We start from the raw sequence: 64105 nt of genomic DNA, 5'->3' as shown, positions 1-64105 counted from the left end.
CCCTCCTGCTACATTCCTCTTCTTTTTTTCTTTCTTAACATATATTGCATTATTTGTTTCAGAGGTACAGATCTGAGATTCAACAGTCTTGCACAATTCACAGCGCTTACCAGAACACATACCCTCCCCAGTGTCCATCACCCAGTCACCCCATCCCTCCCACCCCACCCAAGAAAAATTTTCTTAAATCTCAAATGTGTTTTATAAAAATTGGTATCTGAAAATTCCTCAGAGTATTCCTATATTAGTTTGCTAAGGCTGTCAAAACAAATTGCCACAAATTTGGTGGTGTTAAAACAACAGAAATCCATTCTTTTACATTTTGGGAGGCCAGAAGTCCAGAATCGAGGCATTAGCACGGCCATGCTCCTTCCCAAGTCTCTAGGGGAGAATCTCTTCCTTGCCTCTTCCAGCTTCTGGTGGCTGTTTTATTTATTGGGGCGCCTGGGTGGCTTAGCTGTTAAGCATCTGCCTTCGGCTCAGGTCATGATCCCAGGGTCCTGGGATCCAGCCCGGCATCGGGCTTCCTGCTCTGCGGGAAGCCTGTTTCTCCCTCTCCCACTCCCCCTGCTTGTTCCCTTTCTCGCTGTGTCTCTCTCTGTCAAATAAATAGAGAGCGAGCGTGTACGCCAGAGACACTCTCATGGCAGTTAGGGCCTACTCTAACCCAGTACGATTTCATCTTGAACCTTACCTTAGTTATATCTGCAAAGACCCTAATTCCAAATAAAGTCACGTTCTGAGGTTCCAGGTAGACTTGAATTTTGGGGAGACACTAGTTGACCCACAATTCTCAATGTTTTATTGGAAGCCATTAGAAAAATAAGACACATTACAAAATTTAACAAGCCCTGCTATAATATTTACCTACTTTGAGGACAAATTGCTTGAGGGGAGGGATTGCTTCCTATTCTTCTTAGACTTGCCTGCACTAGAATAGTTGTTGTGGATGTTAAGGACCCCGGAAATCATCTAATGTCTAGTCTGAACTCCTCTCCTCATTGTAGAAGATGAAAAAACAATCTAAAGAGAGGAAAAGACTTGTTCAGCCATGGCCACAAGCAGCTGCAGAACTAGAAAAGAACCCATACCCTCCCCTTTTGGTCCACACTTACCCTGAGTGATTGGTCAGCACTTGGGGGATGGCATGGATCCCCCTTGAGGGAATAGCAACAGTATCTCGAATTAGTGATAGACTACTCCTCTCCCCTAGCGGGGGGAAAAAGATCTAATGGGGGAGACTTAAACATGGTGGTTGGGGCAATAATTGTGTTTTTAGCAAAAGAGCCTAGAGGAGCAGAGAGTGGTGGTGGTGAAGATGAGGGATGTTTCTTACATAAGCAGTACATTACCACCACACCTCAGGCCATGGTACCCAGCACAGTGTTAATCTGCAATGGGCAAATGGCCTTGACCCTGGATCCTCATTATTATTTCCAGTCCTCTGTTTAGGCTGTCACCAGTTAAGGAAAAAAGTAGCTACAAGTGAGGGAAGTTTATTTTCTTTAAGACAGAAGTTGATCATTTGTTTTCTTCCTGTCCATAGCACTAGGGATGTTAATTACAGCTCTGAATGGTGCTTAACAAGAAATGCAGTAAACATGTGACTCTGAGCTCAGTTAATGAGTATTATTATCCTTTAAAAATTCTGACTTCAGCAATTACACACTAATCAAGAGGAGTGTTCAGATGTTAGGCTCAACCCAGCAGGAATTTGAGAGGACAGCTCACAGCCCAGTCTTGGAAAGCTGAATCATAAAAGGGCTCACAACCCCTCTGGAGTGGTTTGGTTCACACCTCTCTCTAGTGGTAGAATAGAAACAAATTTCTCACATTTCTCTGGATTATTCCTTGGAGGAGTTGAACTAAGGGCAGAAGAACCAAGCTAAGAAATCCAAACTTTCTTGTCTTCATTGGTGGTTCCAGACTTAGCCTATGTCTCTACCCTTCCAAAGCTTCAAGCCATCTCAGCACACTAGCATGAAATGAGATGTGGCTAATAGCAAGTAACACTGAGTGATTCCTCCCCAACCCCCATCCATTGTTGACTCCCAGACATCAGCCAATTGGGAAGGAATGAAAAAGCACTTGGGTCATAGGCTGACTCTTACAATTGACCCCAATGCTAAGCCAAGAGTCTTGACACCCTGACTTGTTATTTTCTATGTGGTAGCTGGATCAGAGAAACCTAGATTGGGAGTCTTTATTAGAAACACTGAAGGCCAGGGCGCCTGGGTGGCTCAGTTGGTTAAGCGACTGCCTTCGGCTCAGGTCATGATCCTGGAGTCCCGGGATCAAGTCCCACATCGGGCTCCCTGCTCAGCGGGGAGTCTACTTCTCCCTCTGACCCTCTTCCCTCTCGTGCTCTCTGTCTCTCATTCTCTCTCTCTCAAATAAATAAATAAAATCTTTAAAAAAAAACAACAACACTGAAGGCCAGATTAATATTAATCAACTCCTGGAGTGGCAAGGGTAGGGAACCCAGAGCACAAATTAGTTTCCAAAGCCTTCTGCAAAAGGATCCAAAAGAGGATGGGAGGAGCCAGTAGACCATTTGGAATGAGGTATGTGGCCTGAGGGAGAACAAGGAAGTTCTTTCATGGCCTGGGAATAGGGACTGAGGGCAGGAAAGGGAGGGACCTTATAAAGTTCACAAAGCTTTTCTGTGAGATACATACTTTGCTGGAAAACAGGAACAGGGCCAAGATTCCATGGAAAACAGCAGCCTAGGCCAGGGGCCCCCTCCCCCATATCCCGTCACCTTTCTCTGAGCATGTTCCATGAACATGAGTCCCCTAGTAACCAAAACCTGATTGTTGGGAAGTAAAGAAGCATGTCTTCGTTTAAATTTACATTTCCCAGAAATAATTTGACCATGGCACATTCTGCAAACACCCATCACTATTCCATGGATAGGGTATTCTAAAAACCTCATTTTGGGAAAGGCTCTTCTCCTCTAGGAAGCCCTCTTAATTGCTTCAACCAATTCACTTCCCCCTTCCTGTTTTACGGCTTTGATCATACAGGTAGATACCTATATGAGTCATTCTGAACTAGTCAGCCTCTAAGGCAGGTGCAAAGCGCAGCTACATCTAGCTTGCCTTGAAAGGAACAAGTACCATGTGAGAGAGAAATACAGCACCTTGCCTGGCTCTGTGGCCCAGCCCTGATGGGTCTTCCAGAATCAGCTGTGAGGAAGGTGGTATGATTCAGCAGTCTTTTTCTCAGCTACAGCCCCAAACAAGCTCTGGGAAGAGCATCACTCACTATGGTCACTGTTTCCTCCTCTTATAAAGGGCAGCTAGGAGCTATGGTGCCAACTTAAAAAAAGATATCCTATTCCCTGGGCACTGTGCAGCCACTTTCAGTCATTCTCAGGGAACCCTCCACTGAAGCAGACAGAGCCTATCACCGACCCTTTTGGGTGAGAGGAGCTGGTCACCTTGCTCAAATCCATAGTCATTCAGAGCAAGGACTAGCAGCCTTCCTGCTCATCTTCAGCTCGGGCATATTCATCCTCCACTGGACCCCAGAGCAACTGATCTTGGGCCAGGGCTGGGAACCAAGAACAAGTAGGTTTTAGTGTTTGTGTGTTTGCACTTGACCTGTCTTTAACTGTGAGGGAACTCCTGTGTTCCTCTTTTGCTCCAAGCAATCCGAGCCCCCCAAGGTAACCCTCCAACCAGTCATTTGGGGCTTTTTTTCCTGCTGTCTCTTGACTATACATACTCACTCAAACCGCTTTGCAACTGGAATAATATTTATTTTTTTTTTTACTTGGCAAAAAGTCAAGTGCTACATTTTTAAAAACAAAATCTCAAACAATCAAACATATTACCCATCACAGAAGAGGGTCTGGCAACAGTACAAAACATCCTACTTAAGATCTTTTTTTTTTTTTAATATACAAGTTGGTTTAAAATGATAGAAGTTCTGTGAGAACTAAGAAATCTACAGCTTGTAGTTTAATAATAGAAAAAAAATTAAGACAATTAAAAGATCTATAGTATCCAGCATTTTACTTAATTCCCTGTTTATAGCACCTATTTCTCTAGGTTAGAAGATGAGAATTCTAGAACCTGTGGTGTGCACCTGGTGTATCACCAAGATAGGGTGGGTTGCTGTCTCCCTTCCCCACCAGCCCCCATTATCAAGGAGAAGGCACTCTTTTTTTCAATCTCCCCACTTAGACCCAGAGCAGAGGGGGATAACTGGGAGAGCAATTTAGAAACTAGAGTGCAAGAATAAATATGACTTTTCCTTTCCCCGGGATGGGCTGTTGACAGAAGCAGAGTATGTGCTTAGAATGGAGGAGGAATCTGGGGGTGGGAACAGCTGCTATCTGCAACATGATGCGTAAAAAGCAAGGAATAACTGGACATCATGGTCAATCAGTTGCCTGCAAGTTTCAAAACCTCAGACTAAACACAGTTCAAGGGAGGAACAAATTACTAGTCACATCAATGCTTTTACATGCACAATGTTGCTGGCTATAGGCCACCCATCACCATCCCAGGGCTGAGCCAACAAAGTGGGAGAGGTGGCTTCAACTCCAGCCCCACTGTAGTAAGAAAATGAACATTCCACACATGAAGCACTCGCTACACACAGATAAACCCCCTGCTTACCCCCACCCTCCTGGACTGAACCCAGTTTAGAAAAGAAAAGCAAAACCCATTGGGGAGATTAGAAGAAAGGCAAAGGAGAAGTTTCTCCCCAAAGCCAAGGGGACTGAGTATGTGAATCTTAGCAGACTTAAGGCCCCCCTGCTCCAGGCCCCTGAGATACCAGATCAGGTCTTGTTTGAAGAAGGAAAAGGAAGGCTGGGATGGGGATTCTTGGTATACCAAGTTCTGCCAAGCCTTCTGCAGCCTCCAGAACTGCATCCGGATGGAGACCCTGATACTTTAAGGGAGTGGCCACTGGCTAAGCAGATGGGAAATTAAAGTGGAAATGACACACAGAAGTATTCTCACCTGGGGAACACAAAGTTGGGAAGTTGGGTAGGGGACGGATCATTCCGGAGTCCTGGGATGAGCGTCACTAGGAAGCCTGCAATCTAATTCAAAGGGTTTTCCTGGCGGTGATTGTTTTTCTTTCTGTTTTTACTTCCTATAATCAGTGCTGTTAGACTTTTAAAAAACAAGATAAAGACTAGTCCCAAAGCTGACTCTGTGAATAAAGTTGTTTTTTTTTATATAAATATTTTAATTACAAGTAATTCTTACTCCAGGTAATTTCAGTGACACACGGTGTTTGCAGGCACCCAAGTTCTCTCTCTCTCTCTCTCTCACACACACACACACACACACACAGCCCCCAAACTTTCACAGAAAGTCTGACAGCAACCACATAATTATAAAGGAGCCCTACCTCTCAAGAATGAAGTAAGGGTGAGAATGAGTATGCCAGCCTAAAGAAGCGAAAGGGGAGAGTGTGTGTCGCTTAAAGAAAAAATAAGAATTAACAATGTTTGGTTGAGAAGCCAGAAAGAAAAAAGACAGGAAAATTCGGATTACCAAAAGCAAAAGAAAAAAACCAACAACAAAAACACTTCAGATTTCTGCACAGGGCTTCCTGTCAAGTGCCTAAGCCATAGGCAAACTCTCGTGTTCCCACTAAAATGAGGGCCTCACACAGTTGGAAGAAAATCAAAAGAAACAAGAAAACTAAGGATGGAAGTTAGTGTAAATCTCTGCATTTTGGGAGAGAGTTAGTTGTCATTAACTCCAGAGCCCGGCATAGTTTCCATGGAGCCCTGAAGGGAGCGGTCCTCCTGCCACAAAGAGTTTCGTTCCGGACGAGTCATAGCAGTGGGTGTAAACAGCATTGGGGAAGAAATCAATGTCCGAAAAGTAATTCCTCCAGGTTTCATCATGATTCTATGGGAAGAAAACGAGACTCTGTTAGCACCTCTAGGCCATGGGGCAGAGAAAAGGATAGAAAGGGACAGGAATGCCTTCTGGTCTTAAGAGGAGAGGGTCCTGCATCTAATCTGATGTCAGGAGACTCTGACTGGTGCTCATGGGAATTGGAGCCTCATTTTTCCAAATGAACATTAGGGAGGAATTGAACAGGCTGAAGAACCGCTATATCAACCTAAGGTCTCAGGACAGCCAGAACCAAACTTTTTAGTAATTCAATGGCAGCCACAATGGGTGGATCCTTCACCTTCCTGCTCCATTATCACCTGGGGGGAATCCCAATTAGCGTATCTTACTGGGCTTCAAGTTTTCTCATGGACATGTAGACACAGAAGCAAAATCAAGGGAAAGTGCCTTTCTCTGCTCTAAGGAGTGCCTCTTACCATTGAAAAAGTATGTGGGTAGCTGATTTATCAGTGGGGGTGGGAGCAGGTGGGTAGACTGAGGAAAATTTTTCTGTCACTATTCAGTAACCATGTCAGGCAGGGGCTTACTCACCAGCCAGCCTCTGCCAGTAGTTAATTTAAGATTCTCCCCTGCTAGTCTGGGCTTGGACCCGTAACAAGCTGAGAGCCTCTCTTCCAGGAATCTCTGAGCTCGGATGTCATAGAACAGCAGGGAACCCTGCCCTGTGCCCACAGTGATGATGTGCTCATAAAAGCTCACCGACCGGATCCCTGAGAGAGAGAAAAGTAAAGGGCAATGAGTAGGGAGAGCACACACTGACAGTCTGCTAACCTGTATTTCTCTGGCACTGAGTTCACATGGCACCTCCAAATACCAGACAGCCTTTCCCAGGTCTACATGGCAAGTTAAGCTCATGTGAAAGCCTGAGAACCCTGGTGCCACAATGCCCATTCATACACTAACAGGAACCCTTCCATAAGCCCTAGAGAAGTACCAGAGGCCTGGTGATTCCTAAGATGTCTTTGGCCTAAGACCTTAAGTGTACCTGGAACCTCCCTCCCCTAGACTCACTATGGAGTCATCTTTCATAACTCTAAACTCTCCTTCAGTATGTTTCCAACCTATACTGAAACAGGGTAATCTGCATATTTACAAATCATTATATTAAAAAGGACTTCTTCCTATCTGACCTAAAACCACTACCATGGCACTGCAAGGTCTTTATCTGGTATTGCATCTGTGGATCAAATAAGTGCATGGGATTCAAAGATGTCTCTTGGCACATAAGAGGTGCTTGATAATATCTGTGGAATCAGTATTTCCTTATTAGGCTACTCCTGTAATAATAACCAAATCTCATAAAGCTTTTTTTTTTAAGATTTTATTTTAGGGGTGCCTGGGTGGCTCAGTTGGTTAAACATCAGACTCTTGATCTCAGCTCAGGTCCTGATCTCAGGGCTTTAAGTTCAGGCCCTGCGTTGGGCTCCATGTTGGGCATGGAGCCTACTTAAAAAAAAATCTTTTATTTAATTTTTAATTTTTTAAGATTTTTAAATTTTTTTTAAAGATTTTATTTATTTATTTGAAAAGAGAGAGAATGAGAGAGAGAGAGAGCGCGCGCGCGCGCGCGCGCGCGTGCACACAAGATGGGGGAGGGTCAGAGGGAGAAGCAGACTCCCTGCTGAGCAGGGAGCCTGATGCAAGACTAGATCCCGGGACTCCAGGATCATGACCTGAGCCGAAGGCAGTCGTTTAACCTACTGAGCCACGCAGGCACCCCAAGATTTTTTAATTTTTTAAAAAATCTCTCTACCCAACATGGGGCTCAAACTCACAATCCCAAAACAAGAATCGCATGCTACATCGACTGAGCCAGCCAGATACCCCTAAAGATTTTATTTTTAAGTAATCTCTATACCCAATATGGTACTTGAACCTAGAACTCGGAGGTCAAGAGTTGCATGCTCCACCAGCTGAGCCCGCCAGGCGCCCCTCTTTTTCATTGTAGACGTTATTCCAGCCAAGCCTATTTATTCTTCCCCTTACAACTCTCACTGCACACATTATTCTCTCTGTTCTGCACCATGAGTGTCTTAACTATAATTGAAAACAAACCCCAAACAAAAGCCACTTTTGCAGTATCTGCATGAAAATAAACACTACTTGGAAGAGAGAGGCTAAATTGTAAACCATATTGTGCCTTTTAGGACTTCCAGGATAATACAGCCACATTTTTGCCTGAGAAGGGGAACAGTGAGATGAAGAAAATATACTTTGTTGGGGTGCCTGGGTGGCTCAGTCATTAAGCGTCTGCCTTCGGCTCAGGTCATGATCCCAGGGTCCTGGGATCGAGCCCCGCATCGGGTTCTCTGCTCCACGGGAAGCCTGCTTCTCCCTCTCCCACTCCCCCTGCTTGTGTTCCCTCTCTCACTGTGTCTCTGTCAAATAAATAAATAAAATCTTAAAAAAAAAAAAGAAATATACGTTGTTAACCTGAATGATCTAGATTCTAGTCTATGGCTGTTATCCCACCAATCTGTATGATGTTGAGCACGTTATTTAACTGCTCTGGGTCTCAGTCTCCTCATCTATAAAACAGGGTTAACACTAACCTTACCTTTTCCTACCTGCTTCCCACAGGGTTCTGGGTAAGATGAAGTAAGTTGGCAGATAAAGATATTTTGAAATCTTAAAGTACAGTACAAACATAAGTCTTTTTATTCCTTGATAAAGAAAGAGTGTTCTCAGAGAAAATATGTTATAAAAGATGGGAGGCTGAAGCTAAATTCACCCAGTGGTCAGAACTAAACTAAGTATTTTCTTCAGCTTTACTGAGGTATAATTGACAAACAATACACTGCACATATTTAAAGTACACAATTTAGGGGCGCCTGGGTGGCTCAGTCGTTAAGCGTCTGCCTTCGGCTCAGGTCATGATCCCAGGGATCGAGCCCCGCATCGGGCTCCCTGCTCGGCGGGAAGCCTGCTTCTCCCTCTCCCTCTCCCACTCCCCCTGCTTGTGTTCCCTCTCTCGCTGTCTCTCTCTGTCAAATAAATAAAATCTTTAAAAAAAAAAAAAAAATAAAGTACACAATTTAAAGTTTTAACATATATATATATATCCACGACACTACCACCACAATCAAAATAACGAATATATCCACCATCCTCAAAAGTTTCCTCATGCCCTCAGTAAACTCCTCCTCACTGCACATCATCCCTTAGCATAAATGAATTTTACAGTTCAGGCAGGGCATGAGCAAAAAATTACCACAGGACAGAAAGTCAAGATCTGTGAAAGAATATGAAAACCACCAATATCCTGACTACTGGTTTCCACTAAAGGCTTCACGTGGCCACAAATTTGCCTGTGGTGGCTTAAGCTCTGCTGCCATTTGCAGGTTTTTAAGCTCCCTTTTGCGTTACCAAACACCTCCACCAGGTTTCATAACCATCACTATACTTGTTTGGAAACCAATGTAGAAACTGAAAGTCAAAACCTATTTGCGGGCGCCTGGGTGGCTCAGTCGTTAAGCGTCTGCCTTCGGCTCAGGTCATGATCCCAGGGTCCTGGGATCGAGTTCCGCATCGGGCTCCCTGTTCGGAGGGAAGCCTGCTTCTCCCTCTCCCACTCCCCCTGCTTGTGTTTCTGCTCTCGCTGTCTCTCTCTGTGTCAAATAAATAAATAAAATCTTTAAAAAAAAAAACACAACCTATTTGCAATGCAGCTATAAGCCTCAGGGGCATAGTGGGACTCCTTTTTTTTTTTGGTGCAAAATGGTGGTTTATTAAAGCACAGGGACAGGACCCATGGGCAGAAAGAGCTGCTGCCCCAGGGTCTTGAGGAGTGGCTGATTATAGACTCAGGAGTTGGGGGAAGGAAAAGGGAGGTTTCAAAAGAACTTTCATATGTTAAAGAGGACTGACCTACAAGATAGCAGAGGTCTTGCCATTGTCAAGTTAAGATTGTTTTCCCCTCTAGCAAGGTATTAATATTAAGATAGTTGGGAGATCCCTGGAAGAATGTCACTCATGTCCCACCTAGGAGTGGGGGGTTGGGGGAGGTTGCAGGGTGTCAGCTTATGCTTTGTCTTCAGCTAGCCTTCTGCTCCCTCATCATTTCCCCCCTGAACAATTTTCTTTTTTTTTTAAGATTTTATTTATTTGACAGAGAGAGAGACAGCAAGAGAGGGAACGCAAGCAGAGGGAGTGGGAGAGGGAGAAGCAGGCCTCCCGCCGAGCAGGGAGCCCGATGTGGGGCTCGATCCCAGGACCCCGGGATCATGACCTGAGCCGAAGGCAGACGCTTAACGACTGAGCCACCCAGGCGCACCCCCCTGAACAATTTTGACCCTTAAATCTTTAAGGTTGTTGAAGGTGGAAGGTCTCATCTTCTGTAACATCTTCCTGCTGAATAGGGGCCATACCAGGACTCTTACCACTGCCTCGCTCCCTGGAGCAAACAGACTTGACGTTGTATGATGGCTGCCGTGGATCCAAGAAGGAGACATGAGCTTGGGAGCCCACTGCATATACTGACCATTCACTACCATAGGCCAGGCACACATTCTCACGGCAATACGGTAGTTTGGTGGAGAGGAGCTGAAACAGAGAAAGGAGTGATGCACCCATGGTTCCTAGTTAGATGCCCAATTCTGTGGGCTTCCTTCATAGACAAGCCACACAAAGTCAGAGACAAAAAGACAAAAATAATGTCCTGTTCCATCACTAAGTAAGTAAGAGAAAGAGAGGGTGTTGTAATATGCAATTAAGATCTCAGTACTTGAAGAGGGCTGATTAGGGAAAAAGATTAAGCTGGAATTAAATAATCAGAAGCAGAAAGGCCTAGACCTACAGCTTATTTCCAGGAATAACCCCTGGGCACTAAAGCCAAGGTCACACTCTGTTCTCTGCCATGACCCTCTCTACCACCCTCCTCACTGCTCTTCAGATAAAGGGGCTGATTTCTGGCTACCCTCAGCCTAGCTTCCCAATTGTACGGGAGTTGTACACTACAAAAAGCCCACTCACGGGACTGGCTCAACCTCAGCTAACAACACTCAGCCTGAACCCTGGATCCTTCTCATTCAGCCAATCTTTAGTGGCTGCCTACTGCATGTAAGGTACCAAGCAAGGTCAGTGGAGCTCAAAGGCTGCTTGACATGAAAGAGTCAGTAATTCCTGGAGCTATGCTTCCTCTTGAGAAAGAGTCTATCACAGAAGCAATAAGCAACAAAGGCCTTTGGGACAAGAAGAGGGACTCACAGGTCTGACTTTATGCAGAGGTTGCTTGTAAAGATTATCAATATTCTCAATACCTATTATTTCAGAGATAGTTTATCTTAGTTTAATTGGTTTTCAGTTACCGGTGATTTCTAACTTCTAGGTTTTCCTGCCCTTTCAACATGCCAAATGGTCAATAATCCATAAGCAAATACTTAAATGCCTTGTGGACTGGAGGATGGCAAGCTAAAGGAGTCTCTCAGCAAGTCCTTGCAATGTGAAAGATTCTCCCCCTCCGATCTCTTTAAATGACTTTTAAGAGAGGCCTGTCAGACTCAGAATTCCATGCACTGTGCATTAACATGCCCAGACCTTTGGAAAACTGGTGCTTTAGGCAAGGATGCAAAGGCTCAGAGAGAATAAAAGGACTTTAACCAAAAGGTGAATTTTTAGGTAAAACCACTAAGTCATGTTCATCACACCTTAGACAGTGTATTTTCAGCCTTCCAGAGATGAAAATAACCATCCAGAGATACTGCTCCCAGTTCCTACAAGAGCAATGAAAAACAGGTTATATTTCAATCTGTAGCAACTAATAAACAGTAGTATGCAAGGGAAGATCTTGAAGGTTGGGGTCCTCCCATTCTTCATTCATTCTTATCCCCTGGGGGCCAGGGATTGTCAGCTCATCATCTCATTCTATGGAATGCAGCTGGACAGCATATTAAATCAAGGTTGCTTTTTGGGAGAACTCAAGAAGGAAGCCGGGTTCTAGCAGTAATGTAAACACCCATGATTCCAAAAGCTCTTACTATGCAATCATTCCCACGACATCCCATTGGATAGTTCCAGCAGAGCACACACATGAAGGACAGTTTCATAAATGGCAGTATGAGAGCTTCTATGAGTGGAGGATCTAAATCTATTTCAAGGCCATAATTATGGCCAGGAGATAGGAGATTAAGGGAACTACCCTTTAAAATGTGGCCTGATTCTGATTTGGGGAGCTTTTCTCCTCCTTTGGCTCTGAGTCCCCATCCCAACATTCTACTTAATATCCCCCGTTTCAGATCTGACTCAATGACTAGTTAAGACCTGCTGGCAGGTTGAGAAGAGGCAGTGAAGAATGAAAAGAAACTGAATACCAAAGAGAAAAAAGCGATCGTTTTTAGAGGCATGTATGAAAATCACACCCAAAATAGAGCACCTGCAAAGGCATGTGCAAATGAGAGACAGTCAAATCAGAGTGGCCCTAGGTGAACTCTGAGAAGCTGACCCACAAATATGGACCCTCCAGAAAAATACTGCAGAGCTCAATCCAAGGGATGGGTTCCATAATCTCAGTTGTAATTTTTTACCAGCAACCCTCAGCCTTCAATCTTCCATGGGCTCAGAACTAAGCTATGTTAGCAAGGACTGACTTGGAAGGAGAAGCCAAGTGCCAAGATGTAAGTCCAGAAGCTGAAGCAAGAGAAAGACACTTCCTCTTTGACGAGCTCATACCTTGTTCTTGTTGTTGAAGGCCAGAGCCCGGACCTTGCAGTTGTCAGGGTTTGTGTCCTCCTTGGGAATGTCCTTTAAGGCCTTGTGAGTAATGTGAGCATACACAGGGACCCGCGACACATTGTGCCTTGCATCACTTTTGGTCAACACATCGTCTGTCACCTCCCAGAGTCCCATAGAGCCATCACGTGAGCCTACAGGGCAAGGAGATCACAGATGTCAGACATACCCAACTCTCTATGGGACAGTCCTAAGGAAACCAAGATGTGCTTTCTTAGTCTAACTCTTTGTACATCATCCTCATGTGTGCTAAAGCTTGGTCAGGTGGCCCACTGCAAAACAGAGAACAGTATACATTAACAGCTACAAGAGGAATGATTCAACTAAGATGTAGGAGCTAAAATATAACCTTTAGCCTTTGGTGAGATTTTTTAAGAGAGAGTACTATATAGTTTGAGAAAGCTCAGTAATTTTCCAAGCCAAATGCTTAGGTCACTTGGGCATGCATGCACAGGTGATGTCTGTTGGGCAGTAGGGTTTGGGACCCTCCACCTTAAATCAGTGGTGCTTAATCTCTTCTGACTATATACCTCTGAGAGACCTAGGAATGTTAAAGACCCCTTTCTCTAGAGAAATACGCAAAACACCACATTGTACATTCAATTTCAGTGAGGTTCATGAACCTCTTGAAGGCTTTCCATGGATCCACAGGGAACATAATTCCCATGTTAGAAATGACTGTATGGGGCACCTGGGTCAGTTGGTACAGCATGCCACTCTTGATCTCGGGGTCCTGAGTTCACGCCCCATGTTGGGTGCAGAGATTACTTAAAAAAATAAATAAAGACTGTTCTACATAAAATGAATACTTAAATAGTAGTTTTCCTTAGCACACAATAATGAAGTACTTAATTCCTTTCCAGGGGCACCTGGGTGGCTCAGCTGGTTAACCATCCCACTCCTGATCTCAGCTCAGGTCTTGATCTCAGGGTCCTGAGTTCAAGCCCCGCACTGGGCTCCACGCTGGACGTGGAGCCTACTTAAAAATAACAAATAAATAAATAGATAGATAAAATAAGTAAAAATAAAATTCCTTTCCAGTAAAGTTATCTGCCAACTCTCCTTTAGACTAGAAGGTGCCCTTCCCAACACTGTAAATCTCCTGAATGCTTAGTAGTAAAATTTATCTAACGCGAGAGAAATATCATCCAATTTGTTTGCATCATAAGGCTTATGGGCAGGGATTCAAAGCAGAGGTTTTGTTACATGTGAAATCTAGAAAAGGGCCGAGAGAAGGACACATCTGGAGAACTATGCATGGTTTATTATGCAAATTAAAAAATAAAACTACACAAGTTTTATTATGAAAAATTCAAGCATATTGAAATCAACTGAAAGAATTTTACAATGAACTGTGCAATTACATCTATATTCTACAATCAACATTTTATTATACTTGGCACATTTTTATATCCAACCCTCTGTATGATCCCATTTTAACCAACTAAAAAAATATGTACTGAAAAATGACTGGCAAGATATATTTCAAAATATTAACAGTGGTTATCCCTGGGTAGAGATATTGAAGATAATTCTTATTGCCTTTTTTGTTTTTCTGTATTAAAAAAATTTCTTATGGGGGCGCTTGGGTGGCTCAGTTGGTTAAGCGTCTGCCTTCCACTCAGGTCATGATCTCAGGGTCTTGGGATCAAGTCCCGCATTGGGCTCCCTGCTCAGCAGAGAGCCTGCTTTTCCCTCTCCCTCTGCTACTCCCCCTGCTTGTGCTTTCTGTCAAATAAATAAATCTTAAAATATATGTATAAAAAATTTATGATAAACATATTACTTTTATAATAAGGAAAAAATTATTTTTAAAATATTTTTATTATTTTTCAAATATTTTATCCACCTATTTGCCAGAGAAAGAGAGAGAGGTGCGCATGCATGAGCGCACAAGCAGGGGGAGTGGAAGGCAGAATGAGAAGCAGGCTCCCTGCAGAGAGCCTGATGTGGGACTTGATCCCAGGACCCTGAGATCATGACCTGAGCCAAAGGCAGATGCCTAACCAACTGAGCCACCCAGGTGTCCCAGAAAAAATTATTTAAAGAACTAGTTTGGCAGCATCATGAAGACTGGATTGGAGAAGACAAGAATAGAAGCAGAGAAAAAATATGGAAGGTATTAGGGGTAATTCAAGATATAGATGATGAGCATGCTAACAGAGAAGACAGAGAAGAAACTGTATCTAAGAAGTTTTTTTTGTTATGTTTTTCCTACTTATTGAAGTATAAGTGACATACAATGTTTATAAGAGATATTTCAGAAAACAGTATCAATGTGGCTTGGTAATCAAAGGAGACAAGATCCTAAGAGGAGTCTTAGTTTTCTGGCCGTGTACCTGTGTGGAAGGTAGAAGCAGTCACAAATGTATGCCAATGGGGGAGAGGGGATATCGGAAGAAAGATGATGAGTATGAATATGCTGAGTCTGAGGTAGAATGTTCAGGGGTTAATACTCATCATCAAGTCTAAATATTAACATCGGTTAACAAGTATTGAGCATTTTCTTTTTTGTTGTTCTTTTTTTTTTTAGAGAGAGAGGGCAAGAGGGGCAGAGGGAGGGGGAGAGAGAAAATCTTAAGCACAAGCCACGCCCAGCACAGAGCCCTACGTGAGGCTCAATCTCACAACCCTGAGATCATGACCTGGGCTGAAATCAAGAGACGCTTAACTGACTGAGCCACCCAGGCGCCCCTGAGCATTTTCAAAACAGCAGCCACTATGCTATATTTCCTCTAATCTTCTCAATGACCCTCTGAAGTATCCATGTTACAGATGAGGAAAACCAAATCTCAAAAAGCTTAAGTAACTTGCCCAAGACCACAGTGCTACTAAGTGGTAGGACCAGGATTCAAATTAGACCTCTAATATCAGAGCCAATGTTCTTAAAACCTGCTACACTGTTGAGAAAATGTAGACTTGGGAGTTATCAGCCTGAAAACAGATGTTGGCAGGTTATCTGAAGGAGATGGGAGGCTCCCAAAGCAAACCAAGTCCTGCCTCCCAACAACCACATTTAATACAGGTTACTGTCATACTGAGCAAGGAGCCTGACGTGGGACTCGATCCCAGGACTCTGGGCACTAATCCCTATTATAAAGGTGACATGGGGGCACTTGGGTGGCTTAGTCAATTAAGCGTCTGCCTTCTACTTGGGTCATGATCCTGAAGTCCTGGGGTCGAGCCCCGCATCGGGCTCCCTGCTCAGCGAGGAGTCTGCTTCTCCCTCTGCCCTCACCCTGCTCTTGTGCTCTCTATCAAATAAATAAAATCTTTTTTATTTTTCTTTTTATTTTTTAAGATTTTATTTATTTGACAGAGAGGGAACATAAGCAGGGGGAAAGTTCTTGGAAAGAACTGAAAGAAGAAATATTTATGTTCTCTTAGCTTTGTTAGTAGCAGTTGTTTGTTTTTTTATTTAAAATGTTAGTTAACATACAGTGCAATATTGGCTTCTGGAGTAGATGTTTGTTTAAGTTTCATTTGTTTAAGTAATCTCTACACCCAGCGTGGGGCTTGAACTCATGGCCCCAAGTTCAAGAGTCACATGCTTTTCTGACAGAGCCAGCCAGGCGCCCCTGTTGGTAGCAGTTCTAAGTATGGGCTTTGAAATCAGATCTGGATTCAGATCCTGATTCCACCTGTCACTATTTGTGTGGCCTTTGGCAGGTTATTATAACCTCTCAGAATTTAAATTTTCTCATTTGTGAAATGAGGCTAATAATGCAAACCTTTTAGTACTGTTCTGAAGATTATATGAAATAACGTACGTGAGGCACTTAATTTAGCTACTATTATGATTATTTTTATTTGGGAATCCAGAACTGGGGGATAGTAATTTTACATATGGGTCCTGAGCAAAACTGGTTAGCACTCTGAGCCTACTTTCTAGGCTGCTGTGGGTATCCAGAAAGCATTTGTGTATCTCTAGATTACCTTCTCTACACTCATTTCCATGTATTTTTTTCTGATGTCTACCACTGGGAAAGAAATTCCCCCAATCCTGTACAGCTTTCATCAACAAGAAACACACTATATAGTTGTACAGAAAATAACTACTCCTAATACTTTATATCAACAATGTCAAAACACTTTCACAACCACTGTCACAATGAAGCCCCACAAAAATGTTGTGGCTAACATGCTGTCACACATCCTTTTGGGAACAAGGCAGAGTACGAATAATAAATGAAGAATGCTGGTAACTCCTCTTTCCAGATCAGGAATATACAAGGGAAATGACTTACCCAAGGACACACAGTAAGTAAGAGAAAGAGCCAATATTGGTAATAAGATCTCCTGGCCAATGGTCTGTTTACTGGGCTACTTCCAATCACACTACTATACCTTTCAACTTTTAGCCTCCCTCCCTCCCTGCCACATCAAAACTCCATACAAAAGGTCAATTTTACCAGACACTGCCATAGTATCACTGATCCATGCAATGGAAAAGATCCAGTCCTTGTGTCCATCCTTGGAGAGGAGTGAACGGTAGAGAGAGAGGGCGGAAAAAAAAAAGAAATTAGTAAAAAAGGATTACAACTCACACTCTTGAAAAGCATACAGTCTGACTGAAAATATCTTTGTAAAAATTATAATTCTGATCTCTGATGATCTTAACCCATAGGGCAGGATCCCACAATTTTTAACTTCTATCTTGAGGAGCTCAAAGCTGGAATGAAACTGGCATTCCTATGGGCAATGAACATGTCTGGTAGACACAGAGCTCTGGCCTTCTACATCTGGACGTCTTATTTTGGGCTCCTACGTACAATCACCCACCTCTATCCCTCTAACCTCATCCTACCACTCTCCTCCGTGCTTCCTGGTACAACAGCTATACCCTACCTCTTCACTGTTCCTCCTGTCTGGAACTCTTTTCCTCCAGACATCAACATGACTTGCACTCACTCTCACTTCTTCTGTCTCCCTACTCAAATGTCATTCTTACCAATGAGGACTTCCCTGACCATTTTCTGAAATAGCATTCTCCACCACTCTCTCTATCCCTTTAATCTGCCTTTACTCTTCTCCAGCACTTATCACACTCTGACATACTGCTGGTAAATATTTACTGATCTATGTACTGGTTTATATGTCTCCCTCCACTAGAATGCAGGCTTCAAGAGGTGGGGAGCTTTATCTGTTTTATTCACTGCATGCCCCAGTGTCTAAAACAATGCCTGGACATAAAAAGCTCAATAAATAGTTGAATGATTTAATAAACTTTGCTCTCTGACTATGGGCAGTGGGAGATGTATGGACACTGGATTAAAACACCAACCCACTGCTGCTGGCCCCCAAAGTATGCCGCTCACCGCTTTATCAAACACACGCGCTCTCTGTCAATATACCTCCCTATGGGGGGAGTTCAGTCTTCATTCTGGTATTTCTAACCTCACACCTCACCCCCATACCCTTGTAGTCAGCAGAAATCTAGAGGAAACTATTCCTTCCCAGGGGGCATGTGGGAGGAGGGTCCAAGTTACCTGCCATGCTCTGCTAAAAAACAAAGCTACCTCTAACTACAGTTACTGGGGAAACTTACATCACCCACACACACAGGATCTAGTGTAGGCAGCCGGTAGATGGCAAGACTGTTGGGGTTGTCTCCTCCAGTGGCTAACAGAGTTCTAGAGGGATTCAGCTCGATGGCATGGATGCCACAGCCCTGCTGGGTCACACCTCCAGGCTCCCGGTCCTTCAGAATGGGAATCTTGGTGATCTGGCTTGTCTGCACGTCCACCACAAAGAGCTACAAGAAAATGGACACAGAAGCTGACAGTTTCTCTTTCATGTGGCTAATGCTGGGTATAAACACCCATTCACTCAATTATCCATCAAACTTTAATTAATGTCTACTACATGTTAGACCCTGGGAAATATTAAAGGCATAGTCAGGGCTATTAGTCAAATGAAATGTGAAAATAAGAAAATACAACAGAGACAGGCATAATACGTTACATGAACACAGATTAGCAAGCAGTAAATTCTGCCTGGGATTTAAAGACAGCTTCAAAGAGGACGAGCATTAGACTATGGACCTAAAGAACCTGACTAAAGGTTTTCTGCCAGTTTGGACGTATTTTATGTATCTAATTCTCATCTACCCATGCACAGAAACTTATAAACAAAACAATTCCCGGGCGCCTGGGTGGCTCAGTTGGTTAAGCGACTGCCTTCGGCTCAGGTCACGGTCCCGGAGTCCTGGGATCGAGTCCCACATCGGGCTCCCGGCTCAGCGGGGAGCCTGCTTCTCCCTCTGACCCTCTCCCCTCTCATGCTGTTTCTCTCTCTCTCTCAAATAAATAAATAAATAAAATCTTAAAAAAAAAAAAAATTTCCCAGAACCCATCACAACTACTATTAAATGTTCTTTAATGTAGTAATAAACATTAGGTCTGCTGGAGTGACTGGAGACATGACAAGGTAAGAGTTATCTCTAGCACACACACCATTCTCTTCTATGCCTCCATGTCTTTGTCATGCTGCTGCTTCTGCCTGAAATGCTCTTCTCCACCTCTTTTCCAACCTAACCCCTTTCCACTCTGCAAGATTTAACTCAGAGAAACATTTTATTGAAAAGATCAGACTCAGAGAAAGAACATTTCTGAGTCTTTATTAAACTCTTTATGGGATTAAATGATTCACTCTCTCATTCATTCAGTACCAACTAAAATACCAAGTACTGTTCTGGGTGCTAACAATGTGACCATGAACAAGAGAGAAACAATCTGTATCCTCATATACCTTAGTCTAGGAAGTTAGCTTAAAATCCTCTCAGCAATTCTTGTGATGAAGCCAAATCATGTCAAATCTTTATATAAAGTAACCTACTGCTTGCACAGGAGAGATCTATGAAAGAAGAAACTATTCTTTCAGTTGGCTCCTTCCTCTCATCCTCTTTCTCATCACCTCTCTGGACAATTGCAACTGGTCTTTGCGCCTTCAGGCAAGGCTACCATCAAAACTATTCTCTATACTGTATTAGTCATCTTCATAAAAATGGCAATCCTCCCAATGTCAGTTAAAAATATCCATAGGTGGGACACCTGTGTGGCTGAGTCAGTAAAGCATCTGCCTTCGGTTCAGGTCATGATCCCAGGGTCCTGGGATGGAGTCCTGCATCGGGCTCCCTGCTCAGAGGGGAGCCTGCTTCTCTCTGCCCCTGCCCCTGGCTCTTGCGTGCACGCGCTCTCTCTCTCTCTCTCAAAAATAAATAAAAATACTTAAAATATATCCATAGGGGCGTATGGGTGGCTCAGTGGTTGAGCGGCTGGCTCTTATTTCTGCTCAGGTCATGGGCTCAGAGTCGTGGGGTTGGGCTCTGCATCAGGCTCTGGGCTCAGTGGGGAGTCGGCTTGGGGATTCTCTCTCCCCCACTCCCCCTGCCTTCATGCGCTCGCATGCACATGTTCTCTCTCTAAAATAAATCTTTAATTTGAGAAAGAGAGAGAGAGAATGAGCAGGGGTAAGGGCAAAGGGAGAGAATCTTTCAAGCAGACACCCCACTGAACAAGGAGACTGACAAGGGGCTCGATCCCACAACCCATAAGATCACCACTTGAGCTGAAACCAAGAGTCAGATGCCTAACTGAATGAGTCACCCAGGCGCCCCAATAAATAAATCAATCTTTAAAAAAGTCCACTGGTTCCTCTTTACCTAAATCTAAACTCCTTATCCTGGCATCAAGATTCCTCAATCTGGGGACACCTGGGTGGCTCAGTCGGTTAAATGTCTGCTTTCGGCTCAGGTCATGATTGCAGGGCCCTGGGATCAAGCCCCGCATCGGGCTCCCTGCTCCACGGGAAGCCTGCTTCTCCCTCTGCCTCTGTGCTCTGTCTCGCTCTCAAATAAATAAATAAAATCTTAAAAAAAAAAAAAAAAAGATTCCTCAATCTGGCCCCAATCTCTCTCTCTCTAGCTTTACATCCTGCCGTGGACCTATGCTATAGAAATAACAGCTTAACAACTATTATTCACACACAAATCTTCAATGAAATGTAATTATTTTGTTTCATGCTCATGCTATTCACAATGCCAGAAATGCTTTTCCCTTCTTTTCTACACCTGGCCAGCTTGTACTTATCGTTCATGATTCAGTTCTGACATGTCCTCTCTGAATATCTCCTAAATATCCAGGCTGGTTAAGTTTTTCTCTTATAGGTTTTCCAGATAGCTCTCTTCTACAACACTTAGACTATCACACTGCTTTAAAATCTTTGTCTCTCTCCCCCAGTAAGCTAACGCCCTCCCAATTCAAAGAGCAGGGGATTTATCTTATTTGCTTCTATAATCCTGCCTCAACAATGCAAAACTACGTACGTAATAAGTGCTTGTAGAAGACACCTTTCAAGGAGGCTGCCCAACAATGTTAGGGGGACACCACATCTAGGTGTCTGCTTGATGTAAGCCAGATCTCCAGATCAGAGATCCAGAGGTGGCCTCCTGGCTCAGGGAGGACCAGTCCAGAGGCTATACTGGGCTGATCAAATTCTCTCAGGAATGTGAAACTGGCTTGGTGGCACTAGACCAAACTGTCTGGGATGGCTAATTTCTACCAAAGCCAGTCCCCAGAGAGAAGGAAACAGAAGAGAGGTAACATGAACATCCTTAGCTTCTAATGGTTTTCCAAGTCCTAGTTCTGTTTCATTCTGAGATCCAGAGATACTTCCTGCTTTTGGGGTTTGCGAACTATCCCTTCCAATAAACATGAGTGGGTTTCTTACTCTTTTAGAGCAAATGATCTCTAGACAACACAGCCCCTCAAATGTTTAATGAGGGAAAATTAACTGCCCACTTATACCTTTGTCATTTTGTGGGACAATACATCCATAACATGTTACCTTCTAGACTGATGATTCCCAAACTGATTATCACAATAACTTGGGGGAATTTTCTTTCTCAGAAAAACTGTAAAACAAAAACAATTCCTAGGCCCTACCCTGAAACTCCTCCAATTAGAAATTTCTGACTTGGGGGCCTGTAAAACTGACTTTTCCTCCCAAGGATCTCCAGGTTAATCTGATGACTGCCTAGGTTTAACAATCACTGATCTAGACCCTTGCTATTCAAAGGAGCACTGGGGAACTTGTTAGAACCCAAGAATCTCAGGCCCCACCCTAGATCTATTAAATCAGAATCTGGAGTTTCCCAAGATCTCCAGGTACACTGAAGCTTGAGAAACACTGATGTAGAGACAATCTGCTCTGTATGCTAAGAGGAATGAATTTGGTAAGATACAAGAGTAACCTGAGCTGCAATGTGGAAAAATCCAAGTTTCTCCTATGAATTCTGAGGGCTGGCTAAAGCTTATTGTAGTCCACTGTGTTAGGCCATTCCTTTGTCTTTTTTTTTCTGTGTGTGTGTGTGTGTGTGTGTGTTTTTTTTTTTTTGGCCTGTCTTTTTTTTTTTTTTTTTAAAAGATTTTATTTATTTATTTGAGAGATAGAATGAAAGAGAGAGAGCACAAGGGGGGGAGGGTCAGAGGAAGAAGCAGACTCCCTGCTGAGCAGGGAGCCCGATGCAGGACTCGATCCTGGGACTCCAGGATCATGACCTGAGCCGAAGGCAGTCGCTTAACCAACTGAGCCACCCAGGCACCCTTTTTTTGGCCTGTCTTAAAACAGAGCTCCATTTCTGCCATCCAGAAAATGTGTGGAGATAAGGTTTCAACTATTCATGTCCAAGAAAGTGTTAAGTCCAACCTCTCCAGTTTTGGGATTGGGAGAAATCTAGATTTGAATTTCACATTTGTTATCTATTAGCTGTGCGATCTTAGGGAAGTCAGTTAAACTTTTCGAATCCTGTTTCTTATCTATAAAACTAGAATATTTGCCTCTAGGGTTGCTAAGAGATCTAATAAAACATAAAGTGCCTAGCACAGGGCTCAGCACAGATTTGGTGCTGAACAAGTAACAGTTAATAGTAATACACTATTCTGATGTTTGTTTAGTTTCATATGGTGTAGTTTCATCTATTCTTGATGAAAAAGGGAAATGAAAAAGTTGGTAACATTTGGGTCTCTAGAGGTAGAGAAAAACCAGGAGTTTACCCCCAACCTCACTCTTACAGAGGAATGACAAAGCACCACATGAAGAACAGAACCTTTTTGCTTTTTCCAAGGAAAGGAAAGGGATGGGAATGAGCAGCCACAGAGTATCTGCCCAAGCTCTCTGACAAGGGGCCAAAGCTTCATGCAGCTTCTGTAACAAATCCCAGAATGGGGCTGTTCTACATTAACCTACTGGGATTCCTGCCAGGAACTAGCAGCATGGCAAGGTAAGTTTTAGTCTCAATGGCTCCCTGCAGCCTACATTCCAGAGCAGAGGGGAAAAAAAGAAAGCAAAGTCCTTACAATCAGGAAGCTTATTAAGACTAGAAAGTACATCCCGGAATGCACATATAGTGTGCACAGATACATACAAAAGGAACATACATAGAAAGATCAAGGTAGCTTAATAAAATGGAGGAGCTCACAAAGTTTCTAAAACTCCAAAGTGTTTTAGCTGCAGCCTAATGAAGAAAGGAAAGCAAATCCACATAGATCACACAGACAACAAGATAAATTTTATGAAGTCAGACAGGAAAAGGCAACTAGACAGCCTAAGTCTGCTGAAAGTTGGATAAAGGGAAGACAACCGAAATTGAAGCAGAAGAATCCATTCCCTACCCCAAACCAAGAAGATGGGTAGGAGCAAAGAAGAGAGTCAGGATGAAGAAAAACAACAGAGAATGGTCAGACAATATGTATCAAAAATTAAACAGTGTAAACCCTACAACTTTCAATTTTAGGAACTTATGCTAAGGAAATAATGATGAGTAAACAGTTTTAACTAAAGTGCATTAATTTGGGGGCACCAGCCTGGCTCAGTCAGGTGGAGCATGTGACTCTTGATCTTGGGTTGAGAGTTTGAGACCCACAATGGGCACATTGGGTGTAGAGATTTAAAAATTTAAAAATATATAAAATGAAGGGGCGCCTGGGTGGCTCAGTCAGTTAAGCATCTGCCTTCGGCTCAGGTCATGATCCCAGGGTCCTGGGATCGAGCCCCACATCGGGCTCCCTGCTCAGTAGGGAGCCTGCTTCTCCCTCTCCCTCAGCCTGCCACTCCCCCTGCTTGTGCTCTCTTTCTCTATCTCACTCTGTCAAATAAATAAATAAAATATTAAAAAAACTAAATAAAATGAGTATTTATTTTTTATTTACTTAGAGAGAGAGGAGGAGGGGAAGGGGGAAAGGGAGAGAATCTTAAGCAGGGTCCTTGCCCAGCACAGAGCCTGACTTGGGGCTTGATCTCAGAACTCTGAGATATGACCTGAGCCAAAATCAAGAGTTGGACGCTTAACCAACCAAGCCAACTGGGTGCATCTAAAATATATTTTTATTTATTTATTTGTTTTAAAGATTTTATTTGACAGAGACACAGCAAGAGAGGGAACACAAGCGGGGGGGGCACCCAGGCACCCCCTAAAATAAATTTTTAAATAGTGAAACACCACAGGAGGCTGGGTATAGCCACATAACAGACTATTATAGAGCTTTTAAGAATGGGGTGCCCAGGGGTGCCTGGCTGCCTCAGTCGGAAGAACATGCCACTCTTGATCTCCAGGTGGTAAGTTCAAGCCCCACATTGGGTAAGATTACTTAATAAAAGCTTAAAAGAGGAACGCCTGGGTGACTCAGTCGGTTAAGCCTCTGCCTTCGGCTCAGGTCATGATCCCACGGTCCTGGGAATGAGTCCAGCATTGGACTCCTTGCTCAGCAGGGAGCCTGCTTTCCCCTCTCCCTCTGCTGCTCCCCCACTTGTGCTCTCTCTCTCTCTGATAAATAAAATCTTTAAAAATAAATAAATAAATAAAAGCTTAAAACAACAACAACAACAAAAGAATGGGCGCCTGGCTGGCTCAGTCGTTAAGCGTCTGTCTTTGGCTCAGGTCATGATCCCGGAGTCCTGGGATCGAGCCCCACGTCGGGCTCACTGCTTGGCAGGAAGCCTGCTTCTCTCCCTCTCCCACTCCCCCTGCTTGTGTTCCCTCGCTTGCTGTGTCTCTGTCAAATAAATAAAATCTTAAAAAAAAAAAAAAAAGAACACATGACTCTTGATCTTGGGGTCATGAATTCAAGCCCCTTGTTGGGGGTTGAGTTTACTTTAAAAAAAAAAAAAGAAGAAATGGAGTAGAGGATATTTATTAACAAGGAAAGATGTTTGGAGCGCCTAGGTGGCTCAGTTGTTAAGCACCTGCCTTCATCAGGGTCATGATCCCAGAGTCCTGGGATCGAGCCCCACATCAGGCTCTCTGCTCGGCGGGAAGCCTGCTTCTCCCTCTCCCACTCCCCCTGCTTGTGTTCCCTCTCTCGCTGTGTCTCTCTCTGCCAAATAAATAAATAAAATCTTAAAAACAACAACAACACATGGAAAGCTGTTCATGCTATGGTATTAAATGAATAAGCTTTTTAAAAAAGATTTTTTTTTTAAATCTTAAAAACAACAACAACACATGGAAAGCTGTTCATGCTATGGTATTAAATGAATAAGCTTTTTAAAAAAGTTTTTTTTTTTAAATCTTAAAAACAACAACAACACATGGAAAGCTGTTCATGCTATGGTATTAAATGAATAAGCTTTTTAAAAAAGTTTTTTTTTTTTAAATCTTAAAAACAACAACAAAACATGGAAAGCTGTTCATGCTATGGTATTAAATGAATAAGCTTTTTAAAAAAGATTTTTTTTTTTTTTTAAGATTTTATTTATTTATTTGACAGAGAGAGACACAGCAAGACGGAACACAAGCAGGGGGAGTGGGAGAGGGAGAAGCAGGCTTCCCGCCGAGCAGAGAGCCCGATGTGGGGCTCGATCCCAGGACCCTGGGATCATGACCGTGCCGAAGGCAGATGCTTAACGACTGAGCCACCCAGGCGCCCCAAAAATATTTTATTTTTAAGTAATCTCCACAACCAACATGGAGCTTGAACTCACAACCCTGAGATCAAGAAGTTGCATGCTCTACTGACTGAGCCAGCCAGGTGCCCCCAATAAACTGATTTCTAATCCCTGATTCTGGAGGGCTCTGTTAAAAATGAAGTAAGTCCTGAGGCACCTAGCTGCCTCAGTTGGTGGAGCATGCGACTATTGATCTATGAGTGTGAGTTCAAGCTCCATGTTGGGCATAGAGCCTACTAAAAAAATAATAAATTAAAAAAAAAAAAAACATAAAAATAAGTCCCAAAGTCACCTTTAGCAAGACACCTAAGATTCTGCCTAGTACCCACCCCAAAGTCAACAAGTCTCTGACAGCACACCACAGAGGTTTAGCTATCTGAAGCACCTTGACAAACATTTGGTTAAAAAAACTCTTAGGGCGCCTGGGTGGCTCAGTTGTTGGGCATCGGTCTTCAGCTCAGGTCGTGATCCCAGGGTCCTGGGATCAAGCCCCACACTGGGCTCCCTGCTCAGCAGGGAGCCTGCTTTTCCCTCTGCCTACCACTCCCCCTGCTTGTGCTCACTCCCCCCCGCCCCCCGATTTAAAAAAAAAAAAAAGAGAGAGAGAGAACCCAATTGAGTATTGCCTTTATATAATTACAAAATCTATGTCCTACTTCCAAGTGGTACCATCCAATCAGAAAAAAATAGAAGGGTACGGGCGCTTGGGTAGCTCAGTCAGTTGAGTGTCTGACTCTTGATCTCAGCTTAGGTCTTGATATCAGGGTTGTGAGTTCAAGCCCTGTGTTGGGCTCCATGCCCAGCTTAAAAAAGAAATAAATGAATAGAATTAAAAAAAGAAAAATAGAAGGGTAAATAAAAGAACTGGCCTACTGTCTGATTTTACACAAGTCCTCACTTCTTCCTATGGAAGACAGAAACTGATTTCTATAGCACTCAAAGATGCTAATATTTATGTACAGATTATTCAGAAGAAAACAATTTCTTTCTTTTTTTTTTTTTAAGATTTTATTTATTTATTTGACAGAGCGAGAGAGCACAAGCAGGGGGAACAGTAGAGGGAGAGGGAGAAGCAGGCTCCCCGCCGAGCAGGGAGCCCCATGCGGGGCTCGATCCCAGGACCCTGGGATCATGAAGGCAGATGCTCAAACATCTGAGCCACCCAAGCGCCCCAGAAGAAAACAATTTCTATACAAGATATTCTCAGCTTTTTCTTCCCCTACAGCATTTTTAAGTATAAAGCCATCTACTCAGAATTAGCAGGGAGCCTTATCTCTAAGCTACAAATTACTGGAGAACAGAGTTTGTAGTCACATATTAATTATTTATCTGGTATATTAAGAAATTATAAGCTTTCAATAATAACAGTATTAAAACAATGATAATACTATATAATCCTTTTTCTTTCACTTTTATTTTCTGAGCATTATACACAAAGACTTAAGGATAACATGGTTGTGTTACTTGCCCACTGAGAAGCAAGATCTCTCTCTAGATGTTATTTTGAGCTCCAAAAAACTCCTTGTGTGACTCAGAAAGGAAACTCCTTTTGTTATATATCCTACCACTGTATTTTATTCCCTCTCCCCAGAAGAAATGTGTAACTGTGTTCAATCTTTGTCAGCAAGCAATGAATGGAAACTGAGCAAGGTCATTTCCACCACTGTTTTAGGCTAAGAGAAAAAAGATTCATCTAGCTGAAGTAACATTAAAAAAATAATAAGTTTGGGGCGCCTGGGTGGCTCAGTTAAGTGTCTGCCTTCAGCTCAGGTCGTGATCCCAGGGTCCTGGGATAGAGCCGGGCATCAAGGAGCATCGGGCTCCTTGCTCAGCAGGAGGCCTGCTTCTCCCTCTCCCACTCCCCCTGCTTGTGTTCCCTCTCTTGCTGTCTCTGTCAAATGGATAAATAAAATCTTTTGTTTTTTTTAATATTTAAAAAAATAAAAATAAAAAATAATAATTTTTTAAAGATTTTATTTATCCATTTGACAGAGACAGTGAGAGCACAACAGGAGGAGCTGCACGCAGGAGAGGGAGAAGCAGGCTCCCTGCTGAACAGGGAGCCCAATGCGGGGCTCGATCCCAGGACCCTGAGATCATGACCTGAGCCAACAGCAGATGCTTAACCAACTGAGCCACCCAGGTATCCCTTTTTAAAATTTTTATGAAGTAATCTCTTTGCCCAACATGGGTCTTGAACTCACGATCCCTAGAATCAAGAGTCACACGCTCCACTGACTGAGCCAGCCAGGTGCCCCCTCTCTTTTCAAATGTGTTTTTTCATTTGTCCAGTTCCTGTTTAGTCCTTAACCACATGCATGCATAATTGTGTATAGCTATAATAAGCACAGATAGAATTTTGTATCCTGGGTACCTGGGTGGCTCAGTCAGAGAAGCATGCAACTGTTGATCTCGAGGCTGTGAGTTCCAGCCCCACATTGGGTGTAGAGATTACTAAATAAATTAAAAAAAAAAAAAAGAATTTTGTCTCTCATTACATTTAACATATCAAATGCTCTGTGTGTTTGGTCTCCTGGGTGGCTCAGTTGGTTAAGCAGCTGCCTTCCGCCCAGGTCATTATCCCAAGGTCCTGGGATTGAGCCCAGCATCAGGGAGCATCAGGCTCCTTGCTCGGCGGGAGGCCTGCTTCTCCCTCTCCCACTCCCCCTGCTTGTGTTCCCTCTCTCGCTGTCTCTGTCAAATGGATAAATAAAATCTTTAAAAAATGGATAAATAAAATCTTTAAAAAATAAAAATAAAATAAAGATTTTATTCATTTATTTGACAGAGAGAGGGGGGAAAGCACAAGCAAAGGGAACAGCAGGCAGAGGGAGAGGGAGAAGTGGACCCGAGCCGAAGGCAGACGCTTAACCAAATGAGCCACCCAGGCACCCCTATTTTTTTTTAAGATTTTATTTATTCATTTGAGAGAGAGAAAGCATGAGTGGGGTATGGAGGGGCACAGAGAGAGTGAGAAGCAGAATCTCTGCTCAGCAGGGACGCAGGGCTGGATCCCAGGACAAGGAGATCATGACCTGAGCTGAAGGCTGATGCTTAACCATCTGAGCCACCCCGGTGCTCCACTAAATAAAATCTTGGGGGGAGAAAAAAAAAGAAAAAGCTTTGGGTGCTATTAGTACTCATAATTATGTTAATTTCTGCATAACATCATGCAGATGTGATTTACCATAAAGTACTCAAGTATTCTTTTATTAGTTGTTTTTTTTTTTTCAAAGATTTTATTTATTTTTTTGAGAGAGAGTGTGCTCGGGCAGAACAGGGCGAGGGGCAGAAGGAGAGGAAGAGGGAGAAGCAGACTAACCGCTGAGCAGGGAGCCCACTTGATCCCAAGATCCCAGGATCCCACGACCCCGGGATCATGCCTTGAGCCAAACCAAATGCAGACATTTAACCAACTGAGCCATCTGGGCACCCCTCCTTTTGTTAGTATTTAGATTAAATAGCTTCCAATGATTATCTTGTTAAAAAAGACTTCTCTTCCTTTGGATAAATTCCCTGGTCTGAAAATATTAGGTCAAAGGGTATAATACTTTAAGGCCCTTCATTCAACAATATGTACCAGACTTGAAATATAATGCCAAATTACTGTCAATAAAAGGTTTTAGTGGCTACGTATACATATTTATAATATATATATACACATCTGTTCCACTACATCCTTATCAGAACTAGGTATTATTATAATTTGTACACAGTAAAATATTTTGCTTTTATCTGTATTCTTTCTATAATGAAATTAAATATAATTTCCTAATTGTAGTTCCTTATGTAATTACATAATATATATATATTTTTTATTTGACAGAGCGAGCGAGTGGACAAGCGGGGGTGGAAGGGCAGAGGGAAAGGGAGAAGCAGACTCCCCAATGAGCAGGGAGCTTGATGTGGTGCTCAATCCCAGGACCCCAAGATCATGACTTGAGCCAAAGGCAGACATTTAACCTTCTGAGCCCCCAGAAGCCCCTAGATGAATTATTTAAAAGTGTTTAAGATACTTGGGATGTGACTGGCATACAGAAAAGAAGCCATTTATAGGATATAGAAATCCTATTTACGTTAAGCATACCTGAATCTGGCCAGAAATACACCTAAAGTCTAGAACCATCAAACCACCGCCACCATTAATTAGATCAACAATTTACTAAACATAAATTTTAGACACTGTGCTAACCAACATTTTATTTAATTCTATTCATGGTCTGCTGGGCAGGTACTACTCCATTTATTTTAAAGGTGACAGAAGAAAGGCTTAGGAGAAGTATCTGGGGCTTGTCCATAAGCACAAAGAAAATTAAGAAATGGGGCCCAGAATCAACATAGCAAGTCTATCATTTCTTTTGTTGTTGTTGTTGTTACGCGTCTGCCTTCGGCTCAGGTCATGGTCCCAGGGTCCTGGGATCAGGCCCCACATCGGGCTCCCCGCTTGGCGGGAAGCCTGCTTCTCCCTCTCCCCATCTGTGTTCCCTGTCTCGCTGTGTCTCTGTCAGATGAATACATAAAATCTTTAAAAAATAAAATAAAATAAAATCTTTCTCCTAAAAGAGTCAAATACGGGCGCCTGGGTGGCTCAGTCGTTAAGCGTCTGCCTTCAGCTCAGGTCATGATCCCAGGGTCCTGGGATCGAGCCCCGCATCAGGCTCCCTGCTCAGCGGGAAGCCTGCTTCTCCCTCTCCCACTCCCCCTGCTTGTGTTCCCTCTCTCGCTATGTCTCTCTCTGTCAAATAAATAAATCTTAAAAAAAAAATAAAGTAAAATAAAAGAGTCAAATATTCTGAGGGGTGCCTGGGTGACTCAGTCAGTTAAGCGTTTGCCTTTCGCTCAGGTCAAGATCTCTGGGTCCTGGAATCGAGTCCCACGTCAGGCTCCTTGCTCAGCGGGGAGCCTGCTTCTCCCTCTGCCTGCAGCTCCCCCGCCCCGCTTGTGTGTGCACTCTGTCAAATAAATAAAATCTTAAAAAAAAGTAAAAATAAAAGGCTGTAATCCCTTTGGGGAAATAAAATAGTAAAATGAAGGAGCAAGAATTAAAGATCTGGTCAGAGCAAAACTCCCACACTTCACCATATTTTGTTTTCCTGTGTCTCAGACTGGATTTCACATTCTGCTTTTATCATTTCAGGAATCTGCATATGGAAACTCAGGGACAACATTACAGCTATTTTCTCAACCTGGTGTCTACCATTCCTCTCCACACCCAAAATTAGGCTCCTCAAAAGTTCTTCTTCCTCCCATCTGACAACAAATCGCAGCCCAAACTCATTTTGTCTGCTTCATTTTTTTTTTAACTTTATTTTTAAGTAATTCTATACTCAATGTGGGGCTCAAACTTCCATCCCCAATATCAAGAGTCATATGCTCTACACAAACTGGGCCAGGCTGGCACCCCTTTTCTGCTTCATTCTAATCCACCAACTCTATCTGTGAAGTCAGCAGCATACCTGTGACCATTCATTACTTTGGAAGATGTTGAGAAAAAGCAAGCAGCCCTGACCTCTACTAGTTAGCCTGGTACTATCAGCTAGGCATTGGTGTCTTGGTAAAAATAATTTCCCAGGAAATTTTCCTGTGAAAGTCCCATTTCCTTAAACATTCCCCCAAACCGCCCTTTTAAGTCCTTTCTAACACCCTCTTACTGAGAGGTCTCATGGTTCCCTTTGGTTTAGGTTCTCTGTAGTTGCAATAAGCAATTGTATCTACTATACTAAGTTCCTGATAGTCTTTGGCTGAAGGGTATCAGTGAGTGAGAAATAAGAATCTAAAATTACATATCTCAAACTCTGCATACATTATCACTCTATCACCATCTTTGTCTTTAAACTGCCCTCTCTCAAAATATTCCCTTTCCTTCTTTTTTAAAATTATTTTTAAGTAATCTTTACACCCAATGTGGGGCTCCAACTCACGACCCTGAGATCAAGAGTCGCATGCTCTTCGAAGCCAGCCAGGTGCCCCAAAATACCCCCTCCTAGTTCTCTTCTGACCTTCCTGCTCCAAGATTCTATCTTTATAGCTATCCTTTCAATATCAATGGTTCTTACCCATTTTTGGCTCACAGTACTCCTTTTGAAAATATAATGAAAACTACGGACTGCTCCCCATACCACCCCCCGAACTCATTGTGCCCAGAAAATACACATATAATGAAATTTTTGCAATTTTAGGGAAGGTTTATGCAACTTAAGAGTGTCTTCTCTACAGTCTCTCCCATGGTAGTGCACTAATTTCAATAATCCCTTATACATAGACAACCATTCCCAAATCACTAACTTCAATTTTTACACCTCTTAAATTTCAACTAAGTGAAAGCACAAAACTAAACTCATTTTCTTTTCAAATCTGTTTAATACTCCTTCCTCTCCTGCCATCCTTCCAGTTACCCAGGTTTTCAAGACATCAGTATCAATTTTAACTTAATCCTCTGGATTATATCTGAGCATGTCACCATCTACAGATTGTACCTTTTTTTTTTTTAAAGATTTTATTTATTTGTCAGAGACAGAGAGAGCACAAACAGGGGGAGAGGCAGGCAGGGGGAGAAGCAGGCTTCCCGCTGAGCAGGGAGCCCCATGTGGGACTTGATCCCAGGACCCCGGAATCACGACCTGAGCCTAAGACAGACCCTCAACCGACTGAGCCACTCAGACGTCCCTACAGATTTTACCTCTTAAAACGTATTTTAAAAAAAAATTTTTTTTTTTTTAAGTAGGCTCTATGCCCAACATGGGGCTCAAACTCATGATCCCAAGATCAAGGGTTTCATGCTCCATTGAATGAACCAGCCAGGTGCCTCTCTTAAGATGTATCTGTCTTCTCACTCTCTCCCTGCCACTATCCTGCTTTTGGTCCTCATTAGTTCACTTATACTATAGCACTAGCATCCTGTAACTGCTTTCCCTAAAGCAGTACTCCTCTCCCAGCTTGAAATCCTTGGGTCTTGTCTCTCCATTCCCCACCAAATAAGATCTTAGCTGGACACTCAATGGCTTCCATAATTTGATCCTAATGAACCTTTCCAACCTTAATCTCACAATTCTCTTCCAGATACATAAAGCTCTTGTCACACCAGATTCTCAATAATCTTCGTAAGTGGTTGATACTTTTCCCCATAAAAATCCAGATTTCGTTTCTCTTAAAAAAAAAAAAAAAAGAAAGAAAGAAAATTAACAATACGCTCAGATTCTTGCATGGCAACAACTGCTTGGAGCCAAGAATACCTTCTCTGGCTCTTTGCAGTCCCCACAACTTACTGTCTTGTGCCTGGCAAGCTTCTCTTATTAGCTTTTGTCTCGCTCTGTGTACAATCTGACTTTGTAACCCTATACCAGAAAAATATACCTACCCATCCTGGTTTCCAGGCCCATGTTCCAATTAAGGTTATACTACGCCTTTCTCTCTTATTTTATTTGGTTTTTTAAAGATTTTATTTATTTGACAGAGAGACACAGTGAGAAAAGGAACACAAGCAGGGGGAGTGGGAGAGGGAGCAGGAGGATTCCTGCGGAGCAGGGAGCCCGATGTGGGGCTCGATCTCAGGTCCCCAGGATCATGACCCGAGTCGAAGGCAGACGCTTAACGACTGAGCCACCCAAGCGCCCCTACACCTTTCTCTTTTGGTAATTTAGTAAAAATATAACCATACAAATGTTATTAATGATTAAAACAGGGGGCCTGGGTGGCTCAGTCGTTAAGCATCTGCCTTCGGGATCCTGGATCGGGACCCCGGGATCCTGGGATCGAGCCCCGAATCGGACTCCCTGCTCCGCAGGAAGCCTGCTTCTCCCTCTCCCACTCCCCCTGCTTGTGTTCCCTCTCTCTCTGTGTCTCTGTCAAATAAATAAATAAAATCTTTAAAAAAAATAAAATAAAACATACGTTGGCCATTTTTATGGTCCTTCTTGTGCTTACTGGGCCCAGAAAATTCAGGGGGTTGAATGACTGCTCCTAGTTTGAGTGTGGCAACACAGCACAGGGCAATTCTCACCTCAGGTATCAAGCTACAAAAAGATTTACAAAATATATCTGCTTTTTTTCGAAAAGGATGATCTAATGCCTCAGCAGAGGTTTCAAAACTATTGCCCCAAGCTAGTTAACTGGGAAATAACTTGGCTTTTTTTTTTTTTTTTAAAGATTTTATTTGCTTGAGAGAGAGCAAGAGAACACAGAGGGAGAAGGAGAAGCAGACTCCATGCTGAGCAGAGAGCCTAAAGATCCTAGGACCCTGAGATCATGACCTGAGCCTAAGGCAGACGCCCAACTGAGCCACCCAGGTGCCCCATAACCTTACTTTTTTAGCATTTGTATACATTCAGTTAAATGCTGATGAATACCAACAGCACCCAAGACAAAAACAGCTTCTAACCTGAAGGTACAGGCTATTTTAGGATATAAGTAGTTGTATACTTTTCCTACCTAATACATTAAAATTGCTTCATTGATAGCAAAATTTCAATACATCAGAACTTCATTTATTATTGAGACTCCAACACAAATTCTTTCCCCCCCCCCCCCCCCCGCCAAAATCTTGACATATTATCCAAGGATAATTCTAATTGTTTAATTTTCCTCTTTCAAACTGAGGGACGTCCCAGGGAATGCGAAGAGCATTGGAAAAAGTTTTGCATTCATTATCACCACTATTTTTGCATAAGAAAGATATTGCTAACTTCAAGTATTTCCCAAGAGGTGCACAGCCACCTTCTCAGCTCTGGATATTATCACTCCCATGTTACAGATGGGAAAACAAAGGCACAGATAAGGGACTCATTTGTCCAATGTCAGAAAGTTCAAAGAGCAGCATTCCTGGTTCCCTGCTTTGGTTCTGGAGGCTAAGCAAGTAACAACACAAATTATAAAGAAAACAGGCCCTCATTTAAACATGTTACGTTATGAGGAAACAGGAAGAGAGAAAGAGGTAGGTATTAAGAGTACATTAAATTATTACTTAACATTATGCAAACCTTCAAAATAGGGTCAATAAATTCAAGAAGGAGACTATGATTAATGTAGTTTATAATTCAACAGCATTTGCTGGGCAAAACACTAATGGTATATGTGGAGTAGAATGAATTCCTCCAAATGGGAGACTCTTTTTCTATTCCAAGTGACAATAATGACAGTTCTCTTACACCATGAGTGGTGGCCTGCGAGACTAGGAAAAGGAAGTTTTGTAGAGGCTTGCCACCACTACTCAGTTTTGAAAGGCTTCTGTATGACAAGCAGCAACCTTCAACAGAAGAGGAAATGCCAGCTGGGCCCCAACCGCCAAGATTAATATTTCCTTCCTTCAAACTCATGTTTAAATCTTTGCCTATGTCCTTTATAAACAAACACTTCTAGTACTTAAGACACTCTTGATCTCTTTCAATTAATTCAAGATGTGTTTCTGTGTAAGGTGAAAACAGAGAGAGCAGTTGGGCCTATATCCCATCTTTTCTCATGCTTCATCTGGAATCATTTCCTACCTCCAGGCCCTGCCTCTTGCCATTCCTCTGACATTATTTGTGTCCCTCCGTTCCAAACATATCTGCAATATCCAATCCTGGATTGACATATTTTATCTATGACTATAATTGTGCTTATTATATAGCTGATAAATTTTTCCCTTCATTCATGTATAGCTATTTTCTAACTCATTCCGTGTAAACACACTCTCCTCCTCATGTAATAATTTTTCTCTCTTTTGAATCCTTTTCAGGAGGCTACTTTGCAAAGAACATTTACATCCTGAAATATATCACCAAACACACATTCTCTACCTTTTCTTAAATTAAATCTTTAAGGGCGCCTGGGTGGCTCAGTTGTAAGCGCCTGCCTTCAGCTCAGGTCATGATCCCACGGTCCTGGGATCAAGCCCTGCATCGGGCTCCTGCTCAGCGGGAAGCCTGCTTCTCCCTCTCCCACTCCCCCTGCTTGTGTTCCCTCTCTCTGTCAAATAAATAAATAAAATCTTAAAAAAAAAAAAAAAGGAAATCTTTAATTCTACTTTGGATTCTACTCCCTAAAAAAGAATGTTTGGGGGAAAAAAAGGTTTGCTTTATTCCTATCCTGAACCAAGTACTACTTTTTTTTTTTTTTTAAACATTTATTTATTTTAGAGTGAGAGCGCACTCACATGAGTGGGAGGGGCCAAGGGAAAGAGAGAGAATCTCAAGCAGACTCCAAGCTGATCACGGAGCCCAACACAGGGCTCAATCTCATGACCCTGAGATCATGACCTGAGTCAAAATCAAGAGTCGGACGCTGAACCAACTGTGCCACCAAGGCGCCCTCCAAGTGCTACTTAAAATATTCTTATATGTGCCCTTAGCTTAGCAGATAAGACCTAGGTTTCCACTTTTATGTATCCTGAATGATGCCCTGAGCATCATTCTTTCCTAAGTCTTTCCTCTAAGGTCTCTGACTTAAAAAGCAACATAAAAACATGAGGCCAAAGAACTCTAAAAGCAGTGGAACAGCTATACGGCAAGAGGCCTGAAGAAACAGACTCCTCTGAAGATTTATCAAGAAGATGAGGAACTGGGAAAAAGGAGAGAGAGAAAGAAGTTATCAACAGATAGGAGGGAATGGAAAGCAGAGTAAGGCAATCTCCTCCCAAAAGAAACTGATGGGGAAAATGAGCAGTGAGAGAGAGGTTCTAGAGCACGTGGAGCCAAAATGTATTCAGGCCCTAGGATAAGGTTCACTTACCGCCCCCCAGACGCTTACCGTATTGCATTTTGTGCCACACACCACTTGCCTATGATTCAGCCACTGAGATGCAAACACTTTATTAAGGGTCCCAAGGTGAAACTCTCTCTCCTTCAGGAGACTGGGAAGTTGCTGTGCTGCATAGCCATGCAACACTCGAGTATAGCTGGTTTCATTCTGAAGCCTGACTTCTCGATTCTTCAGGTAGTACACTAAGGATCTCTTCACTGGGGGGAGTCTTTTCCTTTTGTGAAGTGAGTGATCCCAGCCAAACTGTGGAAAGCAACATTAGAAATTAGGGCTTTGGCTACCTTCCTTCAGAACAAGGGATCCTCCTGTATCAGAGAAATCACCAAGAACTCATCCTGCAGGATTTACATACAACAGAAATACAACAGAACAGAAATCTCAATATAGAAAGTCCAGTTTAACTCTTCCAACACTGAGAAGATACTGCTCATAGTCAAAGCTACCTATGAGAAACAAGGGCTGAAAGACAAGGAAAAGGAAGCAGAAAAGAGATCAAAAGATTTACTAGCCCTGTTAGGGGTGAAGGCTTCAGGGCCCCTAAAGTTATCCTTGATAGGGAAGGGAATGAGGGACCAAATAATTACTACACCGACCCGGGCTGCATCTCTACCCAGGACCCTTCTTCCTCTCAGTCTGTACTCCCCGTGGAGCATGGAGAGTGCAGCTGGGGCCAGCCTGGAGTCCCAGGCCTTCCAGGGATGCGCTATCAGGGCGACCCCTCGTCACCAGGCCCACGCTCCCGGCGGTTGAAGAATTCGAAAAATCAAACACTAACGGAGTAGGAAGCACGGGAAATCAGAGTCCGAATACGCGTTCCACAAGAACTGCTGTTTTTTATACCGGTCCAAGAGCCAAAAAGGCCACCTCAGGGCTTGAGGTATCCAGACGGAAACTCCTTTCCTTATAAAGGACGCAATCATCTCCGCTTCCCAAAGCCCTGGGAGGGGGAACTGACTCTCCCTCCCAGTATATTCTGGGAGGTTTTGTTCCTGATTCCCCTCGATGTCGGTTTTCCTCCCTCCAAAGCCAAGATTATAGTTTCCCCTCAAGCCCCACGACCGGCTGCAGGGCTTCCGCGGAATATGCCGTTTCCAAGTTTCCCTTTAGCTTCTCATTCCTCTGGCCTTTCAGATCTATGAACTCCTGAGGGCCCGGCCCTGTCCCAAAAGGCTGGGGCTCCGCTCTTGCCTCACCTCTGACTACAGACCTTGGTCCCCGGTTCCGGTTCCCTGACCTTAGAACCCTATCCCCCTCTGGGTGCCTCGGCGACGTAACACGGGTCCAGGCCTCTCAGCCCTCACCTGCGGGCACTGAGCGTCGCTCCCAGCTCCTGGCGAGGCGGGCGCTTTCCGCTTCCTGCTAACTGCTTTCCGGGCCATAGTGGGCAGCGCCGCAGCGGCCCCGCAGCCACATGGGGCGGGGGTAGCGAGGGTTAGCAAGAGAGCGGGTCATATACTGGGCCCCGGGGCCGCGCACTTTTGTGCGCCTGGCCCGGAAAATGGCCCGGACCCGGGAAGGCAGGCAAAGGGAAAGGAGGGAGGGAGGACTGGGGCCGGGAAAGGGAAAGGGAAGGGGCAGGGGAGGAAGGAACGAGAAGCTTTCAGACGAACGAGTCTGAAAGGACGGCGAGCGGCTAGAACCAAAACACCCCCTCCCCGTCGCCCGCGCTCCGTCACCCTTGCGCAGCCGCACTTCGCGGCATGTCGCCGCGGAGACGCTGCCGGGCCTTCAGGGGTGGGGTTTACGGCCTGCAAGTGGAGAGTCCGCGGCAGTTGTTTTGCGGCCGCCCGCTCATTTCCAACGGTCGCCAGATGGCCGCTGGAGGTGAAAGACCTGGGGTCAGAGGAATCTGCGTTCTGGCGGTCGACCTCGGACCCCCGCCTGCCCATCCGCAAGCACCCGGAAGTGAGGACGACTATCCTCGCTCCGGGAAGGCCCAGCACACGCCTTTACCCGGCAGCTGCCACTGGTTATCTCTTATTGAGCGCAGCACTTTCCCCGAACCTATCACGAACGGAGCCCTGACACCAAGGGCTGGACTCTGTGCCAGGAGGCAGGACCTTCTTCCTCCACCCTCGCAAGGTGGAGTCCGGCTCGGAATCCACGCCAGCGTGGCCAGACTTTCCCTCTGCAGAGTACCTGCCCTGCCTGGCATTACCAGCCCAGACTGCTGCCCGGGCCTCTGGCCTCTTCCCACCCCTCGAGAGCCTTCAGGCTCCATTCTCCACTCAGCCTCCTGCCTCCCTGCTGCCCACATGCCCCGCCTAATCCTCTCTCCTGCCGTAACCACAACAGCCCTCGTCATCTTTCCCTCATCTACGACCTCCTCTCCCTTTAGATTCTCATGACCTGCCGGCCACACTGTCTTTTGTGCTTTATGAAATAGACCTCACGCCTTAATTTATCTGTTTCTTACGTCTCCCATGCGGTCCTAAATTGAGGACAGGAACAGGGCACTGCCACTGCCTGCCTCTCACTTGGGACCCTGGTTGCATCCCCATGAGGGCAGATTGGGTGAAATTCTGAACCACAGAGAGTGGACGTTGCTTGTCAGTCAGTTAGATAAGGGGGCTTCTTCAGTATCACCCTTGCCTCCATTTTCAGAAGATCTGGTAGGAATTTGAGTGCTGGCTTCCACTTTCCTCAGGCAAAGGAACCCTTTAAGGAAGCAGGATGCTCTTGCTTAGGGTTGACTGGCCTCGGGCTGTAGTGCCCAGTTACCTGCTGGTTGCTTCAGGCCTCATACCTTCAGGGAGTTCTGTTGACCCATCTGAAGTTCCGCCTACAAGATTTGAATTTGTTTTCCAAGTCGAAACAAAGACCAGATTGAGACAGGGTCCTCTGCCATCCCAACTGGGCACTGCCACTAATTTCTAATGCCACCTTGGGAAAGGCAGCCCCATCTTACTTGGTCGGCCCTATCCCTTCAGAGACATGCACAGAGTGAATGGCTCAGAAGTGGTTCACCTTCCTTTTTGAGCCTATTGTTCCAGGTCTGTCTTGCCTCACAATGCCCTTGATGATCCAGGAGCCCACTGGGCAAGAGTCTGGAATTCCTTTGAGAATCTCTAGGCTCATGCTGAGCTGCACTTGGATCCTGGTATCTGCCCATGTCAGAGGCTGCAGGCTCATCCTCAAGGTTATTGTACTTCATCTTGGCATCCCAGGAATTAGCCCCAAATGTACCTCCCAGCAGAGCTCACAATTTCTGTGGAATGAAGATTCACCTGGAAGTTTAAAAGTCCACAATTGCCTTTATTTTTTTTTTTTAAGATTTATTTATTTATTTGAGAGAGAGCACGCACACAGGTGCGGAGGGGCAGAGAGAGAATCTCAAACAGACTCCCTCCTGAGCGCAGAGTCCAACGTGGGGCTGGATCTCAACACCCTGAGATCACAACCTGAACCAAAACCAAGAGTCAGATGCTTAACCAACTGTGCCACCCAGGCACCATGATATCATCAGTATTTTAAAAGCAATCGTGGGGGTGCTTGGGTGGCTCAGTCATTAAGCGTCTGCCTTCTGCTCAGGTCATGATCCCAGGGTCCTGGGATCGAGCCCCGCATCGGGCTCCTGCTTGGCGGGAAGCCTGCTTCTCCCTCTCCCACTCCCCCTGCTTGTGTTCCCTCTCTCGCTGTGTCTCTCTCTGTCAAATAAATAAATAAATAAAATCATTTAAAAAATAATAAAAAAATAAAAGCAACTGTGGGGGGCACCTGGGTGACTCGGTTGAGTGTCCGACTCTTGACTTCAGCTCAGGTCATGATCTCAGGGTTGTGAGATTGGCCCCATGTCAGCCTCCTCGCTCAGTGTGGAGTCTGCTTGGGATTCTCTCTCCCTCTGTCCCTCCCACTCATGCTCTTTCTCCCTCTCTCTCTCTCTCACTCCCTTTTACTCTCAAATAAATAAACAAATCTTAAAAACAAAACAAAACAAAAAGACTGATGATACCAAAAAAAAAAAAACCCGAAAAACAAAAAACCTGTTGATGATACCAAAGATTGGTAAAGAGGTAGAATGACTGGAACTCTCATACGTTGCTAGTGGGCATGTAAATTGGTACAATTTGGAAAACTCTATGGCAGTACCTACTATAGCTGAGTATGTGTACCCTATGATCCAGAATTTCTACTTCTGGTTAAACTACAGAAATGAGGGGCGTCTGGGTGGCTCAGTCGTTAAGCATTAACCTTCAGCTCAGGTCATGATCCCAGGGTCCTGGGATCGAGCCCCCAGTCGGGGTCCCTGCTCTGCGGGAAGCCTGCTTCTCCCTCTCCCACTCCCCCTGCTTGTGTTCCCTCTCTCACTGTGTCTCTCTCTGCTCTGTCAAATAAATAAATAAAATCTTTAAAAAAATAAAAAATAAAATAAACTACAGAAATGAGCGTTTATGTCCACTAAAAGGCAAAAGAATATTCATAGTTTTATTCATAACAGCCGTAGATGGGAAATAATTCAAATGTCAATCAATATAAATTGAGGGTTCCCATGATGACCTAATTAGGTTTGATAATTTGTTACAATGGCTCACAGAACTTGGGAAAATAAATACTATTACCAGTTTATTATAAAGGATATTATAGAAGATACAAATGAACAACCAGATGAAGAGGTACATAGAGTGAGGTCTGAAAGGGTCCTGAACACAGGATCTTCTGCCCCTGTGGAGTTTGGGGGGGACTACCCTCATGGCATGTAGATATATTCACGAATTTAGAAGCTCTCCAAACCCCATAGTTTAGGGTTTATATGGAGGTTCCTTTATGAAGGCATGATTCATTAAATCACTAGCCTTTGGTAATTAATTAAATCCCCATTCCTTTTTCCCTTCCCAGAGGCTGGGGGGTTAAGTCTGAAAGTTTCAAACCTGGAATCACATGGTTGGTTCCTTTGGCAACCAGCCCCCATCCTGAAGCTATCTAAGGAACCATCTTGAGTCACCCATTAACATAAACTCAGGTTTGGTTGAAGACTTATAAATAACAAAAAATGTGCTTTTCACCATTATTACTTAGGAAATTACAAGAGTTTTAGGAACTCTTATGCCAGGAACCAGAACAAAGACCAAATACATATCTTTTATCCCAATATCATAGTAATAGAAGTCAGAGTAGGGGTGCCTGAGGGTGGCTCAGTCGGTTAGGTGTCTGCCTTCGGCTCAGGCCATGATCCCAGGGTCCTGGGATTGAGCTCCACATCAGGCTCCCCTGCTCTGCGGAGAGCCTGCTTCTCCCTCTCCCTTTACCTGCCACTATCCCTGCTTATGCTCTCTCTCTCTGTCAAGTAAATAAATAAAGTTTAAAAAAAAAAAAAGTCAAAGTAGACATTCCTAACTCTACTAACTTGTTACTAGCTGGGAGGAGAACACAAGGAGGCTTCTGGTGTGCAGGAAATTTTTTTCTTTAAGATTTTATTTATTGGGGCACCTGGGTGGCTCAGTCAGTTAAACGTCTGCCTTCAGCTCAGGTCATGATCTCGGGGTCCTGGAATGGAGCCCCACATCAGGCTCTCTGCTCAGTGGGGAGTCCGCTTCCCCTTCTCCCTCTAACCCTCCCCCCTGGTGGTGCTTTCTCTCTCTCTCTCTCAAATAAATAAAATATTTTTTTAAAAAATATTTTATTTATTTGAGAGAGAGAGAACAAATGGGGGGAGGGGCAGAGAGAGAAGCAGACTCCCAACTGAGCAGGAGCCCAAGGCAACATGGGGCTTGATCCCAGGACCCTGGGTATACAACCAGAGCCGAAGGCAGATGCTCAACTGACTGAGCCACCCAGGCATCCCTATATATTGTTCTTGTTAAAGATGATTTCAAACTGTACTATTTTAGAGCTTTAAATAAAAACCCCAACATTTCTAATCTTCTTTACTCCTACCCCTCCAAGTCAGTCCTTGCAACCTTTCCCTCATGATGTGATGTGCAGAAGGAGGCCCATCAATGGTCAGAGGACCCAGGACCTGCTTACCTTTTACATTCTCTTTGACTTGGTCTTGCCAGGAAGAATAAATAACAAGAAAATAGTTTAAAATACTTTGGACAGGGGCGCCAGGGTGGCTCAGTTGTTAAGCGTCTGCCTTCCACTCAGGTCATGATCCCCTCATCGGGCTCCCTGCTTGGCGGGAAGCCTGCTTCTCCCTCTCCCACTCCCCCTGCTTGTGTTCCTTCTCTCGCTGTGTCTCTCTCTGTCAAATAAATAAATAAAATCTTTAAATATATATATTTTAAAAAAATAAAATACTTTGGACAAATTTAATTATGTTATACATGCTCAGTAACAGTAATTCCTCCTGTTTATTTGCACAGATTCCTTGGAACAAACAAAGCAGATATTGCCACAATTCCCTGTATGACTCTACCCTTAATGTGTTGGAGCTAATTAACTATCCTTGCTAGCAAAGGGCTTGGGAAGAAAGCATTTCTGTTAGGAAAAAAGATTTGGGATTTTAATTCATACAAACCATAATAAAGACAGCAAGAAGAGACCTGGAGAACATGAGAACATGAACAGGGACAGATGGTAAGCACTCAATATCTGCTCTCTGGTGATGTAAAGATGTGAGATGTCTCCAATGCCTGTGAATGATAATATTTTTCAGATCTTGGGGCATATATTACTAAAGATGGAAGATATTATAGAGAAAGTGCATCTCATTATTTACTCTTATAGAAAACTGAAGCCAAAAAAGTCAAGTCATGTAGTCAGACGGTAGATGAGTAAGGACTGGAACCCAGGATTTCTGCTCTAGTTTACTTTCAGTTCTGCCACATTAAATATCTGGGTCCAGTTGAAGTTGTAAGTGGTCTTTATTTCAGCATTTTCCTAGTACTTTCATATTTTTTCTTTTTTCAGAACCTGAAATATTTTACCTAGAGTATCAACTACTTTGAGAGCAGAAATTCTATTTCTATATTTTATGTATAATTTGGTGCACACTGATAGACTTTGTGTTAAGTACAGACAATTTCCAGTCCTTCAGGAACTGATTATAAAGTTTGTAAATTACCCAGTTTCCTGGTTTTTTGCCTCCTGCCTCTTTTTTTTTTTTTTAAGATTTATTTATTTATTTCAGAGAGAGAGAGAGAGAGAGAGTGCAAGTGAGGGGAGGTCCGAGGGACAGAGAATCCTGAAGCAGACTCCTTGCTGAGTGCAGAGCCCTATGTGGGGCTAGAACCCCAAGATCATGACCCGAGCTGAAACCAAGAGTCAGCTACTCAACCGACTGAGCTACCCAGGTGCCCCAATATTTTCTTGTAACTTGTATAAATCTAAGATTATTTAAAAATGGTAAGTTTGGGGCACCTGGCTGCCTCAGTCGGTGGAGTGTGTGAATCTTGACGTTGGGGTTGTAAGTTCGATCTCCACATTGGGTGTAGAAATTACTAAAAATAGAAATCTTGGGGCGCCTGGGTGGCTCAGTCGTTAAACATCTGCCTTCAGCTCAGGTTGTGATCCCAGCGTCCTGGGATCAAGCCCCACATCAGGCTCCCTGCTCCACGGGAAGCCTGTTTCTCCCTCTCCCACTCCCCCTGCTTGTGTTCTGTCTCTGGCTGTGTGTCTCTCTGTCAAATAAATAAATAAATAAAATAAAATAAAATAAAAAAATAGAAATCTTAAAAAAATAAAAATAAAAATGGAAAGTTTAGGGGTACTTGGGTGGCTCAGTTGGTTAAGGGTCCAACTCTTAATTTTGGCTCAGGTCATGATCTTAGGGTTGTGAGATCAAGCCCCTTGTGAGGCTCTGCACTGGGTGTTGAGCCTGCTTAAGATTCTCTCTTGCCCTCTCTCTCTCTCTGCTCCTCCCCCTGACTCTCTCCCTTTCAAAAAAAAAAAAAAAAAAGGAAACTTTAGGGGTGCCTGGTTGACTCAGTCTGAAGAGCACATGACTCTTGATCTTGGAGTCATGAGTTCAAGTCCCACGTTGGGTATAGAGATTACTAAAAAAATAAACTTAAAAAAAAATTTTTAAATGGAAAGTTTAGAAAATAAATAAATGAGTCAATTAGAATTCCAAAAAGGATTTCCTAAAATGGAAAAGTACAGCTGTTGTTACTGAGTCCAAGCTTGTTCTGCTCACCACAAAAAAGACCAAGTTGAGAAGCAAGATGTTACAGCAAGGAAAGCAACTTTATTTGGAAAGCCAGCAACCCGAGGAGATGGTAGACTATTGTCACAAAGAACCATATCTCCACAACATGAAATTCAAGCTTCTGTTCTTCTTTTATGTTAGCAAAAGGGAGAAGTGGGGATGGGGAGTTGAAATCAAAAGGTGATTGACATCTGTACACATATAAGGAAGGTCATATAACTTCTTTGTCCTTGGTCAGTTGATCTTTGTGTACAGGCAGGAATCTGGCCATGTCATTCCTATAAATCTTAAATATAGCACAGTCATTTTTTAAAAGATTTTTTAAATGTCTCTCTTTGACAAATATAACTTTGTCAAAATTTTGACAAAATAAATTTGTCAAAGAAAGCACACAAGCAGGGGGAGTGGTAGGCAGAGGCAGAAGAAGACTCCCCGCTGAGCAGGGAACCCAATGTGGGACTCGATCCTAGGACCCTGGGATCATGACCCGAGCGGAAGGCAGACACTTAATGGACTGAGCCACCCAGGCGTCCCTAATTTTTCAACATTCTAATGATATTTCCAACTTACTCTCAAAAGGTCCATAAGAGAGAAGTTTCACTAATTTAGTAATCATTTCTTAGGCCCTATTGTGTGATAGTTGTGGTCAATGGCAGAGATCTGACTTGGACCTCATCCCTGCCCTCAAGGAACTCAAAGACTAGTAGGAGAACCCATTTAACTAAAATACCAGTCTAAGGACTTATGGGAGCTCAGTGGAGCAAGAGGATCTGGAATGGCTTCTTAAAAGGGGTCACATTGGGGCACCTGGGTGCTCAGTTGGTTAAGTGTCTGGCTCTTGATTTCGGCTCAGGTCATGATCTCAAGGTTGTGAGATCAAGCCCAGGGCAGCTCCATGCTCAGCAGGGAGTCTGCTTGAGATTCTCTCTCTCCTTCTTCCTCTGCCCCTCCCCTCTGTTCGCATGAGTTCTCCGTCTTAAAAAAAAAAAAAAGAAAGAAAGAAAGAAAAGAAAAAAGAGATCACATAAGCTAATTCTTGAAGAATGTAGAGGGTTTCAAGGGAGAACAATGGGTAGAAACTGGCTTTGATTAGAAGGGTGAAGGACAGAGGGGCACCTGGGTGGCTCAGTCGTTAAACGGCTGCCTTCGGCTCAGGTCATGATCCCAGAGTCCTGGGATCGAGCCCCGAATTGAGCCCCGCATAAGGCTCCCTGCTCCACGGGGAGCCTGCTTCTCCCTCTCCCACTCCCCCTGCTTGTGTTCCCTCTCTTGCTGTGTCTGTCTCTGTCAAATAAATACAAATCTTTAAAAAAAAAAAAAAAAACTTTTGCTTTCTTGGGGCACCTGGGTGGCTCAATCGGCTAAGTGTCTGCTTTCGGCTCAGGTCATGATCCCAGAGTCCTGGGATCGAGCCCCACGTCCAGCTCTGCTCCGCAGGAGCCTGCTTCTCCCTCTGCCTGCCGCTACACCTGCCTGTACTCTCTCTCTGTGTCAAATAAATAAATAAAATCTTAAAAACAAAAACAAAAACTTCTGCTTTATTTCCACCAAAACTGCTAACTTCTTCACATTACCTTACAGGGTCTTGTAAGGATTATTTTGATCTTCACAGTATCCGTGCTTTTGGTAACAGAAGTCTGATTTTACTCTTAATTTAGTTCACGTTTGGCCTAGAGTTGACCCAGCCATTTGACTCTAGGATTGGATACATAATCTAGTTCTGGCCAAAGCCAGAGGTATTAGGGACAAGGCTTTCATAATGCAGGAGTTACTATCCTAGAAGAATACAAGGCTGGAGCTGCTGGAACCAGTTTGCCATCCCATGGGGAAGACTTTTTCTTTCTTTCTTTCTTTCTTTCTTTCTTTCTTTCTTTCTTTCTTTCTCTTTCTTTCTAAGAGAGAGAATCTTTTTTTTTCTTTAAGATTTTATTTATTTATTTTACAGAGAGAGAGAGCGCACAAGTAGGGGGAGCAGCAGAGGGACAGGGAGAAGCAGGCTCCCCGCCAAGCAGGAAACCTGGTGCAGGGCTTGATCCCAGGAACCCGGGATCATGACCCGAGCCAGGCAAACGTTTAACACACTGAGCCACCCAGGCGCCCCAGGGGAAGACTTTCTAAGAATACCGTCAATGCTGAGGAAAACAACGGAGAGATAGAAACCAACCCTGATGACTCTGTCTGGGAACCTCCTGCAATTTGAGCAGAGTTTCTGTTACTTGCAACCAAATATGCTTTGACAATCCACGGGGGACATCAAAACCATTTCTGAACTGCCTAAGTGACCCTTTGGCATATACTATGCCTACCCAAATGTTTCTTTCTTTTTTTTTTTTTAAGATTTTATTTACTTATCTGAGAGAGAGAAATAGAGACAGAGAGCACGAGTGGGGGGAGGGGCAGAGGGAGAGGAAGAAGCAGACTCCCCGCTGAGCAGTGAGCCCAACATGGGGATCCCAGGACCCCGGGATCATGACCTGAGTTAAAGGCAGATGCTTAACTGACTGAGCCACCCAGGTGCCCACCCCCCACAATTGTTTCTTTTTATGCTCTATCTTATTCCAGAAAGTACTGTCCGTCCCTTCTAGCAAAAAACTCCTTCCTCTATGTTCTGAAAATTTTGTTGTTTGGGAAAAGAGTACCACCTGGAATTTAGGGTTCTTAATCCTGCCTCCACCACTTAACAGTGAGCTTCTGAACATATCAGAGGGATAAATCTGAACCTTGCTGGTTTCTTTATCTGTCAAATGGATATATGATTATGTACACATCATTGAACTATACTGAAGATCACATAAGATTACATATATAAATTGTAAAATGCTTTAAATGTGTTCAGAATTATAATAAAATGGACTTTCAGCATCTAGGGATATCCTTCTTCCTTTCCATAGCCTGATTCTGTTGTTAAATTTGGGGTGGAGTGGAACGGATATGGCCACATCATCCTCCAAAGATTCTACTAATTTATACTTTGTGAGAGTGCCCATTTTCTCACATCCTAGCCAACACTAACTATTAATTAATGTCTAAATATTTGCTAGTCTGAAAAAAAACCCCAACTACTTGCTACATTTTAACCTGTGAATGATGCTTCCAGGCACCTGGAGATGTTTTTAAAAATACTCTAAACCAACATCCCAAAGCCTTCAGAAAGAGCAGACCAACAAGGGCATTTCTCCTACCCAAGCACCAGCTGATTGCTCAGCATGGTAGTTAGATAAAGGAGTTGGCCAGAGGCCTTTACAAGCTGTTGTAGCAACAGAAAAGAACACCTCTGCTTCTGCCTTATTTGTTGTGTGAATGAGTGAACACATGCCCCCAGTGAACCTGTTAAATCATGGAACAATGATCTACATCTCTTCAAATCAATTTCAGTTCATGCTTGGTGCCTTCTGAAATCATTGCATAATCCAGTTCAACTTCCTTATGTTGGGAGTAAGCATCTGGGTAAGGGATTCATTCATACATTCAAAATATAAAAGAATGATTAGGGGAGAAGACAGATAAAATCATATTCTATTCTATTTGTAACCCTTTATGCTTTTCAAAATATCACAGCACTTCTCTACTTGAGCCTTTCAAAAACTCTGAACAGTATTATCCCCATTCTGAACAGTAGGAATTTGAGGTTCAAAGAGGTAAGGCAACTTACAAAAGACACAGTGAATTACTGGCAGAGTAATCAGTTGCCATCCAATCTTTCCCCTATATCACACTGTTAGGGGCATCATTCACCCTCTGTAGTGATGCAATCAATACTCATAAAGGCCCAGGGGCACCTGGATGGCTCAGTCAGAAGAGCATGTGAGTCTTGGTTTGGGGGTTGTGAGTTCAAGCCCCACGTTGGACATAGAGATTACTTAAAAAACAAAACAAAACAAAAAAACCCCTTGTAAAATACAAAGACCCATCATTCTCTGGGAAGTTCATTCTATGCACAAGTAACACTGTTAAGGTCATTTATCTCTCCTGTCCTTTGCTTTTTTGGTGGGTTTTTTTTGTTTGTTTGTTTTTGTTTTAAAGATTTTATTTATTTGAGAAAGAGAGAGAACACAAGCAGAGGGAGTGGCAGGCGGAGGGAGAAGCAGTCTCCCCAATAAACAGGGAGCCCGATGCAGGACTCGATCCCAGGATCCTGGGATCATGACCTGAGCCAAAGGCAGATGCTTAACTGCCTGAGCCACCCAGGCGTCCCTCTCCTGTCCTTTGTAAGGTCCCCTCTCCTTGGCCAGAGTCAAAGGGTACCTCTCACACCAGATCCTGCGCATTTATCACCATAGTGTATAGTCAGTGCTAGTGACAATTAGGTAAGGGTCGTGGTAGTTACCCATCACAGCTAGTTAAAGGTGGGGTCAAAATCAAGTGGTAATCACCACCCCAGGCTCCTAGGTCAAGTTGTAACATTACTGAGTTTGTTGATAATGGAGTTTTTCTACTGTTAATGGGAATTCAGCTGAAATAATCAGCGAGAACCCATAAGAAAGAAATTTCTGGCTGCAGCCAAGAGATCATATTTTAGCCAATTCTCCTTAATATATGAGCCAGATGGGAGAGGGTGGGGGGGGTGCAGAAGAAGAGCCAAGGGATAAAATGATTCAGGAGGGGTACCTGGCTGGCTCAGTTGGTAGAGCATGTGACTTGATCTTGGGGTGGAGAGTTGGGTCCCATGTTGGGCGTAGAGTTTACTTAAAAAACAAAGCAAAGCAAAAACAAAATAAAACAAAACAAAACAACCATGATTCAGGAAATTGTAAAAAAGGAAGATGACGGGCTGCCTGGGGGGCTCAGTTGGTTAAGCATCTGCCTTTAGCTCAGGTCATGACCTCAAGGTCCTGGGATTGAGCTCCACATTGGACTCCCTGTTCAGCCGGGAGTCTGCTTCTCTCTCTCCCTCTGCCCCCCACCCCTTGCCCCACCTCGTGCTCTCTTGCTCTCTCTATCTGAAATAAATAAGTAAAATCTTAAAAAAAAAAAAAAAAAAAGGAAGATGAGAAGCCCTAGTGCTTCTGGAAAGGAATGTCAAGATGTAACATCTTGCCTAAGCAAAGATTCAAAGTGCTTTTCACATCCTTCCTTCGTTCTTTTTTTTTTTTTTAAGCAGTCTGATGTACAGGGATTAAAAATACTGGGGATTTAATTTCTCTAATTACTTGGAAGACCATCTGTGCCTTGCTTTGATGCATGAACCCCTGCTCTGGTGAAGGAACCATGTGCTAATCTGGCCAATCCTCCCTTTCTCCAGGCTTCCCCACTCCCCATCCCCTACCATCTGGCTATGGGATCACTTTTTTCAGAGGGCTGGGAGATGGAGCTCTAGGCCAAAATCCTCCCCACCCGGCTATGCCCCTGATACCCTGGGGACTGGCAAACATCAGAGAACCATTTGACATCAGCTCACTAACCAATATCCAAGAGCTGCATGCGGGTGGAAACCTACTCTGGCTGAAAAAGTGAAACACCCCCCCCCCCGCCCCGACACACACACACCCCATGGAGACTTTTGCAGCTTTATCTCCCTTTTGCAGACCTGACTTAAGTTCCAGGCTGAGTCATTAGGGTGAGGATGGGAATATCTTTTCTACACTTAAATGCAGGTTAGTAACATTACAGCAGAATTCTAGTAAAGATAGTATATTGATCTGGTGAAAATTTATTCTCTATAGTGAAAAATCATGAGCAAAAATTTTCTGATTCCTATTTATCATCTAGAATGAGGAGAAAGTTGGTTTAAGTTCTTGCATTTTTTTTCTTTCTTTTTTGCCATTGAGCATCAATTTCCCCTCAATTTTATCTACTCCTCCCTAGTCTCCCAAGAATATGGGGAAGAAAGAAAATAGAGCTAAAGATGAGGGCAAGAGGAAATAGAAAAGGAAGAAAGTTGCTTGTTTCAAAAGGTGATCTGCTTTTCTTACCAACTTCTCTTTTTATATAGAGCACTGTTCACTCTACCCAGCCACTTCTAAGACTGATCTGCCCCCCGACCTCTCCATCCTCAGTCTTCCAGAGAGTGTCCCCCCTCCTTTTTAAAAAATAATCTCTAGGGGGCGCCTGGGTGGCTCAGTCGTTAAGTGTCTGCCTTTGGCTCAGGTCCTGATCCCAGGGTTGTGGGATCGAGCCTGCATCGGGCTCCCTGCTCAGTGGGAGGCCTGCTTCTCCCTCTCCCACTCCCCTGCTTGTGTTCCCTCTCTGGCTGTCTCTCTCTCTGTCAAATAAATAAACAAAATCTTAAAAAAAAAAAAAATCTCTAGGCCCAACATGGGACTTGAACTCACAACCCCAAGATCAAAAGTCTCATGCTCTATGGACTAAGCCAACCAGGTGTCCCCAGGAACCCCCTTCTTTACTGGAATAAGCCACACCTCTTGGTTCAGAGCTCCTGCTGGTCAGGGCACAAAGTCCATGAAGTGGGACCTTGCCCTTCCTTCTGTCTGTGTTTTACAAAAACTTCATTGTGTTTTTGAGTGTGATGCCCCCAGGGAATCAGTGTGAGCTCACAGAGTTTTTCTTTCCAATCACTCTCACTAGTTGGAAATGCTCTTCCTTTTTCTGGTAAATCTTCCGGCCTGAGTTACAATCAGAAGAGTCACAGTCAGTCACCTGATGCCCAGGCTGATTCTGGGCCCTGGAGGTACAGTAGCAAGGACCTCTACCCTCTGGGGAATTGATGTCTGAAGTACTCCCGCAAAGCGCTGCACAAATGTTAATTTTAGGTAATATTTTTAGGAAACAATTTGGATAACACAGAATATAGCTCTTTGCTTAACACAGAACTCAGCTCTTTGCCTTGTCAGTGGAAGCAGAAATCAGAGCTGGGCGGTTTTCAGAGATAAACAAATCGGACTCTCTTATTATGTTGGAGAGGAAACTGAGACCACCTCCTCTCACCAAGAATGGTTGGCAAAGGGAAAATCCTCTGGCCTCGGTCCAACCGGGGCAGGAGAGCTCAGTGCACTGTAATGGTTGAGAGCACCAGTTTTGGAGTCAGAGGAACTTAGGTTTGAAAGCCAGTGATACCGGGAAATACCTTCCATTCTCTAAGCCATACCCTTCACTGTAAATTTGGGTTAATAATATTATCTATCTTATGGGACTATTAAGAGAATTAAATGCAAAGATGGATATAAAGAACTATGTTTAGAACATATTAAGCATTTGAAAAATGGCTAATATTATGTATGTCATTAAACTATTTTTTTTCTTCTTCTCTTCTAATCAATAACCGAAGACAAAAAGGGAATAGCCACTCACTTCCAAGGGAGCCCTGGCTACTCTGCAAACCTGTTAGCTTAGATATCCAAGCTACTCAGGAGACTCAGAGCAAGTAATTACTTCTTTCCACTGGTGGGAAAACTGAGGAATAGTGGAAATTTAATCTTTACCCAGTGGAATAGTGTAGTGTAACAGAAAGAGCAGGGACTTTAAAAGCAGGGTTTTGACCTTAGTTCCAATGCTGGTTATACTGCCTGGTTGCTTCATGATCTTGGTTAAATTACATAACCTCCTTGAGCCTTTCTGAGAGATGTTAATACCTATCACATAGGGTTATTGCGATGAATAAATGAGATGAAGTATGTGTATGCCAAACACATGCTAAGCTGTGGGGGTCTATCGTTTTTGCCTGTACCAGTATCTGATTTCCCTTTTCCTAGTAGCATATTTTAATTTTTCCTTGGGGTACTTCCTCTCCTCTGCTGCATACTCTAATGGTAGATCTGTCAGTCAAGATGCCTTTCTGCCCTGGCTGAGTGGGCAGCTGACCTGATTGAGGCTAGCCAGATCCTTAATTCCTATAATTTGCATCCATTGAAGGGTGAATCAGAGATGGACAAGGGTTGGAGTTGATTCATGCCACGTGTCACCCTGAAGAGACTATCCAATAGTTCTTGCCATCTAGATTCCTGGAGCCTTCTGGTTCTTGTCTTTTCTAAGGCCTGATGGTTTCAGCTGTTGTTTTAAGACTATCAGCACCTACATGTCCTTCCAATAACTTCCCTTTTCTTTACTTTTCTTTCTCTCTCTCTCTTTTTTTTTTTTTTGGTTTAAGATTATTTATTTGAGAGAGAGAGAATGAGCAGTAGGGAGGGGCAGAGGGAGAGGGAGAAACAGACTTCCCGCTGAGCAGGGAACCCGATGCAGGGCTCGATCCCAGGACCCTGGGATCGTGACCTGAGCTGAAGGCAGACGCTTACCTGACTGAGCTGCCCAGGTGCCCCAATAACTTTCTTTTTCTGTATCATATTAGATAAAATCAGTTTCTGTTACTTGCAACCTCAGAACACTGCTGCACAGATGTTAAAGAAATGTTAGTTCTTTCTTATTTGCTTACCTACTCCCAGCAATCCCTCATACTCTCATATCGCCAACACATATAGAGTATTCTTGTGCTTCAGGACAACCTAAACAGTGGACTTTTGCTGTACTTAGACTGGAATCAGTCTACATTGTTGATTCAGCTGATATTCCCAATCTATCAGCAAATCTTACCAGTTCTATATTTAAAACATGCAGAATCTGGGACGCCTCAGTTGGTGGCTCAGTTGGTTAAGCATCTGCCTTCAGCTCAGTTGGTTAAGCATCTGCCTTCAGCTCAGGTCATGATCCCAGGATCCTGGGATCAAGTCCTGCATCGGGCTCCTTGCTCAGCAGGGAGCCTGCTTCTCCCTCTCTCACTCCCCCTGCTTGTGTTCCCTCTCTTGCTCTCTCTCTCTCTGACAAATAAATAAATAGAATCTTAAAAAAAAAAAGGATGAAACATGCAGATCTGATCACCTTTCAACTCTGTACTACTTCACTAGTGTAAGCTACTGTCGTCGTTAGCCTAGAGTATATATTGTAATCATTTCTTAACTGCTCTCCATGTTTTCATTCTTGCCCTTTTATGATCCATTCACCACCCAGGAGCCAATGGGATCCTTTTAAAATATAAACCAGGGACGCCTGACTGGCTCGGTCAGTAGAATATGTAACTCCGGATTTTGCGGTTGTAAGTTCGAGCCCCACACTGGGTATAGAGATTACTTAAAAATAAAAATCTTGGGGCGCCTGGGTGGCTCAGTCGTTAAGCGTCTGCCTTCGGCTCAGGTCATGATCCCAGGGTCCGGGGATCGAGCCCCGCATCGGGCTCCCTGCTCCGCGGGAAGCTTGCTTCTCCCTCTCCCACCCCCTCTGCTTGTGTTCCCTCTCTTGCTGTGTCTCTCTCTGTCAAATAAATAAATAAAATCTTTAAAAAAAAATTAAAAAAAATAAAAAAAAATAAAAATCTTAAGGGATGCCTGGGTGGCTTAGTTGGTTAAGCATCTGCCTTTGGCTCAGGTCATAATCCCAGGGTCCTGGGATCGAGTCCCGCATCAGAATCCTTGCTCAGCGGGGAGCCTGCTTCTCCCTCTGCCTGCAGCTCCCCCAGCTTGTGCTCTCTCTCTCTCTCCGAGAAATAAATAAAATCTTTAAAAATAAATTAAAAAATAAAAATCTTAAAATATACATCAGAGCATTCTACACACTAGCTCTAACCCTTCATGATTTATTTCCCACCTCTTTTAAAAAACATCAAAGTTTTTCTATGACCTTACAAGACTGTGTGATCTGTCTCCTGGCCACCTCTTCCATCTTACTCCCTTCTACTTTCATCCTTCCTCACTGTTTTTCACCAACATTGGCTTTGCTGCTCCTTGAACACGTCAAGCATTTTCTTGTCTTAGACCTTTGTACTTAATGTTCCCTAAGTGTCCCCTTCTCCATGTACTTGCATGGGTCTCTGCTCTTTCATTAGCACATAGTGCATAGATAGCAAAAGATACTTGTTGAATTAATGAATGGATAGAATTTTGATACATGAATAAAATGGAATACTATGAAATTGTTAGAAAAGAATAAGGTAGGGGCGTGCCTGGGTGGCTCAGTCATTAAGCGTCTGCCTTCAGCTCAGGTCATGGTTCCAGGGTCCTGGGATCGAGCCCCACGTCGGGTTCCCTGCTCGGCAGGAAGCCTGCTTCTTCCTCTCCCACTCCCCCTGCTTGTGTTCCCTCTCTTGCTGTGTCTCTCTCTGTTAAATAAATAAATAAATAAATCTTAAAAAGAAAAAAGAAAAAAAAGAATAAGGTAGAGCGCCTGGGTGGCTCAGTCGGTTAAGAGTCTGCCTTTAGCTCAGGTCGTGATCCCAGGGTCGGGCTCCCGGCTCAGCGGGGAGTCTGCTTCTCCCTCTCTCCTTGCTCCTCTCTCTGCTCGTGCTCTCTCTCTCTCTTTCAAATAAATAAATCAAATCTTAAAAAAAAGAAAATAATAAGGTAGAATGTCCTAATATGTAATGACCTCTAAGATATAATGTAAAGTCATAAAAGAGAAAGAAAAAAAATACAGTACATTGTATGTAATAGGTTTTCACTTGTATAAAAAAGATATATATTTCTGGAAGTTTACATAATGGGGTGCCTCGGTGGCCCAGTTGGTTAAGCATCGACTCTTGATCTCAGTTCAGGTCTTGATCTTATGGTTGTCAGTTTAAGCCCCATGTTGGGCTCCACTCTGGGCAGGGAGCCTACTTAAGAAAGAAAGAGAGAGAGAGAGAGGAAGGAAGGAAGGAAGGAAGAAAAAGAAAGAAAGAAAGAGAGAAAGAAAGAAAGAAAGAAAGAAAGAAAGAAAGAAAGAAAGAAAGAAAGAAAGAAAGAAAGAAACTAGAGAAATTAGTAACGTCAGAGTGCCTGGGTGGCTCAGTTGGTTAAGCATCTGCCTTCAGCTCAGGTCATGATTCCAAGGTCCTGGAATCGAGTCCCACATCGGCCTCCCTGCTCAGGGGGGAGTCTGCTTCTCCCTCTGCCTCTTCCCTCTGCTCGTGCTCTCTCTCTTTCTCTATCCCTCTCTCTCAAATAAATAAATAAAATCTTAAAAAAAAAAGAAATTAGTAACATCAGTTAACTCTGGAGGTTTAGGGGTGTCTGTGGGAGGGAGACTTACTTTTCACTATTTCGCCTTGTGTACTACCAATTACTTATTTGTTTATTATTTTTTTATTTTCAGTTTGAGAGGATGCTTTTATTGAACAGTAATTTCATCTGCTTGCTGCTCCCCCTGCTTGTGCTCTCTGTCTCTCAAATAAATTATAAATAAATAAAATCTTTAAAAAAAATAAAGGCTTGATTAGTTCAAGGTAAACTTTTTTTTTTTTTTTAAGATGTTACTTATTTGCGAGAGAGAATGAGAGACAGAGAGCATGAGAGGGAGGAGGGTCAGAGGGAGAAGCAGACTCCCTGCTGAGCAGGGAGCCTGATGCGGAACTCGATCCTGGGACTCCAGGATCATGACCTGAGCCGAAGGCAGTCGCTTAACCAACTGAGCCACCCAGGCGCCCAAGGTAAACATTTTTTTTTAGCTTAAGTATAATTGACATACAATATCTATACAGTATTAGTTTCAGGTGTACATCATCATAGTGATTTGATATTTTTATACATTAAGAAATGACCCCTATGATAAGTTTAATTACTGTCACCATACAGTTATTATAATATTATATACCATATTCCCTATGCTGTACATTGCATCCCCGAGACTTATTTATTGTATTGTACTTCTTTTTTTAAAGATTTTATTTATTTATCTGAGAGAGAGAGAGAGAGCGCACAAGCGGGAGGGAGGGGCAGAGGGAGAGGGACAAGCAGACTCCCAGCTGAGCAGGGAGCCTGATGAGGGGCTGGATCCCAGGACCCTGAGATCGTGACCTGAGCCGAAGGCAGACGTTTAACCAACTGAGCCACCCAAGCACCCCGGTATTGTACTTCTTAATCTCCTTCACCTATTCATCTGCCCCAATAAGCAACCCCCCACTGTGGTAACCAATCATTTGTTTCCTTATCTATGAGTCTGTTTCTGTTTTGTTTGTTCATTTGTTTTGTTTTTTAGAGTCCACATAGAAGCAGAATCATATGGTAATTAGTATTTGCCTTTCTTTGACTGACTTATTTTACTTAGCATGAGACCCTCTAGGTCCATCCATATTGTCACAAATGGCAAGATTTCATTCTTTTTTCATGGCTGAGTAATATTCCAGTGTGTGTGTGTGTGTGTGTGTGTGTGTGTGTGTGTGTGTGTATACATATAATTTCTTTTCTATCCATTCATCTGTTGATGGATACTTAGGTCAAATTAAACTTTTTTTTTTAAGATTTTTTCTTAAGTAACCTCTACACCCAATGTAGGACTTGAACTTATTTATTTATTTATTTGACAGAGAGAGACAGAGAGAGACAGTGAGAGCAGGAACACAAGCAGAGGGAGAGGGAGAAGCAGGCTTCCCACTGAGCAGGGAGCCCAATGCAGGGCTCGATCCCAGGACCCTGGGATCACGACCCGAGCCAAAGGCAGACGCCCAACTGACTGAGCCACCCAGGCACCCCTGGACTCAAACTTATAACACCAAGATCAAGAGTCACAAGCTCTACCAACTGAGACCACCAGGCATCCCTCATTTCCTTCTGTTCTTGTTCTTTTTTTAAATTTATTTTTCTTGTGATGAGAACTTTTCTTTTTAGATTATTTAAAAAAAATTTGTTTGAGAGGTAGTGCACGAGAGAGAGCATGAGCAGAGGGAGGGGCACAGGGAGAGGGAGAAGCAACCTCCCCACTGAGCAGGGAGCCTGTTACAGGGCTCGATCCCAGGACCCCAGTATCATGACCTGAGCTGAAGACAGATGCTTAACCACCTGAGCCACCCAGGTGCCTCTGAAGTGATCAAACACAGAGTCTGCTTGTCTGTCTCCCTCTGCTCTTCCCCCTGCTCTCTCTCTCAAATAAATAAAATAAACAAACAAATAAGCAAGCACATGGAAGTCTTTACAAAGATTTCCAGTAAATTTGCCACTTTTACCCTATCCAGTCAGATTAATATTCCATCTTCCATATTGGGGCCAGTGTGATGTTCTGAGGTATGTTCAGATGGTTCAAGTTTCTTCAGAATGTATTATGATAGTGGGCATGAAAGTTAGCATAGCTCTGGGACAAGACTATAAATGTATGCTATTGTCCATTCCATGTTACAGTTAACTGTTTCTGATCCTCCTTTCTCACTGGGATGGGAAACAATTCATTCACCAGATCAGTGATCACATATCACATATTTGAGGCAATGTTACTCTGCTTTAGCAAATATACTGAGCCTCGTATAGCAGTTCCAATCAGGGCTACTACTTTTGTGAGTTTGCCTAGTCCACTGTCATCCTCCAGAGCCTGTCCAGGATTCTGCCAAATTAAATGAAAATATGATAGGGACCACTACATCTGCATCCTTTAAATCTTTAAGAGTGTCACTAATTTGTCGTTCCTTGTAAGATGTGATAATTTTTATTGCTATCTTGGCTGGGTTAAGGGGAAGTTTCAAAAATTTCTACTTGGCCTTCTCTATTATGAGAGCTCTTACTTTACAGGTCACTTTACAGGTCACTTTACAGGACCCATGTGGTAGTTCTGTTAATTACAAATGTGTCAACTTAATTTATACATTTGAGAATTGGTGAAATTACTATTGGGTGTGTCTGTGTACACAGTGGATCTATTGTGAATTGAACCTGGGCCAGGACTCCATTTATTATGTGATCTCCATATGTCCCCACTCTAACCAGGGGACCCTGATGATGTTTTTGATTCCCTGATATCAATTTCATCTCAGACTTTTGAATTCCTTGTGTCCAACAGTCCTTGAATTCCTTGGCTAGTATTTCCCTTCCCCCTGTGCTGGCTGCCCAAGTAAATGGTAGCAGACCGCTTTGAGGAAGGAGTGAAGGTATCATTGCCATCTCTACTTGCATTGTGTCGCAGTGCCCTTCCTCCTGGAGACCTTGCCTCTCCATTAGTCACTGGGTTCCAGGTCTGGAAACTGTAAGTTCTAGTCCAGAAACTCGTCAATGAATCATGACTCAGGCCCTTGATCTTCCATCCTTGATTTATTTTAGTGGCTATGGTGGCCATCATGCCCTTAGGAACATTGTGTACTATCAGCCATTCCATAGGTCTCTGAAAGTCAGATGCTTCTGGCTACCATTCCAACCTCATAGCTCATTACAATAATTGTATTTATGTTGCTTCTGATAGTTAGTGGTTCCATCTGGCCTCTATTATGTTAACATCCTATCATTCTCATTTGCTATGAAGAAACCCTGCTCTGAAAGTGCAGGGGCAGCCACTACGGAGCTTCTCAGTGATGCCAGTGGACCTTTCCTCAGAACATTCCTCAGGGCCCTCCCATGGAACTGAGTCATTTGGTGAGGTTTCTGGTTTACATGCTATGTCCACTTCAACCTTCTTTTCTGAGCTTTTTGACCCCCGCTTTCACCATCTCTCACAGCTGTTCTGACATTTCTACTTCACTTGTTATGACCCATAGCTTTCTCCAAGCTCTTTTCTTTTTTTTTTTTCCTCCAAGCTCTTAAGAACCATCCTGGCAACATGTTAGAACTGTTTCTCAGGGTCCTTGTCAGGGTGTTAAATCCTGTGTCCCAGGACAATGTTCCCATATTGATTATCTCTCCCTCATCCAACTTCAGGTTCAACTTTGCCCTACTTAGATCAAGACTCGGAATTCTCAGGATGTAGTCCCATTTATATCCTCCTGGCCTCTGTTGGTATATATTGGTTATGTTCTACAGCTCTGTTAGATATACTCCCTCCCGAGGCACCTGGGGGGCTCAGTCGTTAAGAGTCTGCCTTCAGCTCAGGTGGTGATCCCAGAGTCCTGGGATTGAGCCCCGTGTCAGACTCCCTGCTCTGCGGGAAGCCTGCTTCTCCCTCTCCCACTCCCCCTGCTTGTGTTCCCTCTCTCGCTTTGTTTCTCTCTGTCAAATAAATAAATAAAACCTTAAAAAAAAAAAAGATATACTCCCTCCCTTATCATGTCCTGGTCTTTTGGGTTGTTACTTAATCCTAGTTATTGGTCTAATGGCCAGGTTGAGATGTTAGGATAGATCTAGATGGGGAGGCCCATTTTTTAATAGGGCAGAGATTTCTGCATCATCTTCAAGCAAGGGAGAAAATTAATTTTTTTTTTTTTTGAGAGGGAGAGAGGGTGGGGGGAATTGGTGGAGGGAGGGATAGAGGGAGCGGGAGAGAGAGAATCTTAAGCAGGTTCCACTTCTAGCGTAGAGCCAGATGCGGGGCTCGATCTCACAACCCTGAGATCATGACCTGAGCCGAAATCAAGAGTCGGACACTTAACCTACTGAGCCATTCAGGCGCCCCGAAAACTAATCTTTTTTTTCCCCCCCTGAAAACTAATCTTGAACAAGAAGTGGGCAATTTATAAAGGCCTAGAGATTATAAACCCTCCAGGAAACTGGAGATTCTAGATTTTCAAGTAAATAGACCCAGATATTGCCATCTCCTGCCTCCCATTTCCACTCCTTGTCAATCAGAACCCTAACCTCGGTGTAGACAATTTACTATGGCTGAGAATTCAACTTCTCTGGAGCTCTGAAAATCTTATAATTAAGTCCTGGTCCTGATCCTGATCCTCAGGTTCTTCTGCCCTCGGCTGCAGGAGATAGACTATACATTGCCAAGAAGGCCCTTTGACTTTTACACTTAGCCTTTCTCCAAAGTATCTATTACTCTCAACAACAAATATCCTATTACTTCTCAAATGCCTGATACATTGTTTCCCCCCAACCCCATGCATTCCTTTCCTCAGGCAAAACATCCCAATTTATCACTGGTGAAAATTTTAACAATTGCATTATTATCACATGTAGGGGCTAACAATCCTCTACCTACCACTAGTGATGGTCTCCTCATTGTCAACAGGCTGGTGAGTGATCCCACTCTCAAGTCTCATTTTATTTATTTAAGATTTTGCTTATTTATTTGAGAGAGAGAGAGAGAGCATGAGCAGTAGGGAGGGGCAGAGGGAGAAACAGACTCCCTGCTGAGCAGAGAAGTCCCCCCCCCATGTGGGGCTCCATCCCAGGACTCTGGGATCCTGACCTGAGTCGAAGGCAGACACCCAACCGACTGAGCCACCCAGGTGCCCCAAGACTTTTTTTTTTTTTAAGATTTTGTTTATTTGTTTGACAGAGAGAGACACAGTGAGAGAGGGAACACAAGCAGGGGGAGAGAGAGAGAGGGAGAAGCATGCTTCCCACGGAGCAGGGAGCCTGATGCGGGGCTCGATCCCAGGACCCTGGGACCATGACCTGAGCAGAAGGCAAACACTTAACAACTGAGCCACCCAGGCGCCCCAGACTTTTTGTATTTTAAGTAATCTCTACACAACGTGGGGCTTGAAGTTACAACCCCAAGATCAAGAGTCGCATGCTCTACCAACTGAACCAGCCAGGCACCCCTAGAGCTTTTTAAATAAGCAAACAGAAAAGGAGAAATTACAAATTACCCATAATCCTTCCACCAAGAGTTAACCACTGTAAATATTTAGGCATATGTCCTTTCAGAATTTCAAATTCAAAATTATATTGTGTATATGTGTATAATTTTACAAAAAAGAGCATATTGAATATATGGTTAGTAGCTCTTTTTAAACTTAGCAATGTTTTATAAGCATCTTTTCATATTTACATCTATAACATCCTTTTTTTAGACTTTATTTTTTAGAACAGTTTTAGATTTACAGAAAAAATTGAGCAGATAATACAGAGAATTCCCATAAACCCCCAACCACAGGTTCCCCTATTACTAATACCTTGCATTAGTGTGGTACATTTGTTACAATTAGTGAACCAGTATTGATGCATTATTATTGAAGTTCATAGTTCACATTAAGGTTCACCCTTTGTTTTGTAGAGTTCTATGGATTTTGACAAATGCACCATTACAGTATCCCATAGAATAGTTTTAGAGCCCTAAAAATGCTGTGTACTTCACCTATTTATCCCCTTTCCCTAACCCCTGGCAACCACTGATCTTACCGTGTGTATAATTAAAAAAAATTTTTTTTTTATTTTAAAGATTTTATTTGTTTATTTAACAGAGAGAGACACAGCGAGAGAGGGAACACAAGCAGGGGGAGTGGGAGAGGGAGAAGCAGGCTTCCCGCTGAGCAGGGAGCCCGATGCGGGGCTCGATCCCAGGACCCTGGGATCATGACCTGAGCTGAAGGCAGATGCTTAACGACTGAGCCACCCAGGCGACCCTATAATTTTGTTTTTTATAACATCCTTTTTAATGGCTGCTTAACATTGTCTCATGTGGATTTATCCAGACAACCTCCTATTATGGGACACTGATGCTGTTAATGTGACTTAAAGAAAAGACTAGAATGTTAACACCGCAGCAGCAAATCAAATTTTGCTGAACTGGCACAGGATTCACTTGTCCACATACTCACACTTAACTTATTCTGGTATTTCATTATCTTTGGGCAAAAAGGAACCTTTTCGATCTCACACACTATCTTGGAAACCAGAAGAAAACATCTGGCATTCACTCTGATGGGAGAACCAAAGCAAAGCTGTAAACACCATCTGTTAATTTTTCTTTCCAAAGGAGTCTTTCCAAATTTCCGGAGGGTTCTCTTTGCAAGTTCCGTGTCACAGTTAGCACCAGAAGCAAATGAAATCATTGAGGTTTCTAATGAAGTTCTGGGTTAGGAGGCTGAGCTTCCAGAGCGTCCTGCTGCACAGGTGCATGTCCTCACAGGCTACCTCTGCTCTCCTTCCATTGGTACCAGACTCTACCTCCTCCACCAGCACAGCTATGTACGGACGTATACTTTGTGCTCACAAAAGTGGCTGGTTGAGGGGTCCAGGGAGGGTTAAAATCCAGCTGCACTCAGTTTGCCAAGCTTTATACCCTGGCACTGCATCCACTCAGAGAGGATGAATATTTCTCTTCTGGACAAAATCACAGTTTAGTCTAGTGGCTGGCCTTGTCTTCGAGCTCACTGAGATTAAGTATTGTAATTGTCTATTTATACATTTGTCTTCCTCCAAAGATTATTATTATTTTTTTTAGGGAGAGAGTGTGTGCGCTGGTGGTGGGGGGAGGGGCAGAAGGAGAGGGAGAGAAAGAATCTTCTTTTTTTTTTTAACGATTTTTTATTTATTTGACAGAGAAAGACACAGCGAGAGAGGGAACACAAGCAGGGGGAGAGGGAGAAGCAGGCTCCCCGCAGAGCAGGGAGCCCGATGTGGGGCTTGATCCCAGGACCCTGGGATCATGACCTGAGCCGAAGGCAGACGCTTAACGACTGAGCCACCCAGGCGCCCCGGGAGAGAAAGAATCTTAAGCGGGTTCCACGCACAGAGGCCGACATGGGGCTTGATCTCACCATCCTGAGATCATGACCTGAGCTGAAATCAAGAGTCAGAGGCTTTACCTGACTGAACAAACAGGTGCCCCCAAAGATTCTTGATGACTGAAACCTGGTATTATTTAATCTTTGTTCCCACTGTAGCACAGGGTTTGGGGTATAGCAGACTTCGGTATATTAGCTGAATGATTACTAGACACAGGTCTCTTAGCTCAGGGCCAGGACAGTCTACCCACACCATTTAAACACATTTAATAAAATTATCTTTTGCTATTACTACTTACTAACAATGAATTATCTTTTACTCTTTTTTTAAAAAGATTTATTTATTTGAGAGAGGAGAGAGAGGGAAAGAGACAGCATGAGTGGGAGGGGCAGAGGGAGAGAATCTCAAGCGGACCCCACACTGAGCACGAAGCCCAAGGCGGGGCTCAATCCCACGACCCTGAGGTCATGACCTGAGCTGAAACCAAGAGTGAGAAGTTTAACCGACTGTGCCACCCAGGCGCCCTGTCTTTTACTCTTCTACAGGACGACCCTTACCATGCTTCTGCTCTTTTTTTTTACTAGGTTTTCTCCTGTTTTTCATATCTGGTTCTCCATCTCTTTCTTTGATTCTGTGAACCACCCAATAGCTTTTTGAGGTTGGTCATTACATCTCTGTTCTGGAAACTACATTTCTAAGCTCCTTTTGCCAACTGAATACTAACTAGATTCCATCAGTGGGAAGTACTGGCAGGCAACTGGAGGGCTGGAGGACGGGAGAAGTCAGGGCAATTCTTCCTCTCTTATGGCTGCGAGAGCATCTTCCAGCAGGGGCTGTGATCATCTCCTTGGTTTCTACTTCCTCTTCCTCCTTGGTTCCAAGTCCTGCTGCCTACCTACCTCCAGGCACATCCTGTTCCCTCCAGAGCCACAATAAGAGTTTGGTGTGTATCTTTTCAGTCTGTTATCTACGCTTAAATATCTAAACCTTCAGTTATTTATTAAAAAAATTTTGGGGGGACGCCTGGGTGGCTCAGTCTTTTAAGCGACTGCCTTCGGCTCAGGTCATGATCCTGGGGTTCTGGGATCAAGCCCAGAGTTGGGCTCCCTGCTCAGCGGGAAGTCTGCTTCTTCCTCTCCCTCTGCTGCTCCCCCTGCTTGTGCTCTCTCTCTCAGATAAATAAATAAATATTTTTAAAGATTTTATTTATTTATTTGACAGAGAGAGACACAGCGAGAGAGGGAACACAAGCAGGGGGAGTGGGAGAGGGAGGAGCAGGCTTCCCGCAGAGCAGGGAGCCCAATGTGGGGCTCGATCCCAGGACCCCGGGATCATGACCTGAGCCGAAGGCAGATGCTTAATGACTGAGCCACCCAGGTGCCCCAAATAAATAAAATCTTTAAAAAGAATTTTTTTTGTAAGTAAACTCTATGGCACATGTGGGGCTTGAACTCATGACCCTGAGATCCAGAGTCCCATGCTCCACCATGTTC

At 43.6% G+C, this 64105-nt stretch overlaps 1 protein-coding gene across 1 annotated transcript; it reads right to left on the bottom strand.

The window, feature by feature from the left end:
- Window positions 1-3756: 3756 nt before the first annotated feature.
- DCAF12 (DDB1 and CUL4 associated factor 12) lies at window positions 3757-38230 on the bottom strand. The gene is made up of 9 exons (XM_032396818.1): window positions 37598-38230; window positions 36285-36539; window positions 18166-18372; window positions 17030-17090; window positions 12558-12751; window positions 11537-11602; window positions 10271-10433; window positions 6423-6601; window positions 3757-5882 (listed from the first exon to the last, which is right to left on the bottom strand). Exons 1-9 carry the CDS (start codon window positions 37673-37675, stop codon window positions 5724-5726), a joined length of 1362 nt encoding a protein of 453 aa, XP_032252709.1. The 5' UTR covers window positions 37676-38230; the 3' UTR covers window positions 3757-5723.
- Window positions 38231-64105: the final 25875 nt, after the last annotated feature.

This window comes from Phoca vitulina, unplaced genomic scaffold, assembly GCF_004348235.1.
Source record: "Phoca vitulina isolate PV1807 unplaced genomic scaffold, GSC_HSeal_1.0 scaffold94, whole genome shotgun sequence".
Taxonomy (NCBI): domain Eukaryota; kingdom Metazoa; phylum Chordata; class Mammalia; order Carnivora; family Phocidae; genus Phoca; species Phoca vitulina.
The sequence above is the reverse complement of the archived record's forward strand: the minus strand, read 5'-3'. Positions and strand labels throughout refer to the sequence as shown.

Coding starts and splice junctions, on each gene's coding strand:
- DCAF12 (XM_032396818.1), bottom strand. CDS start 37,675: ATGGCCCGGAAAGCAGTTAGCAGGAAGCGGAAAGCGCCCGCCTCGCCA. Junction 36,540..37,597: donor GCGACGCTCAGTGCCCGCAG/GTGAGGGCTGAG, acceptor TGCTTTCCACAG/TTTGGCTGGGATCACTCACT. Junction 18,373..36,284: donor GTGGCACAAAATGCAATACG/GTAAGCGTCTGG, acceptor ATTTTCTTGTAG/CTCTTTGTGGTGGACGTGCA.